The 72089-nt window shown below is 37.3% G+C and overlaps 6 protein-coding genes across 12 annotated transcripts; 2 read left to right on the top strand and 4 right to left on the bottom strand.

The window, feature by feature from the left end:
* Positions 1 to 17805: 17805 nt before the first annotated feature.
* RB195_008975 (uncharacterized protein) lies at positions 17806 to 18171 on the top strand (the record flags this gene model as incomplete). Its single annotated transcript, XM_064195751.1, has 1 exon — positions 17806 to 18171. One exon carries the CDS (start codon positions 17806 to 17808, stop codon positions 18169 to 18171), a length of 366 nt encoding a protein of 121 aa, XP_064046896.1.
* Positions 18172 to 33684: 15513 nt separating this feature from the next.
* RB195_008974 (uncharacterized protein) lies at positions 33685 to 34486 on the bottom strand (the record flags this gene model as incomplete). The annotated part of the gene is made up of 2 exons (XM_064195750.1): positions 33685 to 33821; positions 34411 to 34486. 2 exons carry the CDS (start codon positions 34484 to 34486, stop codon positions 33685 to 33687), a joined length of 213 nt encoding a protein of 70 aa, XP_064046895.1.
* A 5045-nt stretch (positions 34487 to 39531) lies between these two features.
* Positions 39532 to 39813, bottom strand: RB195_008973 (uncharacterized protein; the record flags this gene model as incomplete). Of its 2 annotated transcripts, none has more annotated exons than XM_064195749.1 (1): positions 39532 to 39813. In XM_064195749.1, the coding sequence occupies one exon, from the start codon at positions 39811 to 39813 to the stop codon at positions 39532 to 39534; it is 282 nt and encodes a 93-aa protein (XP_064046893.1). The 2 variants fall into 2 exon arrangements, with proteins under 2 accessions (XP_064046893.1, XP_064046894.1); XM_064195748.1 differs by having other exon boundaries at positions 39532 to 39792.
* A 774-nt stretch (positions 39814 to 40587) lies between these two features.
* On the bottom strand, positions 40588 to 44882 carry RB195_008972 (uncharacterized protein; the record flags this gene model as incomplete). Of its 2 annotated transcripts, XM_064195746.1 has the most annotated exons (13): positions 40588 to 40734; positions 41687 to 41849; positions 41962 to 42068; positions 42297 to 42392; positions 42448 to 42550; positions 42601 to 42749; positions 42803 to 42922; positions 42997 to 43068; positions 43164 to 43241; positions 43576 to 43702; positions 43855 to 44012; positions 44539 to 44662; positions 44758 to 44882. In XM_064195746.1, 13 exons carry the CDS (start codon positions 44880 to 44882, stop codon positions 40588 to 40590), a joined length of 1569 nt encoding a protein of 522 aa, XP_064046891.1. The 2 variants fall into 2 exon arrangements, with proteins under 2 accessions (XP_064046891.1, XP_064046892.1); XM_064195747.1 differs by lacking the exon at positions 44758 to 44882 and having other exon boundaries at positions 44539 to 44631.
* Positions 44883 to 45188: 306 nt separating this feature from the next.
* On the top strand, positions 45189 to 45500 carry RB195_008971 (uncharacterized protein; the record flags this gene model as incomplete). Its single annotated transcript, XM_064195745.1, has 2 exons — positions 45189 to 45255; positions 45340 to 45500. The coding sequence occupies 2 exons, from the start codon at positions 45189 to 45191 to the stop codon at positions 45498 to 45500; spliced, it is 228 nt and encodes a 75-aa protein (XP_064046890.1).
* Positions 45501 to 46577: 1077 nt separating this feature from the next.
* On the bottom strand, positions 46578 to 64783 carry RB195_008970 (uncharacterized protein; the record flags this gene model as incomplete). 5 transcript variants are annotated; one of them, XM_064195743.1, is made up of 22 exons in its annotated part: positions 52107 to 52232; positions 52350 to 52637; positions 52712 to 52850; positions 53970 to 54061; positions 54128 to 54276; positions 54332 to 54436; positions 54499 to 54622; positions 54682 to 54792; positions 55516 to 55634; positions 56380 to 56527; positions 57010 to 57069; positions 57146 to 57228; positions 57310 to 57405; positions 58263 to 58406; positions 58502 to 58633; positions 59133 to 59313; positions 59959 to 60084; positions 60238 to 60333; positions 61323 to 61456; positions 61512 to 61659; positions 61730 to 61876; positions 64616 to 64783. In XM_064195743.1, 22 exons carry the CDS (start codon positions 64781 to 64783, stop codon positions 52107 to 52109), a joined length of 2916 nt encoding a protein of 971 aa, XP_064046885.1. The 5 variants fall into 5 exon arrangements, with proteins under 5 accessions (XP_064046888.1, XP_064046889.1, XP_064046885.1 ...); XM_064195742.1 differs by lacking the exons at positions 57146 to 57228; positions 57310 to 57405; positions 58263 to 58406; ... (6 more) ...; positions 61730 to 61876; positions 64616 to 64783 and adding exons at positions 46578 to 46604; positions 47427 to 47537; positions 49552 to 49708; positions 49800 to 49887; positions 49957 to 50050 and having other exon boundaries at positions 52125 to 52232; positions 57010 to 57045; XM_064195744.1 differs by lacking the exons at positions 52107 to 52232; positions 52350 to 52637; positions 52712 to 52850; ... (17 more) ...; positions 61730 to 61876; positions 64616 to 64783 and adding exons at positions 46578 to 46604; positions 47427 to 47537; positions 49552 to 49708; ... (1 more) ...; positions 49957 to 50050; positions 50097 to 50099.
* Between the last annotated feature and the right edge of the window lie 7306 nt (positions 64784 to 72089).

Raw genomic sequence — 72089 nt, 5'->3', positions numbered from 1 at the left:
GCGTGACAAAAAGTACTAAAGTGCATACTTCATTACTCCCTAGCTATGACGATAATCAACGAATCGCACGCACATCTCTAGCAGTACGGTCAGAAATTATAAGTAAGCGGTTCTCAATGATTTATGTTTTTATTCTGTTTTTTTGTTTGTTTTCTGTTTTCTTTCGCTTATTGACTGAACCAGTGGTACTTTCAAAATTGACTTGATTCTTCTAACTTAAACTAAAAAGGGAATTATCACAATAATTGAAATCAATGGTGAAAAGTAAAAACAAAACGGATCAAAACCAGCACAAAATAGGAACATATTGAATACTATTGTATGTTAATCGAAAATAAAATAAAAATAACACTAAAATTAATATCAGTTAAAAAGAATATTGTACTATTATCCTTCTTTTCTTTTCTATCATGCTTTTTTATTTAATTACTGTCATAATTAAAAAATCAGTAATAGCATAATAAAATCCACAATGCATAATTATTATTATACAATCAGTTATATAATTATTTTGCATATAATACTATAACATATTATTATAATAATTGTCACGAATGAAAATCAGAATTAGAAATAAATTAAAATATTTTAAAAAAAACATTTAACGACAAAGAATGATCTAGTATGGTTTCTTTGATGTATAGAAAATGAGTCTTGAAGGAGATGGATCATGGAGATCGAGGAAAATTCGAGTAATTTGCCGAAGGAGAGCTTCGTGAACTTTCCTAACTGTATATTGATTGAGTGTTGGCGTCATTTTGTCGTAAGGAACTGATTTAACTGTGCGATTACAGTTTATCTAAGTAAGTATCTGGGACTAAGTTTATATTTAAATCTAGTAGTTCTTTTCTTCCATATAGGAACTTAGATGAATCACTAATTTACACCCGTCATTTAGGAGAACTCCTAAAATTTTAGGTGGGCTTAAAACCTAACGGGAAAAACAAGGACTAGTATCTAAGACTACAGTAATGCTACAGTAATGGAAACCAGCAAATGAGTATATCTTTTCGAGAATGCTGGATCCGTAAAAACTGGAAAAGGCTGCTAGAGGCGCAGCTTAAACATGGGTGGGGGGATAAGCTTGCGCTTATTTATTGCTAGCGAGCCTCAGTAGAGATAATGAGGGGTTTCCAGCAATGTTAGCTTATATGTATAATAACTGCTAAATGTGTCTGCAACCTGCAATTCTTATAATGAATGGCTAGAGATGAATGTGCATTCTGAAACGATGGAGAAGAGCTACTGTACGATCTTCATGAATTCACTCTATGATTGAATGCACATATTGGGAATGTCCACGATATTCCCGGACCTCATACATAAATGCCAACTAAAATAGTTGAGTAAAAAAAATCTAAAATATTTAAAAGCATCACCCCACGAATCCGAGCTGGTACGGGCTTCAGGTGGAGTATTCGTATACGAGATCGTAGGTTATGGAGAGGGGTGATTCCGTCCATTTCTTCCTAATTACCGTAAAAAACGGTCCGGACAATACGGCTTCGAGCGTTCCGGTGCGCTATTTTCTTACAACGAGTTCGACTGGAGCGCGCCAGCCTTGTGCACCGGACCGTTTTTTTACGTCAATGTGAACATCCATTTCTTCCTAATTGTCGTAAAAAACGGGTCTGAAGTGGAATCACCCCCTCTCCATAATCTACCATGCCGTATACGAATTCTCCACCTGAAATCTGTACCGCCTCAGATTCATGGGGTGATAGCTTTAAGTTAAACATTCTAAATCTAAAATTATTCAAGTAAAGAAGATATATACCATCTAAAATATTTAAGCGAAGAAAAATAGAGGATTTGCGTCGGTATACAGTCAAAATTCAATTTTGGGAAGAACTTATGAATCTATGTAACTAATAGTTCAACTTTCTTTTATAACAAGACCTCACAGTCTTCTGACGCTTCAAAAATGACATTATTTGGGATAAAAATGCATCATAAGACATTAAACATTGAAGAAAACGTGCTGAGGGTACCTATACATACAGTGTAAAGAGGATAAATCCATGACGTTCACGGTGTCCATTAATTCCTATGCGGATGACATCAATTCGGAGTCGTTTGAGGTTTATGAACGCATGTCTAGCCTATACAATTACTTGCGGTTCCCAGCCAATGGTCAATTCAGTGATTTTTATCCTCCTAGATGAGTATGGGACCAATTTATCGACCCCCAAGGAATGACGAGCTTCGTTGGCATCGGAGAGATTTCGAACCATTGATCGTACAAACACAGACGATACTCTTATCGACTGCTCTTACTGACAAACAAATTCAGCAGCAAGAAACAAAACAAAATTCTTACAAATTTCCTTTGTTGATGAGAGATTTCGGATCATAGAAGCAAAAATCAGTAAAAAAAAAAGAGGAAAAAGAATTTCCAAAGGACTAAACAAATAAATAAAACAAATAAATACCTATCAGATTTCTTCATGCTGAATATAAAATTGTCCGAAACTTCAAAGAAGCCGTGCTGCATAAATTCGGATGTTTAGCAAATGTACTGCATTCAACAGAGCAACAAATCTCTGTTCCACAGGCCACGCTGACAAAAAAAAAGTAGCAGAAACATCCATCAACATCAATGAGCGAAAAAAAAACGAAGTTAAGCAAGGCACACAACTGACTTGGTTGTGGAGTCGTTTGAAAAAGACTCAAATTTCTTTGATTTAATGAAAATATGGGCGTGTGTGGCGCTGTTGGTTAGAGGTCCGTTGTAGCAACACGGTCGAGGGTTCGAAACCGCCCCAGTGCAAACCAAACCTTTCATCCCTCTGCTACCAGATTTGTCTGGGAGGATAAAGACACTGACTTGATCATCCCATCCCTTTGGCCCCCGCAAGTCATTGTATAAGCCAACACGCGTTCCAAAAACCTCAACGATTACGAATTCCAGTAAAACGCGTTGGCGCATCCCAAGTGAATTGATACGCCGGTGACTTCATCCTTTTTTATCCTTTAATAGAAGTATGTAGGCGAAAACAAAAGAATGTACATATGCATTACTAAATCCAGCAAATGAGTTAAGCATTAGTCAATGAGTTCCTATTTGAACTCATCAACCGTTTGAATGCTTTCTGTAGAGTGACAAGACGCTTGAATGAATAAATCACTGATGGTTTTGATTTTTTTGCAGGCTCTGACGAAGGCGAAAACGCCGAAACGTTAGCTGCTGATAAATATCAATACCAATCTTGCCCATAGTTCAATAAAATCAATAAAAGAATGCGCATAGTTACCGTACTAACACACGCAACAAGTACACATAAGTATCGAAAAAGTCTATCGAAAGAGCCTTTTTTCTGCGGTCTACAATGCCAAAAAGATGAGCAAAACAAAATTAAAGGTACCAAGGATAGAAGGAGAAAAAAAACGAAAACTGAACATTTAATCATTGTGGGATGATAAGAGGATAAATTCTCTGGAGCGTGTCAATCCACTTAGGATGCGCCAACGCGTTTTAGTGCAATTCGAAATAAGGCAAGGTTCTGGAACGTTCCAGAGAACGTGCTGGCCTATACAATGATGTAGGATACTATAGAATGATGTTCATAACTGCATAACATAACTTATTATGGATACCACTATGACATCAACAACGAATTCTCAGCGGACATCTTAACGAACGTAACGTATGTATGTAAGTATGTATGTGTTCGCTCTTAGAAGTGAAGCGTGCGAAATTTTTAGCCATGATGTCATTCTTCATCGTTTCACCGCAGCAACGCGGACATAATGCACAATAACTGACCAAAAACATATGTAAAACAACAATTCGTCAGAAAGAAATCGATAAATGTACCAACCCTAGGATTTGAGAGGAGTTATGTACAATTCTCGTTAAAAGAATTGATATTGGCGGGTAGACAATGTTTTAAAGGCCGAGGCAATTTTGATTTAATTGATCGATCAAACGTTGACCTATAATTGCTGAAGGATGTCGCCTAAACCACCTAATCACCGAATTATTTCCCTAATTCCCTAAAGCCACCTAATTACTGAATTATTCCCTTAAATAAAGTCTTATTCTAAATATGGAATTCTGTTCATAACTAAATAACATAACTTATTATGGATACCACTATAAAGAAAGGTCCTGTTTGATAGTTTCCTCATATATTACAGTAATTAATAAGTGCAGTAGGAGGAAAGACACATATCCTTGTTTATGACGATAGCCATGTTTTCTCTGAGACACATAGAACGCGCACGGAAGCACTAAAAGTTTTAGAAGAGACAAATTCGTATCGATTCCACTACTGTTTCTGGATTTTCAGCGTAGTGCATACACTGTCAGCTGGTGAATTTCTTCTGCGAGTCCTTTTTTTTGTACAATAAAAACTACATAAAATCCTCAAATCTCAATGTTTTTTCTAGGCTCTGGCTCTTGGCTGGATTATTTCGAGTACCTTCCAAAAGTCTTTTTTTTTGCTACAAAATTAGAACAAAAGCGGTTGAAAAAAGTGTAGATGGGTAGTTCTTGGTCCATCATCATGCTCTGGAAATTCGATACTTCTGGAGTTCATGAATGCAGTTGAGGATTCCAACTGATTAATTATTTGTTATTTTGAATAGCGACTGTCTCCGTTTCTGTATGAGGCACGTAAAAATTGCATAAACTCTTACAATTCTAAGTTAAGATTCTATTTCATTTCCTAAAACTTGGAAAAATGGAGTAAACCTACTTTTTATCAGTGTTTTCATGGATATCAAATTTACGCTAATCCAAGAAAACAGAAGAAGAAAGAAAAAGAAAAGAAAAAAGTTCTTAGAAAAGGTTTTTTTTTTTCGAGAAAAGGTGTTTTTGAACGATTCAGAAGATTCAGAAGAGGTAAGAGATGTAACGAGAGTAACGACAACCTGTGCGTGATTTCAGAACAGAGAGGAACAATGAAATAAAGAGAATAATAGAGAATCTAGATACTAGAGGAGGATTCATGGTGAATGAACGATGATACTAGGCTTAATTGTCGTAAACTACCACTTGATCACGTTACACAATACTGTGTCTTAGATTTTATTATTGCGGCAAAGAAATTAATGGACGATATTAACAGACAAATGTCTTGGGTATCCGAGAAAAACAATCACTTCGAGATTTTGATCGCATTTCTTCCTCATATCGACCATATGTCAGCGAGAATTTCATTTGAATATTTCACCCCACATCTTGTCCCACTCCAGCTGTCATTGTCATTGTATAAAATACGAGGATGGAAGTGAAACTACCGTTGCACTTTTGCCGACAACAAGTTATCTAGTCCAGTTATCTGGTAGTGCATGGTTGATTCCCTAAGGCAAACTCGGTGCAATGGTACTTCGTGGCCGGACCCAATAGCTCGTCGAATAAACACTTTTTCGTGAAATCGCTCGGTTTCGCTACATGATGAGTTTATTCGTCGACAAAGACGCATTTCTAATTTTTAAATCTAATTTTTAATTCTTTTTTAATGTTCGACTTTCAATGAACACCGGCACAATAAGATGTTGTAGCGATTTTTTATTAGGTACGCGAGGTTGTTAACAGATTGAATTTTGTTGGCCAACGTTCTAGCGAATTTCCTTTTTTTCAGATCCTGAAATGGGCGATTCAATCCACAATCTACACGAACAAATCTCTTTACAACCATACAACCACATATAAAATCTAAGCTTGCTTTTTTAACTGCTAAATGCTGTAGCGACTCTGTTAAATCCTTAATTTGAATTGCAGGAGTCTAGTATTGATTGCTGAATGATCGATCACCGAATCAAATTGTTCGGATATCTGGTTCAGATTAGAAGAACCATCCGAGATATGGTGCACGTTTCTGCACAATCTTGTTATCCGCTGCAAAAAAAAAGACAGCGCCAGTTTTCTCTGACAAGAAATTGGGTTCCGGTTTTAGTAAAGTTTGTAATTTTTTTTTGTTCGTAAGATTCTCTGACTCAGACAAAGTGTGTTCCATTTTAATATCTTTCTTTTCTGGTGCACCATTGGTGTATATGAATGAATGAATGAATGAATGAATAAATAAATAAACAATCGACAGACATTCTTTCCTGCGATTCATCATAGGGCTCCTGCTGTGGATCCAAAGTGCTCCCACCGATTTTCGAACCAACACTGGATTTCTGTACCAAGATTCAAAAAACTGACTTCAAAATTGGCTCCAATATATTTCCCATTCATATGGCCTTTGATACGAATAAGTGGCGCACGCACTTCTATACCAACAGATTCAGCACCGCGACCAACACGAGCAGTGCAAGAAAACAAGTAGATTACTGCGTATCTCATGCAATCTCCTGGTCTATCCGTGAGACAAATAATTCAGTTTGGATTTGTGCAGATGGTATCGTACATGTGGTTCGAAACTAGCTGAAGCTTTTATTTGTTCGGAGGTATTTCCACAACCGAGACGGAACTATCTAAGTCGGCTCTTCTCAGACATCGCCTAATGTCAGTGTTCAGTTCATCGTAGACGTAAGGGAAGCAGTAGGTGTATTTTATTTGTGGTAGGCTTTCCAAATGAATTCAGCGACGATGGAAAAAGCGAGTAGAACTACGCAGAACCATTCCACGTAGATTTGACCATATTGCGGTCAGAACAAAGAACACAACTAAGGACATCACGCAACGAAATTGACGGTGTTTGGGTTTCTTCACTAAGGGATAGGGTTAAGGATGTAGATCATGATCGTAGTAACGCTCAATTCTTCCTAACTGTCAGGAAATACAGGATCACCAGATCATTGATTGTCCACTCGCCGACAGACGCAACCAGCATATCTCCCCTAGGATACGTCACACGTCATTAGGTGGCTCGTAGGAAAATTCGGTCGATAAGGTCGCTTCCGACGCAGTTTCTGAGACACTTGGAGGTAAGGGAACGCGATTGCGCTCCTACTCGTGGTTCGTGGTCTTTACTCCTAACCTTATCTTTCTCTGGCGAGATCCCGACATCGTTAATTTCAGTAGTATGCCATCCTTAAGAAGAAATTCACGAAAGGCAGCTTTAATTATATTTCAATAATAACTCTTTCATAGTAACGGTTAGTTTGAAAAATTGATTGTAAGGAATACTGTAAAAAGTGAAAAGAAAACAAGAGGCAAAACTAAGAATGGCGGAAATGAAACGCACAAGCATCAAATTACCCGACGAAACAATTCTTTACTTCAGTGAAATGATCGAATGAAACATCATAAGTTGTGCGAAACATGAGAATTTCTATGTAAACCGGCTCCTTTGAAAGCAGTTATTTTAATGCTGAGTCTAGTAGTTCTCAAATTATTATTTTATTTCACTAAAATATTCGTATAAATAGTTGCTTTGTCAAGTGAGTTCACATTTCCGAAGAAAAAGGACGTCGAAAAAAAGTTTCCGCATTCAACCATTACGGTACTGGGAAGATTTCAACATCTAAGATTTAAATTCCATAAAAACACGTGTGATTTATGGACGCGATTTACCGCTGTTTTTAAACTTGCCTCTAGGAACTTTTCTGAATAAAAGGAAAGTACGGTATAGGTAATTCATTAGAAAATTTTACTGTCGTTAGAAAAAAAAAACAACAAAAAGTTACAAGTAATTCATTATACAAAATCTCAAGGAAAACCCCAACAGAGCCAAGAAGAGGGGAATAAAAAGTACTAAAGACTTAGCACTATAGAAATTAGAAAGTACTAAAGAAATTTAGTTGTGATGTGTTCACTCGCTCTCGACATCTATTCTTTAGTAATTTTTAAAATTAGCAATATTATTAAGATTACGTTGTAGAATTACCAGCCCCAATGTTTTTAGCTCAATTCTAATATTTTTGTGCTTTCAATTTTCCATTTGTTCCTCAGATTGAGATCTTTGAGACTGTTTCTACGGATGAAACATAGGGAAGTGGACTAATAAATAAATCAATGGAACAAATTCACTCAGTCGTATTCAACGAACAAATTCAGACATTTGATCGCTGAAGCTGTATTGTATAAAATTAATAAAACATTATGAATAATGTCACAGAAAGCAATTAAGTAAAAAAACAACAAATTTGCAAGGTGATTTATCATAGAAAGAAAGTTTTCTCAGTCAGAAATTGAGGTGAAATTCAATTCAAGCACTTCTTAGAGCCGATTCTGGGGAGGCCATGCAGGATGTGCTATTCATAAGACCCCTAGGAGTGTATTTTCCCGAAATTGTAAATATTGACCTCAAGTAAACATTTATGAGTATTCACTGGAAAAATGTTCGCATATCTTCATGAAGAAATTATTAAACGTAAAAAAAAAACAGGGAAATCGGAAGTTTTCCTTGTAATTTTATTTTTCAAAGTATTCTTTAGAAGTACGTTTGGTGAATTCTTTTGCAAGCTCTTTTTCGACTTTTGCAACTTTCAGTGAGGGAAGGAGGTAACAAAAGTTGAGTAAATCACCGGAAAGAAAAAAAGGCTAACGAATCCGAGAAATTAGTCTGTTTTCTAATTCAGAACATTACTTTTTCAAAAAGCTTTAAGATCCTAATAAGATCCTTTCAGCACAAAATTACTTTTCATTTTTTAAAACTAATTCAACATTTTAAAAATGACTTTTTTATATTAGGAGCGATGTGTCAGCAAAAACACAAATCGCTTTCTACAAATGGTGAAATCCATTCCAGCACTTCCATTTCCCCAGGAGACACTTTGAAATGCGAAACTTCGAAAACAACCAAAAATTACAACGAAAACGAAAAGCACTCCTTAAGCGTCTATCGATCATCAGCCTCCGGAGGACCACCATTAGGACTCAGCTCACCAAATGAACCAATCTAACATTCTAAAAAATTTTCGCGAAAGTTCCGTTGAAATCCTTAACCGCGCATTTGTAGAAATCACTTTTAATCGCTCTTAGCGGAAGACGTCAACAAAGTTCCTCAGCAGAATATCAAATCAAAGTAAACATGAGGCAACGATACGTGCAACGATCATTTCAGGATAAAAGGCGACTTTTGTTTTTTCCAGATGCAATAGAAGATTATCCCACAAGGAGCAGAGACAAAGCAACACGACCGAGCCTGAACTAGGACTAGCGACAAGCGACAAATATACTGTAGATTCAGTGCAGGAAGCAATTAAGCACGCATGTATTCCCTTTCAGAAAACAAAAAGGGACAAGGACTGTTGATCAGAAATTGTCTGGAATGACGGAGGTGAATTTCTTGGTAGGAAATCCGATCCAAATCAAATACGTACGTATGTTAGAATTTCAGGAAACCAAAAAAAACAAAATTATATCACGTCAAACATCAGTGTTCAGTGTCCCGTTCAAGGAACAACATAGAAAAAATAGCAGGAAACCACTTATTTGGATAGTCAATGAATTTTTCTGTCACCAATGCTAAATTTTCAAAAAAAATGTTACGCTGGATCGATGGGACCCAGCAGGGACAAATCATTACTGGATATATTATTTCATCCTGGAGGCAGTTAATGACGAAATACCAAGACTGCACTAGGAAATCAATCAAGACATAGTTAACAGCACATTAGGGAAGAGTAATTAGGGATGGATGAATAAAAAAAGTCAATTTTATGGATAATTCTATTCTTTAGGATAAATATACTAAACTCAATCGTGGTTAACTATGAAAGCGCTTAAGAAGTTGTAATACCCATAGAAAATTAAATCCAGTCATTATTCAAATGTCGAAATATTCGAAGAAAAATATGAATTATACGAATATTTTGGAAAGAGTTGTCGTAGAACAATTGGTTTTAGTCTACGGAAAAAAGTACCTTTTGAAGAATTGACGGAACAAAGAAGGAGACATTTAGCAATAAATTTGATGTAGGATTCAAAATTAAGGGAATAAATTAAATTGAATCCGTTAAATTTGAAGCAGACTTGAGGAATGAAGTCCGACATAAGTTACCAACGATCAAAGTATGCCAGAAAACGGCAGAAGAATAACATTTATGGAAGCTGCGTGAAGAAGAGACGGCTGTTGCTTCTAATCAGTCAAGAAATCACAAGAAAGTCACACATTTTTTTTAAGAGGCAATGATGATTGAATCCAGAAAACCAGATAGTATGAATAAAAAATAGCATCAGAAGAGATTAGAAGAGATTTGGCCCTCGGACCTCTCTAATCTCCTAAAATCCTACAATCCTGGAAATAAAGTCCAATGAAAATACCTTGACCCTAAGGTGAACTTTTAAGCAGTTCCAGTAGATTAACAAGAACAATGAACAAATCGCACAATGCAAATTTTTTTGTAGCATAGGTGTGTAAAGTTCCAGAACACCTGTCTTGGAGCACTTTTTATGGATTAATGGGTGGCAAAGCGAATGATAGATCGACTATGAGACAAATCCTACGCTCTCGTTTCTTCTCTCATCCCTTCTTCTTCCTCTTTTCCTTCTACTTCAGACATTTTTAGGCTATGCTCATTTATTAGGCATATACAGCTCGGATCGATAGTGATGTGAGTGAGTGTAGTGTCCAAAGGCTCCGAGCACAGCGGTGACAGCGGCGGCGGCGGCGGCGGCGGCAGCGGATGCTTCAAACAACGACATGAAATGTCCGTCATTAAAACGACAACTCTACGACATTTGGTCTCTCATCGATGATTACAGCCGACGAACGTAGTTTCCCGTAGACTCGCCTTCAGAGGCAACATATCGCAATCAGCAAAATTGACGATATTGAGATCTCTACACAAAAAGATAGAATAAGAGTAGAGGTATAGATCCCGAATATGAGGGTGATCACGTTCAATTCCGCGTATTTCTCTCCAAAAATGGGCGTGGGAAACAAACTTACTGATCGAATTTTCCTACGAGACACCTAAAAACATGCATCGTACACGAAAGGAGAGGCGATAAGATCATTCGAATCTGTTTCACGCGTATTCTTATAGACTTCTGTGAAGGAGTGGGAAGGGGAAAGGCGGGGAGGAGATGGGGTGGGGGGGAGCGAAGGGGAAATCGCAGAATTTACGACATTAGACATTCTCCACTAATGGATATGAGTAAGGATGAAGACCAGCAGCGTTGAGCGTTGTCACACTGAATTCAACTGCACAAGATGCTTGACCTGTGTAATCGTGGACGTGTTGCCAATCGTACTGGTTCTATTATTCGTAATAAGTTGCATCGTTGGGTAGATGGAATCAAGCAATGCTGTAGTGATGGGAATTAGGCGTGATCACGCACATACTCTAGAAATAAGTGCTTCAATTCTACCCAATCTTTTTCATCCTTGAAGATATTCTAACTATCCACGGAATGTGCCCTCTGGCTTTAAAGGTAACCCTCTTTTGGAATCCAAACAAGAAAATATCCTTTCTATTATTATAATATGTAATTATTATAACATTCTTCCTTTTTCTTCCTTTATTTACAATTTCATCATCAGGATTTTTTCAATTTTTAAACGATAGAACTGTCATTCCTCAAGTGATATTTTATGTTTGTACATACAATACAAAAATTACTAAAAATGAGCTCAGTAGAAGTACGAAACTCCCAAAAGAATGGCGGTCACAAAAGTTTAGGAAAATGAAAAATGAGGGCGAAAAAAAAAGTACAATTAAAAAAGTCCCGCCTACATTAGTGTACTTATACTAGTGTTTTTTTTTTGCTGATAATTTCTTTAACGTAAATATGTATTTCAGAAAAAAAAATAGTCTTGTTTATTTGTTTACTTACGGTGCATCGAAAACCGATGAAATACACATAAATATACACATATAAACAAGCTATAGTACAAGAATTGATTTTTCGATGCTTTAGGTTAAGCTCAAGGTCATCGGGAAAAAATTCACCGACTCATTTCAATTTTCTTTTGTTCTCTGCCCTGCTCGTAACGGATACGAAATAAAAAGGGGAACAAAAAAAAGAAAGGAGATGTTTCCTCCAGCAGTTCAATTTACAGTAATCAGCAGTAGCTACAGTACACCCTAATTGTTTACATTAACTTAAAATACATTCGTCAATCCTCCCTACGGACCTACGTCATCTTAACGAAATGCGCATAACGGAGCAAACTCTTGAACTTTGGATTTGCGTTTGCAAACATTTTTCGTCCTGAAAATCCAGCCTCCATTGGAAGGAGAATTATGCAAACAACGGCTGCATTTGCTGGAACACCTCCCACGCTACGAAAAAATTGTGGAAAGATGTTGTGTTGGTGAATGGAACAGCAGGTTATGAATCCTTGGAGGGAAAAAATCCGAGCTAATGGTAGCCCAGATAACAGCAGAACAGAAAAAAGCAAGAGGAAAAGTATAATTCATCGAATTATCTCAAATATACAGGTACAAAGAAGAAAACCACACGCAGATGAGTGGGAATGGGGTGATTCATGGAAACCGATGGGGCAGATGATCAGCTTGCCGAGCTTGTCCAGAATGATTAATGAGACATCAGGAGGCGGGCGGCCGACGATCGAAGATTTGAGGGAGAGAGAGAGAGAGAAAGAAAACAACACAGTGGTATTCGATATCCGTAAGAAAATAATGTTTTGTTTGATGAATTACACAGGATCTTCGAAAAATCCAGCAAAGATTTAGCACATGATTTTTTTCCCCGCGGATTTTCCACAGATGCTTACGATAGCAAATTTAATCTTTTGCACATGGAAGTAGATGAGGTCAAGATGAGTTTAGGAAATACTCGTCAAAAAAAGAGGAAAGAAAATACCTTTTTTTTGCTTTACAAAGAAAGATTCTATTTTTTCTTTCTCTTTTAAACGGAACTATTCAAGTAAGGCAATTTTTTTCGCTATTTAAACAGAAAAACTTTCTCAGCCAATACAACTCTTAGAATTAGCAACTCAATTTCTCCTGAAAACTCTCCTAAAAACCAAGAAAAAATTATAACGAAAAGATTCTAAGAGCAACAAAAGAAACATTCCCTTATGCTTTCCCTATAAATTCGATTCACTGCACTTGAAAGTAGCTGAAGCGAAAGACCTATAGAAAATCTGTCAAGCGAAGTGGAAAGAAAAAAGCGGTGTTATATGTCAGAGAAAAGCGTCAAGCGAATAAAATGAGGATAGTTAATTATTCTAGCAAAATCCCCAGACTTCCTACCTGTCCTTTTCCCTCAGGGAACAATTAAAATAATTGATTTAAAAGCATAGAACAGCCTTCAAGCATAGCTATTATTCGAGCTATTTCCAGTTTTTAAAAAGAAGAAGAAAAACGCCTAATAGGAATCCGATTCTAAACCATTCCTCAAAATTCCGTCTTCAAAAAAAGAATAATCAATTCAGATTTAATTCCGGATGCAAACGAGTACAAAGGATTTCGCTAAATCCCAAGGAATGCAAGGATCTCTCTAAATTCGTGATCATTTGGAATTTTTAAAATGAAGCTTAGTGAAAAATAATTTAATTAATTAAATTACTATCTCGAACTTTTCAAATCGCTTTGTAATTGTTTTTTTTATTATTTTTCGCATTTCGAAGAATGTCATAACATGGACTGGAACTATGTCTAGGACAGAAAGCGCGGAGGACGTGGGTGGGAGGGTGCAGGAAGGGCATTATGAGTTTTTTAAGTTAGTTATAGAGTAAATATTCAGATGCGATCAAAAGTAAATTTTGAAAGTGTTGATATCCAGAAAATTTCTCTTAAATAGTGCTCTAGAACGTTTTTGTTTTGAAAGTTGTTTTTTCTACTTATCAAATGATGTAATGATAAATTTTTCTAAATAATTTAACAGCAAACCGTAAGATAAGTATTTTTTTTAAATAATTTCACATTATTTTATCATTTGATGCAACGTGGTTAGACTGTAAAAATAAACAGTAATAAATTAAATAATTTATTATTTTCAACGATTTTACATCAATCCTTAGAAATGTGGGATGAAAATATTTATAATAAAGAGAAATCCTGCTAGCTTGCTCCTGCTATCCTGTTTGCTAATGGAAACGTGTGAAAATCCTCTGAAAATTCCGTCCACGTTTAAAGCTTCAATCACGAGGAAACTCGTCCAATTCAATGAAGAGAAAAAAGAGACGGTGTGTATTAGAAATGCTGCATTTTGAAACCGAATTCAACTTTCTCTGGAATTTCTAAGCGACGAATCCAGACTTAGCACTTATCGCTGATGAAAAAAAAAGAATGTATTGAGGAGATTCAGCTTCGAGTTTTGCTTTTGCGCTGTTGCAAACTCAATGCTGCGACTTAAAAATCAAATAAAAACAAGAGCAGAAGTTTTGCAAGAATTCTGTTTATTTCAAAATAAAAACAACAACAAAAATAACAGCGATTGACATTTTCGTGAATGTTAGGTACAATTCAGCCTGCAGTCACAGCCTTATTTGCTGGAAACAGAATTAACAAAATATAAATTAACCATGACACGGCACTTAAGAGTACATAGAAAAAAGCTAAGCCTTCCTGAAATTCGTAGAGAACCAACCAAATATTTCAGGATTTATACATTCCAAACTGAACTATTTTTTTGGTGTGGCGTCTGTTTATGTTTTTTTTTTGCAGAATGAACTCAATATCAACAGGAAATAATCTCTTGAAAAGAAGTATGAACTAGATAAGACCCTAAATAATTGAAGTCAGCTCTTTCAACGTTGAATGAACAATCCTACCAGTTTTTCATCAGTTCTAAAATCGTTCAAATTGTGTCCTGAATTTTTGTCCGACGAGAAATAAAAAATAAAAAGATTGTATTTGAAAAAAAACACATTAACTAAATACTAGAACGTGTTATGGCACCAAAATAAAATGAGTGCTTTAGAGCATCAGAAATCCGACAAGGCTTCAAAGTACAGGTGAAAAGGAAGAGAAAAATACTATACTGCCTCCAAGAAGTTGGCGAGAAAAAAAACCACAAGTGCTCTTTAGGAGAAAATCCCAGGACATATTTTTCAACGAGGTTCTCTTCATCGAAAACAACTAGTAATTTGAAAATTGAGAATAGGAATCTATGGGAATTCTTGAAAAAGTGTTGAAAATAGAACAGAAACAAACAAACAAAAAATATATAAATCTTATATAGTTGTAAAATGCAAATGCACAGTTCATTACATGTCAGCTAAAATTTATTTTGATTTAAATTATTATTTAATTTTTTTATTTAGCATTTATTTTGATAATAATAGAAATGACTTCTACAACAACTACTAGCTATTGACAGTATTTTTTCAATGTTTTCGATGAAAAAAGGATCCGTTAGTACAGTAGTTTAGAGATGAACTGAATTTCCTGTGGCCCATGTTGGTGTATCTCTTCTTAAAAGACTCCGTGTGCATGCATACGAGCTCCTATGCGCGTGAAAACAAGAATTTCGGATCGCTTTTCCAAGACAACATATAAAATATTCAGATATCCTCTTATATAAGTGTTTTTCCTTCTCATATCTCATTTATGGCTTTCCCATCTAATTTTTCTTAGCGCTCTAACGTTAAATAAGTTGAGAAAGTACATATGATTGAAAATTTAGGGACATAGGATAAAAACACAAAAAAAAAACACACGCAGGAAAATTGTAGATGTACAAAATAAATCGTAAATAGTCATGATAAATTAATTACCCTTTTTGGAGAGTGCAAACGAATTAATTGAAGATTGCTTAATATTTATAATAAACGCATTTATGGCCCACGTAATGATTTGCAGACGTCCACGAATGCATCCACTTAGTGTTTTTATTCTCCCAGACAAATGCGACACAAATTTATTGATCCCAGAGGAATATGAAAGGCTTCGTTGGCTCCGAAGAGCGGTTTCGAACCATCGAACACCATGTATGTGGCTAGCTACATACACTCTCAATTATCATATCAGGAAAAAATGGAGAAAATGACAAATCGAACCACACATGGGATAATTTGTTAAAATTCCAAGAAAGACAAGTTTAGAATATTGAGGAGAGCATTTTTAACTACCTGAGAAGATGAAATGTAGATGGATGGAAATATTTTGCATTTCAACCAAATATATGTATTATTTTCTATTATTTATAAATTATTTCACAAATTTCATGCCATCTTAACATAACAACGGAGAAACAAAGTGACGTGAAGTAGAGACGGATATAGGTTGATTTCCGGAAAAACAGAAGCACTACATGGACGTGGATGACGAGAGACGAATGTAATAATTTCCTTAAACCATGCAAGAATATTGCACTTATTCCCATTCCCATGAATGATATTTTTAAATGTTGCTGCTCTGTAACGAAATAACGGCTATAAGAGGTATTATGTCAAGTTCAAAGTACGAGTGAAATAAACTCGAAAAAAATAAAAATTAATAAAATACCAAAAATCCAAGCGAGCAAGTGAGCACAATTCAATCAGTAGCGTAAGAGAACCGTTGCGAAAAAAATTCCATATGATTTGAAATTCCATTACATTTCTGGACAGAGCTGTATATCACAATGAAAAAATTTGTGCGAGAAGAAATTGATTGTTTACAATCTGTCATCCTGTAATCACTGGAAGAAATCTAAACGTAGAGTAATGTCGATGTATCCATTCGAGAAGAATGAGGAGCCCATAGAACACTTTGTAAATCTAAATATTCTTGTGATTCGGAATTTTTCCTCCAAGACACTATTTATAAGAGGAAGGAGGAATGAGGAAGGAGTGAGGAATGCATATAACCTCTTGTAAGTCTGAATATTCTTGTTATCTGAGTTTTTCCTCCAAGACACCATCTATAATAGTTGGCTATTCTCAAATATTCCTACCAATATTTCCATTAGAACTCTATTTATACTTTCTGGTCCTAAAATATTCACAATAAATGAAGATAAATTCCATTCTAGTGACCAAAATTTCCAAAAATCAGACAGGGAAAAAGAAATTTTACTGAATCATGAAATCGAAAGTACAAGCACTTGGCAGAGGAAATAAAACGAGAACCTACCTAAGCATAGAGCTCTGGGACCCGACCTTAGAAGTCATCTGCACGAGTTTCACTGGTACCTGCACATCGTGCTGACAGTTTTTCTATATCTTTTCTCCCGAAAACAATCAAACCCTCGAAAACACGCATTGTGAAAATGACACATCCATCTACATATATGCCCGTAAATTTCACCATCATAGAAAAAAAGGCAAAAGGCACTATCTTTTAGCGCATCGAAAAAGCATCTGGTCCTAATATTGAACTGGATGACCTCAGTAATATGTTGCTAATCGCTGTGATGAAAAAACTCGGCCGGCATGGGATGGGACTTCTTTGCCGACGATTTTCAAATTTCTTTCGAAATTTGAAACACGTCTGCAAAATTTTTCAAAATTTTTTCTTAAATTTCAAACCCATGTCGGTGTTTATGTACGAAAGATACAGGTGAAATCTTAGATTGAGATTTAGATTTTTTTAGATCAAGATAAGAGAATGAAATTATTATTTAAATATAATATACAAATAGTTGCGTAATATTTGAAATAAAATATTGTTATAAATATACTATGTAATAAATAATGCTATAAAAATAATATTAGGTAAAGTGAAAATTTTTGAGCTTCACGGTAGATAAGACATCTGATGAGCCATGTCTGACGATGCAAATGACATCACATCCTGAAATTGCCTTAAAAGTGGACAGAATTTATCGAAAACGTCGCATTTTTTATCTTAATCGGTTAATTCTGACTATATTAATGTCATCGTCGAAATAAAGTGAAAAAAAAACGCTCTGAACTTTTTTTACTTTACCCAATAAATATTTATAATATAACAATTTATAATAATACATGAATGATAGTATAGAATGAATATAGGATGACATGGTAGTTTTACGGTAAGGTATGGAAAGCTACGATCAAGAAACCCGGGAATGACGCGATCATTCGGACGATGAACTCAAGCGAATCAAATAAGTCGTGTGTCGTCGCCTTCCCCTCGGCGTTTCCCGTGTTGTTATTGATGTCAAACATTGCAGCTGTCGGTGGAGACGAGAAAAACACTAATAAATTTCATTTTCGTGACATCATTGTTGAGAAATTTGCAAACGAATTTGCACAAGCATTACACAAATGTGTTCAAGGATCGGCGCTGGGGGCCGCCGGTCGCGTAAGGCGACGACGGCTGTTGAAGGAAGGAGCCGCCGTCATGCGGACGCACAGCCGAGCCGTAGCCGTCCGTCCGTCCGTCCGACCGACCGACCGCGCCATGCCACGCCCCCCTTGGGACAAAAGAATGTACGAGGACGAAGCAGCTTGATCGTTGTGCTATATGACTCGGCGACACGACGAATTTATGATGTTTTTTTTTCTTTTCGTCCTCAAAATAACTTCAGCTTTTTTCTCGAACCCATAATCGACTTCTGAAGAACGAATTCTACGCTCAAGGGCATTTGAATGCCGTAAACAAAGGTAAAAAAGAGATAACGATCAAATAGAAAAAAAAACAAATAATAGAGCAATAGAAATAATAATAGAATAATAATATAATAATTACTTCGACTTCTGACGAACGAATACTACAGTTCAAAGACAGTTAGATGCCGCAAATAAAGGGAAAGAATAAAAGATAATGAATAAATAGAAAAAAAAACAAATAATGGAGTAATACAAAAAATAATAGAATAATAAAAATCAATAATAAACAATAAAATAATGTACTATGATTAAATGATAAAAATATATGAATAGAATAGAATAGATTAATTATGAGAAGAATATATAAAGGAATAGTAAATATAAAGAATGTATAAAGGGGTAATAATAATAGGAATTTTAGAATAAAGAGAAAGGATGACATGTACGAAATTAATTCTTTTGGTATATGTCAGTGTGTTCGACTTCAGTTCCAAGTGTCTCTGAAAAGCTGAACGATAATCCAAATGGCTTCCTGAACGTTGTCGCCACGAAATTAATGAAAAAAATAGCGTTCGTTCTTTTAGGCAAGGAAGCGTTGACATACCACTGAATTTCCCGAGGATATTTTCATTCTAATACCAAAATACCTCTAACCGACTGCGTTTTACCTCTTACTTAAATTGTGTTTAGAAATTGGTTCCTTTTTTTCTGTTAGATTACTTAACTGCAAATACATACATATGTACATTACTTTTTGTTAAATACATAGAAAAAAAATAAATACATATATATTACTTTTTGTTCTCAACAATAAATACTCAAACCAAAGCATGCAACCCCTCGTTCGGTGAGGTCGATGATAAATGTCTATGAGTCCAGAATTGGAAAGGTTAATGCACGCATATCCGGCCTATGCAAGGAATTGCAGGGAATGCAGGGAATTTGAGGTCTGGCGATGCGCCAAGTCACCAAGTTACTTCTTCTTTATTGTAATAATCTTTAAGAAAAATGTTATCACTTCCCTTTTGATACTGTATCAAATCAATGTATATTGTATCAATGAACTACCAATATCAACTATAAGGAATACTCACGAACAAAAAATCCTACATTCCTACTGGATATGGTAATGAGGTAGTGAATTGCACATTATTTTGCTTTCTTCAGAATTCTACCTCACTCATCTATGGTACTATGGAACAAATGTATATGACTCCAAGTGTCCTTCCCTTCTCGGAGGCAAATACGGTACCGAATCTGGTTGACCGTGGTTAGATGAGAGCCGTAGCTAATCCAGGGATCGGTTTTGAAGCACTTCATTGCGCGCAAACGCAACGTTAGCCTTACAACAACTGTGTAGGATCCTCACTACTAAAAAAGCTATTCATATGGTCAAGGAATAGGATATAATTGAACTGGAACTGCGTGAGGTATCATCGGTATGTATTGAGAAACGTTGTGTATGTCTGGAAAGCTGTGCTGACGAATTGATGTGCCGGCCAGGAGCAAATGGATGTAAACAAAGTTTTAATCCATGTGAAAACCAGATTGAAACGCCATCGGACCTTTATTTGTTTTTTTTTCGTCGCGCGTCTCTGGGACGTGCTGGTTATCTGTTTTATAAAAATAAACATAAACACATATAAACACCAAAAACATTTAAAACACATAATGTTAGAAAAAACTCGCCGTAGTATTTCTTAGTTCATTTTGTGGAACATTCTTCTATTCCCCCTGAAAATTGATTGGTTCCCGTTGATTTTCATCGCCATTTTTTTCTGTCCTAGATAGCAACGCTACATTAAGATGATTCCAGAAATCTCGTTGCGAAGGTGTCACTGATAAATGTAAACAATAAATAGATTACCTAATTGTTTATGAATTAATTGATTTTTTGAATTAAGAATCGGTTATTATTTGTCCATGGGTGCAGTTTTCAGATCGAAAATTGCGGTATTCCATGGAACATCAAAGTAGGGTAAGCGTATTTGTATTAGATACCGGTAAATTTACTAATAATAAGTCGGAAAGTCAATAAATAATAATAACTTGAATTATAATACCAAGTAAACAATAACAATTGCAGCGCTTCATGGAAGGGTGGTCAAAAATCTAAAAAGTGAATTTTCTCTAATCCAAATCATCTTCTTACTCTTTTGTTACCTCCTCTCATTTATTATATCACTTCTACAATAATGTTCTGGAAATCCGTAAAATTTGAACCAATTCGTTGGCATCTTACGGCGATTGTGCGCAAGATATTTTGTCCATTAAACCATACATCATGCAGTCATTTTCTTTTTTTTTTAACATTCCGTTTCGGTAACTCCAGCAGGCAGACATACTGTTAAAAAATTACGACATCTATGGGTAGGCAGCAAAAAAATGACATCAAGTTCACGAACATAGGTGTGATAGGGAAGAGCTGGACTCTCCCCCCACAGGAAGAGGAGGTCTAGCTCATGGGGTTCAGGAGGTCTAGCTCATGGGGTACACTACACTATTACATCTTACAGATGGGACCTACCTTTGATGAAATTTATCATCCAAAAACTGAAATAATTTAAGTTTTTATCCTTTAATTGATAGTTGCGATTATAGAGGTCGATATCGTGTCTCTAATGCTCTGCGACGAAAATGACGCTGACGCTAAAAATAAAAATAAATAAATAACTAAATGACACTTAGTAAGTCTTGAAAGGGTACAGTTTCCCATAGCCCTAATACCAGGACAAAGCCGTACTCGTCTGAAGGTGACCGACAACACACACGTCACATACTCGACTTAAAATCAAATTCACAGGATTAGAGTACCACCCATGTCTGTATAATTAAAATTCTATAAATTCCAGAAACAAATAAAATCTATTAATAAATAGATAAAAATACATAAATGTTAAATAATACATCAACTTTGTGATGGACAACGTTAGATTGATTGAACTTTTTCCTTGATTTCATATTAATTTTACTACTAAAAAAAATAGATAGGCTTAGCTTCCACGCTAAATAATATCTATGACAATGTGGCACTATATCAGTGCACAATGCATTTGTTATTCGAATCTTGGCGAACGCGTTCAACAAAAGACTGACGGCAATTTCAGCCTTTTATTCCACTTCCCGGCTACCACAAAGAATTCACCAACTATTGATTGGCGGAAAAAAGCCAAAAGAAAAGTTGGAAGGAAATTTGTGAGTCATATTCTAGAATTGGGATTTTCGGCCAGTTCTAGCCACTAGACATTCTGAACAGGAATGGAAATGGACTTGACACACTTGAATTAATTGGTGGAGCCGATATTATAAGTGTATATGAAAATGCAAAGAAATTAATACATATATAATAAAAAATCAAGAATAAAGGAACTAATAAATTATGCAAAATATCAACACTAAAGAAAATTTTCTTCTAAGAATCATATAAATCAAATCTCTTCGAGTTTCCAATTTATCCCTTTCCTATTCTATATTCAGCGTTTCATTAAATAATTTTTTTGTTATGGATTTTGATGTGGCTCACAAAGACCAAGCAGAGAATTTATCTCAGGAAAAATAACGTGATGAGATCGAGATGTGTACTCACAAATACGTTTTTATTTATAAATAGCTGTGATGTTATGATAACAGTTATGAGAATCATTGTGTTTACGTTTTTTGCCCAATGATCCATGACAGAGTGCTGTTAGTCAACCTATCGTCCTTCTCAAAAATAATTTTTGCTTAGCTCCCACGAGAAACATAAAAGGATGAAGGATAAAGTGTCTGGCGTTAATCAATCCGCTTGGGACCCACGCCACCACGTTCACTTAAATTCAGAATCGTTTGAGGTTCACGAACGTGTAACTGGCCTCCACAATGACTTGCGATGGCTAGCCGATGTATCAGTCAGTGTTTATATCCTCCTAGGCAAGTCTGTTCCCAATTCACCGACTCCGGAGGGATAAGAGGCTTGGTGAGCGCTAGGGTTCGAACCTCCGATCGACCGTGTAGACAGCGAAACCTATTACCGACGGCGCTACACCCTCCCCATGAGAAACATATTGTTTTTTTTAATGAGTGATCGATTAAAACGCCGTTTTTAATATTCTGGAAGAAAAATGTTGAAAAAAAACGACAGATAGCATCACCAATGAAATGTCGTTATAGGTACACTCGATGCCGAATGTATTCCGCTAGGTGACTGCAACGCGTTCAAGGGCAAGAACGCTTTTCTCTGCTTGACACACAGTCCGCTCTTCTTTCTGCCTCAGTCACAAACAAAAGCAGCGTCGCGGTCACCCGGTTGAACATATTGAAGACCGACTGTAGTAAATATTTGCTAGTGTTTCTACATGATGTCTAAAGCCTACATGTATGTTTGTTTAGAATTAAAAAGCTGCAACCTTGCAAAGAATAGGGTTTTGATAAGGAAGAAGAAACATAGCTTGTTGCTCCCAAACTGTGGCGACGGACAACTCGTCCAGCAATTACTTTTAGCCACGTTCCTCTCTGGAACCTACGTCGAAGTTCCCTCCGCGGAAAACTCGCGAAAGTTTCCTGAGGGCCCAAAGACCATTTCGATGGCCACTACGATTGATGGCTGTTGATTATTTAAATGAATTTTTGGAATTTTCGAGAATGTGGTTTTGCGAATCTTCATCTGTCACTGAACGTTTATTCTTTATTCATGGGTACTATTTTCATAGATGATATGTTTGTTTATTTGTTCCTTTCTTTGTTTATTTCATCGACAACGGTGACGTAGCAAGGAATCTGTTGAAATGTCGCTGTTGTTGATGAGATAAACAAACCAGGTCCTGCATTTTTCGTACATTAAAGGAATCCACGAAGATATAAATGATCTTAAAACGAAAACTTCGGTAGTTATAGGTAGAATATCATCACATTATCGAAGGCAACGCACAATTTATTATCTGGATGGGTTAATTCCAAGAATTAGCTGTACATTTAGAGAGGATTATGTGACATTTCCGTTCTAAATGGTTCTAAAGGTCAAATTCTTGGTGCACATTATTTTGCGGACACAAATGACATCATCGATGATTGGCAAAAATTTGGACACTTATGGTTGCCGTGGAGATAATAGAGCCGAGAGATAATACGGTGGAAATATGTGGGTCCGTAAATGACACCCGCACAACGGGGGGATTGGGACTAATTATCACGTACATGAGTCTTTTTCGGATACCGTGGATATCGTGGTATTTCTCGTGGATATCGTCCTTATTAATAAGATTGTGAAGCGGAATAAAAAAATATTTTATATTTCACCTCTATTAATATTTCTCTATTTTTCTATTTTTTCCATGTTTTTATTCCTATTTTTCACTAATCAATAATACTAATATAAATTACATTGCAATCACTAACAAAAATTATTTTGTGCATATTTTTTAATTTTTATCATTTTTTAGCCCGAAGGCTACTATCGATCTTTGTTTAGTGAATGATTTGATTTGAAACAAACGATTGCTAAAATTTGCACGATTTTTTTCTTGCCACATTAGTGAAAAGGAGGTTAAAATAAGCAAAGTGAAGACATAGTTGATTCTAATTCAAGTATTACGGTATTCACGATAAAATTACACCCGATGAATTATTTTACATGGAATATGTTTCGATACATGGTGAGCGAATAAAAGTCCCTCGAAAATCAAACAAAATTTCTCCAATTTTCTTGAAGTTTTCGGAAAAAAAATCTCAGGTACATTAGAACGCAAGTTCTGGTGAGAAAAGTAATTGAATTAGAGTTTTTATGCCGCTAAACTAGGAAAGAATCCTAGAGGATATATAAAATTAAGACTGAAAAATCCATCGCTACAAATGAGCATTCCTCAAGTTGAATTTTCTTCCCCTTCACATATTTTTTCAAATTAGATTCCGCTTTTTTTTAAATTCCGTGTTGAAGACGGGAAAACGCTTGAATAAACGTTACATAAACGAGAAAAAGAGAAAGAGAGAAAGAAATGCAATTTGCGCGCTTAAAAGATCAATGCTGAACCACGCAGAGCGAGGAGAAAGTATGATGAAAATTTGAGCAACGCATAAGGAGGGGGGATTCATCCTGGATGAAAAGAACGAACATCTCCTTAACCTACAGCACTAATTGAAGCGAATCCTGGGAATTAGTGGTAATAACAGAGAATTTTTCACGGACATTAATGGATTAGGAAACTAATGGTGTGCAATTTCAATTGTAGGTCTAAGCTCTAAATATAATCCATATATAGTCAAATATAGTGGGAAAATCCGGAGATTTGTGAATTCTTGGCAAAGGATTTGCTATAAAAATTAGAGGAAATAGCAGAAAGCTAAAAAAAAAAGAATGAAGAAAGATGAAAGCGAACAAGAATTTCTAATTTCACTTTCCAAAATTTTCATTTCCCCTGAGTAAACATTCAATATTTTTTTTTGTTTACCATTAGTATGAACTTTGTGATCTTCTCGACTTTGTGACCGTTGCGATCATCTCGGGATTTAAAAATTTGCAACCATCAAAGAATTGAAATAATATTCAGGAGTTCGTCCTTTCATCAAATTACGAAATAGATTGAAAAATGAACACCATGAAAAAATTGAGCTCTACGTACGATAATTTCTATAACTTCTACGATAATATTCGCACAAGTGCACGAATGAATGGATTCGAATACTCAGGTCTTATTATTAGTGGCAAATGATGGGACGACTTTTTATACGAAGAATATAATCAGAAATTTGAGTGGACGCTTTGAAAGCTGACGAGCTACATATTTACGTATTGAAAAAGATGAACAATATCGCCGTTGCTGCGAATGTCAATTTCAGATTCGTTTCAGGAAAAAAAAAACAAAATCCGTCTTCATTCTGTAGGTTCGGAAATAAACAAACCCCTATGAAATTGCAGAAGGTTATTGATACGATGCTAATTACATTTTTAAAAATGATAATATTCCAGAAAAAAAAATTGGAGAGATAAAAACAAATAATAATAGTAAATAATAGATATAACAGAAAACAGATTAATAATAGTAGACAACTTTAAGGAAAAATCTTCTCAAATTATTGATCGATTCAAATCAAAAGAAATTAAACAAGGAATAAGGTAAAAATTGAGTGTTTTTTCTTATGTCTGCGAAAAGATGCTGATGATTTTCCAACACGCTTTGAAAAATGATAAAAAGATTTAAAAAAGAATAATTTTCAACATTAACCAACTGACCAACGGTTGAGTTAAACGCGCTGAGGATATTTGAAGTATGAAAAAGAGCTGGAACCATCCATGGAACTACGGCGGAAAAATCTGCTCAGCTGGAAGTGAGAGTTCTTTTAGTGGGAAAAAAAAGAAAATGGAAAAACAATGAAAGGACAGATTCTGAAGATGGCTGCGGTGAAGCGGACAATCACATTAGGAAATGAAATCATCCTGCTGACTCGGTGAAATAATTCAGGAAGAGAATGTTAGGTCCAGGAAAAGTGCTGACGATGAGGGGGAGAGATTCGATAACGAGCACACATATTGAAACATCTGCTTAGCACGCTAAAAATGAATTCTCCATCCAATCCTCCTCATAAATTAGCCTCACATGCTCCGCCCAGCTTCTCGCATATATTTCTCAAAAAAAATAATGTTAAAAAATGTAAATAATATTCCGAAAAAAGCAATAGAAAATTAGGTGAATGTTTACGTTTATAGAGGTAATGATTCTTAATGGCCTCTTCAAAAAAAACCTAACTACATGCTTCTAACCATTGAAATCAAAACCACTAGGGAAGTCCTCAGAGAATTTAAACTTTTTCGTCCATATTTTCAGGGAAATTCCCTTCCTCTCGTCACAATACTTCCGAGTTTCATGAAAAAAAGAGAGAAATCAACTCTACATGACGAAAAAAATACATGTGAGACACTTTTCTTCGTACTGCTACAATAAAAACTAAAAACTTTTCTCTCGGATCTAATAACCGGAAAAGGAAAAAAATTGATTTTCGAGAGGTTAGACCCGTGATGAAAACTGCTAAAAATTGGCTTAAAATTTTAAAAAAATAATCCGCAGTTGCCATTTGTCAAGCGAATCCCATCAGATCCAAAAGAAAAGATTATATATGAATTAGAGGAAATAATTATTTTTCAAAAAAAAAGAATGCATGTTATATATCATGCAGATGACAAATCGGACAGCTCTTTTCCGGCTGCTGTGATGGAGTTACAAAAATTAATGGCAGAGAATTTTCGTGCACAGCAATTTATATTTCTTTTTGCCTCAATGTTTTGAGGTCTCCAGGGACACCAATGAAATATGTGCATCCGTTACGCTGTTTTTATAAAAACCACGAAGGCAACAATGTGGAGGAGGAGGACGCACAGAACATTACATGAATTAAGAATTTTTAAAGAGGAGAGGGGTTTTTTTTAGGAAAATTCCAGAGAGTTTTTTTTTTGGAAAATCCCACGAACGTAGAACTTTTTGCATTCTCCGTTCTTCAATACTCTTCATAAATAACTCATAAATCTCCATTATTGTTCAAAATTGAGAAAAAAGAAAGGAGAAAGGATTAAAGGAGAGAAAATGCAACAATTCCAAGAGATATCTTAAGGGAACTTTGCTAAGGAGATTATTTGTAATCCAAATATCTTGTCATGGAATTTTTGAAAAAAATGGCAGATGTCCAGAAACGATATCATTGTCGTATAATAGGTCAGAAGGGCACTTACATTTTTATACATTTTTATTTGTTACGCTCATTGGCGTATGAAAAGGATGTGATTATACAAATATTATGCAAAACAAATACAATGAATACACATTGTGAAACGACATGGAATTAACATATCAATATCAATTTCAATTCAATTTCGAACACATCAATTTTTATTCCATTACTGACGTGAGAATGGCATGTCATGTAACGTTCAGGATTGTTACAATCCATGAAAAACGAGAGGGAAAATTCCAAGGAGTTCTCGGAAAGTTTTGCCATCATTTGTACCTTTCCATAACTTGTCATTCATGGCTTCATGGATGGCAAACGAGAATCGGAAATGTAGCTTTTGTTGTTTTTTTCATATTTTTCATTAGCCAGGACTTTTTTTTTCAAATAGTAGTTTCTATTACGGAGATTAACATTAACAGGATGAATATCAGAGTTAACAGGAAGTTTCTCAGTTCATTTCCGTAGAAGTAGGTATTTTCACAATCGATTATTCTAAGCTGTTATTCAATTGTAAAAAAAAACGTAAAAGGATAATTCCGATATTTTCCAGTCTAGTAGACTTATATACTTTTCTATTATTTTTCTTGTGTCATTTTCCTAACTTTTCACGTTTTTTAAAACAATTAAAAAACAGAAAGAAACAGAAAGACCTACTTTAAAATCAAAACTAATACATTGGTCCATTTTCCACGAAAGTTAAGGATCTGCAACGTATTTAAAGCAGGGTCCCATGCATGGAACTGACGACGTCGCGATCTTTTCACGAAAAGGCGGCGAAAAGAAGTAGGGGGTGTTGTTGACGGACGAATATGATGAGCGTCAGGATACTCATTCCTTCCAGTGAACCAGAAAAAGGAGACACCGAAACAGTTGAAAGGATCATAACTGTGGTCACGGGCCCGTCCACATGTGCCTATTGAGGGATTGGATCATTAAGACGGTGATTAAAAGTGATATTAACAGGCGATAAAAATATTGAAAAAAAAGAAAACGAGATTTAGATGTATACCTTTGACCCTGTGATCCAGAAGCAAGCGCATGGAACATCGTTAACTGACCTCATTTCGCCAATGATGCAACTTTTATGCGTGATAGATTGCGGATACAGCAAAGCATCCACGATTGAACAGCTTCTACTTTGCATTTTTGAGTTATATTACTTAGATCGTGGACGTTGGACGACGACCGTGCTGCCTGCATTCTATCACGTAATAAGTTGCATCGTTGGTGATCACACAAGGCCGTTTCACTTTTTCTTTCACAGCTCATCCCGCTTTTTTTTCAGATCTCTAGGAGAATTAACCGTAATTTTTTAATATTAATATATTATTTGCGTAATAATACGTAATAATACGCTCATATTTGCGTCCTTTCTCATATTTGTCCTTCCACTATTTGTATTTCTACTTTTTGTGGAGAGATTCCAACACTTTCATTTCCCTGAGGCAGTGCCTATGAAGTAATCGGGCGCCGATGCCCTTGGCTTTGTAAGCGGATTCACTCAACTTTTATCCGGAAATGTCCCGAGATTCTCTATGCCTTTTAAGGTAGACGGGACGAGATGTAACCTTTCTTTTTCTCTTCGTTCAAAGAAGATTAGATTTTTCGACGTACGGCCCCATTCAAACATATATTTAAATTTCCGTTGAAGCCTCCGTGGGCGACTAAATGGCCGAAACGTCAAGAACATCGTTAAGGTTTGATATAAAAACCTTGTAACCACATACACTCTAAAAATTTCAAATTCAATCAAAATTTAAATTGAAAAATAATTGAAAATGAAAATATGGTGGATTTTACGATCCCAAGTAGCTTGAACCACAATGTATGTATATGTATATATCAATTTTTCACAAAATGAGTAACTAAATGAATTCTCATTACTTCCATCTTAAATGCATCACCCCATGATTCTGGGGTTGTGCGAATTTCAGGTGGAGCGGTCCTATACGGGGTCGTGTATTATGAGAGGGGGGTGATTCCGTCCATAATTGCCGTAAAAAACGACTCCGAAGATACGGCGCCTGCACAAGGCTAGCGCGCCCCAATCGAACTCGTCATACAAAATAGAGCCTCGGAACACTAGAAGTCGCATCTTCCGGGCCGTTTTTTTTTAACGGTGATTAGGAAGAAATCAGCGGGACCACACCCGTTGCTGCAATCTACAATCCCGTATAGTCTTTGACCATCGGAAATCCATATCACGTCAGATTCGTGGGGTGATGCCTTTATGTGAGTATTTGTTATCGTAACATTTTTTTACGGACTTTAAAAACCTTCAATATTCTCAGAAATGAAATAATTACTAATTACAATTGACATTACGAGATAATAAGGAATTTGTCTACAAAAACCGGTAATGTCCACATTTGTCGAAGTCATTTATGTGCTCTGAATTTTCATCTCTTTAATCACTAATGAACAAGAGAGAACGACAATCCAGCAAAAAATTATCCAATTTCTCGATCCTGACTACAAATACACCACTTCAAATTTTTTCATCCATAAAATACAACAACGTTCATTCAATGAAATGTTTGTGGAAAAAAAAACTCTTTAAAGTGCACACATTTGATCTTCCGTGAGCCTTTAATACAGGAGGAACGTTTTCGTTGAAAGGAGTGATGAATTCGATTCCCTTAAGCAGTTCCCGTCCATCCATGTGAAGGTCCCACACTCCGAATTATGTGCTTTGATGGGCAAAGAATGTAATTTTTGCGAAATATCCAGTTTTTACTGGATTTTTGAGCATTCTCCAACACTTGAGGTATGTAGAGGTAGATCAAAGATTCAATGTCATTTTCAATTTCTAGATGTGAAAAGGAAGATTTTTCCTCTCACCTATAGATGCGTATAGTTATTCAGTTACGTTAGGTTGTATACGTTAGGTTGCAAGTGCCTAAGGTGTAATTAAATACAATAATTTAGATTTTTTTATAAACTAATAATTTTAAATACAATAATTACAATTTTCGCATCTTGTCCACTAAAAATGCTTTTCCTTTTACTTTTTCTCTTTTCCTTTTTATTTTAGTAATTCTGAATGTCACTTTCTCTACCACCTGTCCTGTCTTCGTCTCCTTTTCTTTCTCCTTCTTTTATTTCTTTTCTCGCTTTTCTTCGCTTGCTGATTATTTGGTATCCAGGAATTGAGGAGAGGAGAAGAGGAAAGCGTGCACTTGTTCCTGTTATTTTCTACAGGAAGAAAGTCGTTCTGCAGCAAAGGAGCACGTCATTAATGACCTCAACCTCAGATCTTCTCAGTTTCCTCACTTCATTAACTCTACATCTACTACCATCAAGAGATCACCTCATTATGTAGAAGATCATGCACATTATGTAACTTATGCAAATTACATACATAATTATGTAGTACCGTCTCCAACTTGCTTTCTGGATAATTTATTCTTAGCTTTGAATTAGTTTATAGTTGGCGCCGAACGTATTCAACAGTGTTTCTACTTCGACAGAGCAGAACGGTAAAAAACTGTGCCAAAAGCATAGGAAGAGAGTGTGCTGCGGTAGTTGCGTCGTATCCATCGTCAATATCGGCTACAGACGAAAACGTATCAAAGGCGGAATGGGGAAATTAATTTAGAACAAATGGAGATGTAGTGTAATCAAACTACTGAAAAGTGCAAGAAGCTATTTTATCCAGATTTTCCCTGAAGAATAGGGCAGTATAGACAGTATACGGTAGAAAATATATACGGTACATATCGCATGTAATCAAGAATACAGCAACATAAAAAAATTAAATGGATTAGAAAAAATCTCGTGGATTAAAAAGAAAGCTGTACGGATAAATGTAACTGGATTAAAACAAAGAGAAAAAAGGAGAAAAAAGAAGGAGGAACCGCTTAAAATCACATTTTGAAACGAATGAATAAGAAAGTGTAAGTAAGTAGTGTAAATAAGTAAGTGTAACTAAGTGTAAGTATCAACATGATGATAATGTATTGATAAATAGAAATTTACATTTTAAAAAAAATTCAAATACCATCAAATGATCTTAATAATGGTATAGTGACAGAAATAAATATTAAATAATACAAAATAAAAATAAATAACGCAAAATAAATAATGCGAATAGAGCAAATACAAATAAATATATAATGCATTGAGCTAATTCAGCATTTAAGTCCTTAACGAAGTGCCTACGGTTGACCGTTAACGTCAACGAAGTCAAGTTGCGAGTCCACCTATCCGCAGCTCGCCCTATCATGATGTACGGATCGAAGACTTGGACAGCGCCATCGACGGTGATGGAGAAGCTTGACTGCATGAGGAGGAAGCTACTTAGATGGCTGTTAGGATATTTTTGGCCGATAGTGTGTCATAACGGAGAAATTTACTCGGAAGAAGAAGTGGATATGGTGTTCCGGCGGATCACAGGTGGAAAACGCCAGCATCTTGCCCGGGGTTCCGAAATGGTCACAGGAAGCGTCTTTTCTTTTCTGGTCGCTTTATGAGGAGATCGTCTAATCTCCCTCTCCAAGATGTTTTAAGGATGCTCCCAAACTCAAACTCGAAAACTCCTCCCGACCGCAAAAGAAAATTTTTCGACGGAAGTGCTGAGGAAAAGATCTGAGGACATCTGGCGTTGATGTGGAATTCAATCAGAACGTAATGTTGTGGAATAGCAATTGCTGGATAGATTCCATGGTAGGACCCGTAGCTGACGATCGAAAAGGATGGGTTCTGATATGCTTAAAGGCCTCACTCCACAAATCTGAGGTGGTACGGACTTCAGGTGGTGTATTCTTATAAGGGGTAGTACATTATGGAGAGGAGGGTGATTCTGTCCATTTCTTCCTAATTGCCGTAAAAAAACGGCCTGGGAGATACGGCTTCGAGGGTTCCGGCGCACTATTTTTCACAAGGAGTTCGATTGGAGCGCGCCAGCTTTGCGCACGCGCACATCTTCCGTGTCGTTTTTTACGGCAATTAGGAAGAAATGGACGGAATCACCCCCCTCTCCATAGTCTACGATCCCGTATACGAATACTCCACCTGAAATCCGTACCACCTCAGATTTGTGGAGTGATGCCTTTAAGGACGACATATATCGGTACAAATGTGTACAACCGCGGTAGGCTGCAAAATCCGACAATAGCATAGCTGGAAGTTACACAAAACTCATTGAGATTTTACCAAATCCTCAGCACAGGTTGAAAATTAAAACAGGGAAACTTGAAGATATTATGATTAAAGTCCAAATTTTTAAAAAAAATTGGCTGCCGTAGTTGCTGATATGTGATTGAGTTAATAAAATCTCGCCACGTATTTTTTAGCTTTTTCGAATGCGAATTGCAGGATGTTCTGCAAAGGTTCCATGATTTTATTTTCATTGTATATTGGATTAACAAAAAAAAACCACATGAAATGCAAAATCCTAGTAATTCTCATGAGAAAAAACATGTATTCTCAGGAATTTCGCGTTTATCAAGGATTCATTCGGGGGAAAAATTATAATGTGGTAAAACATTAAAAGTAAAGAAATTTTTAGACACATGACTTCCACTAGGCTCGTATGCTCTTAGGCTCGTATACTACTCATCAGAAAAAAAACGTATAAAAAATAGGCTCCAAGTGGTTTGTTTAGCAGAATGTCCCACAATGAAAACGCAATGTTTACTATTTATTATTTACTATTTATTTACTATTTAAGGCAAAAAAGCAAACATTTGCACTATTGTACTTCTAATATTACCCGACATAGGGCTCCTGAGTACTTTAAACGATAAATTTACTAGTGTTCATCAATCCTATAGGATTTACCAACCAGTTCCACTCCATCTCCGAATCGTAGAGGTCTTATGAAGGATTATCCAGCATCTACTATATACTTACGAGTGCAATCCGATGTATCAAATCGGTGGAAAAGTTAGAAGGTAGTAGGTTAGTCTTCGTAGAAAATTCTGGTCTCTAATTCGTTAATTAGATCTGTTCTGGTCTCCAATCTTTTATATAAACACTCAGAAGCGAGTTCTGCAGAATGTTCTCTCTTCCCTTTCACTACGGCGCTGCGCTTACACCGTATATTTCCATTTCGCACCCACTGAGTGAAAGGTTTGGTTGACCTAGAACAGTCCTGAACTATCCTATCCGGCATATTTATGATATTTAATATAACGTTGAGGATGCCTGGAGTCAATCAATCCGCTTGGGACCCGCGCGGTCATTTGTTTACGGTTCGAGATGTGATCCCTTTGGGAGTGGTAGCTTATTGCGGATGAAGTATCTGTGGAGTGAACTTACAAATTTTCTGATTTTTTAGGCACTGACGAAAGTGTAAAGTTAAAGGATAAAGTATCTGGCGTTAATCAATCCACTTGGGATCCGCCCCCACGTTCACTTCAATTCAGAATCATTTGAGGTTCACGAACGTGTAACTGGCCTATACAATGACTTGCGGTGGCTAGCCGATGTGTCAACTCAGTGTTTTTTATCCGCCCAGACAAGTCTAGTACCAATTTATCGACTCCGGAGGGATGAAAGGCTTGGTGAGCACTCGGTCGGATTCGAACCTCCGATCGAACGTGCAGGAAGCGGTACCCCTAACCGCTAACACAACACCAGCCCTATATTTAGTATACTGTTAGGATATTTACTACGAAACAAACTAAAGTAAATTCCTAAATTATCGAGTCCGTTTTCTTTATTCGGTAATTAGATCTATTCACTACTGCACTACACCTGGATTTGCTTCAAACGTTCCTTATTCTCGTGAATTTCTGCTATAAGTCTCGCTTATTCCGTACCATTCCGTACCTACTCCAAACGTCTCCTGCACTTCTGCTTCACTCAATCTCAACCATTTAGTGCTGTCCATTTCCTTCTTTGGACTTTCTTTACCTTAATATCCAGAAAAAACTTAGTGATCTTTACTTTGAATTAATTAGAAGAGGTTTAGTAGGAAACAAAATCAAGCAGATCCGTCAAACCAAGCAGATCTATTGATTTTATTTCCTTTATTTGGTAATTAAATCCTCCTAATCCAATACTCACAGATTAGAGTTAAGCGCCAATTAGCTGATGGAGCGCTGAATTCTATGAGTCTCATTCATTCCCAGCTCAACGCAATCCTCACACACAGAGCTACGGAGTCTAATCTGATGATCGAGGATGCTGGATGTAATATGAGCAAAGCAATTTTCTCTCAAGCACTTTTCGAATATGTAACTCTTCTCATGGATACAACAACCACCACAGCCCTCCAGGAAGTTATTCTTAGGAAAATAACATACATACGTAATAATAAAATTTAAAAAAAGCCAGAAAATAAGCCGGAAACGGTATGATTTTAGAATTCTCATTGTTTCTTAATCAATTTTTTATCTGATTTAGATTCGCTAAGAGCATTTATAATTAGAGAATTTTGTTTTCATGACTTCTTTTCATTGCAAAAAAAAAACACACATACAGATGAACTATATATACATACCTGAATGAATGTGTTCAACCAGCGGAACGCTATTCACCTTCCATTCTGATAGGATAAATAGAATAAGGCATACCATACCATACCAAGGCAAGAAGCGGTAAGAAGGTAGGAGAAGGGTAACTACTCTGATTGTGTACTACTTCCTGAACAGCACCAAGATTGCTATTGATCTTTTTTCTTGCTAACGTTTCGGTGTCGTCGCCTTCTTCAGAGCCCGAAAAAATCAAAGACACCTGTCATCTACTCCCTGAAACGCCTCGTCATCCCACAAGGTATGACCACAGCAAACAGATCATTCGAAGACAACGTCAGAAAAACAGACCACCGCCGCGCTCACCTTAAAGGCATCACCCCACAAATCTGAGGTGGTACGGATTTCAGGTGGAGTATTTGTATACGGGATCGAAGATTATGGAGAGAAGGGTGATTCCGTCCATTCCTTCTTAATTGCCGTAAAAAACGTCCTGGAAGATGCACAAGGCTTCAACGTTCAAACTTCTTGTACATAATTAACGCCCGAACGCTTGACTGATCTTCCGGGCCGTTTTTTACGGCAGTTAGAAAGAAATGAACGGAGTCACCCTTCTCTCAATAATCTACGATCCCGTAAACGAATACTCCACTGGAATTAAATCGTGACGTTAGCGGACCACCAATTGTTTGAGTTGCGCTTCTAGCAAGGTAACTACTCTATTCTGTTCTTGATCTATTTTCCTTGCTCTTGCTAATTTATATCCTATATATCTCTCATATATTTACACTTTTTATATTGTGTTGTATTTCTTATACTTATATTATATTTATATGATATACTCAATTATATTTTCATTTTTCATTTTTATAATTATATTTTCATTATAGAATACTTTATAGAACAAGCAGAGAAAAGCATGCGTTACCGTGGATGCGTTGCGGTAACGCGGTTGGACACATTCGGCAGCGACCATGCACATAATAACCTCATATCAGTAAATAAAGAGGGATGCAGAGAGGCATATTTGCATAACCACACTCAAAAATAAACGAACACTATGCTATTACTGTACTGCACTAATATATTACTACAGTACTATGGTTTGGAATTGGATTTCTGCGCTGAACTATGAACGCACTATCGCGTAGCATTTATTTTATGGACATGCTGTATCAAAACAGTGGAATATCGAAGCGTAAGAAAAAAACAACTGGCATCAAAAATCAACCACTGTGCTGCGTCGAAAACGTGAATTTTGGGAGTTAGCGCGAGTAATGAGCCGGAGAATGTCCAGAAATGTCTTTCGTTGTGAGCACAACAAGTAACCAATCAGCATCAGCTAACCAGTGGTTTGAAAACAGCGAAATCAAAAGCATCGAGTATGGAAGAAACTACGCCTAGTTAACAATCTGTAGTGAAGAAAATCTGAGTTATCCGGAGAAAAAATTGAAAGAGCTTCAAAAATGATTGGAAACTTGAGAAGGATGAAAGAGAGCAGAGAACAAATCTTGACTAAAAGTATATGGAGGACAGATGAGCGAGGAGGGAATGGGAGCGTAAACGGCCACCATTTCGACCCTCCTCCGTCGCGAGAGGAGGCTAATCCTCCGTAGCCGATTCAATTTCTAGTAGCCATTTTCTGAGGAAGCAAAATGATCGGCGACGAGCGACCAAAAAACCCCCGTTGGTGACATTCAGCTCCGGAAAAAATGATATATTTACATGAGCCGCGTTGATCAGCCTGATGTTTTCCTTGAAGAGGAAAGAACCGTTGCTGAATTTCTGAGAAATAATAAAGGGAACGAGAAAAACACTGATAATACGTGCGTCAAGGACAACTAGAAAGACGGCAAGTAGCATGACATAAAAGAAACTTTTTAGAAACTTCAGCGAAGAGAAAAAGCGAAAAGAAAAGAAATTGGCCCTGAAAAACCTATTTTTAAATGAACCGAATTGTTCTTCTAGCTTTGTTAAGGAAAATAAAAAGTAATGATGATAAAATTAGTGAATGTGGTACTAGAAAATGATTTAGATGCAAATACGCGTAATCGTTGAGAGACTTACAACTTTTTCCTCATTTACATACCTTTCATAGTTGATCCTGGAGGGTTTTTCTCTAAACAACCGCAGCACATACGAAAAATTCAGATACACTCTCAGAAATACTCTCATATAACACTTTGTTTTAGATTCGAGCCATTTTCACAGAAAAAAAAGACATATGTATTCACTTATTTATTAATTTGTTCGAAAACACACATATATCTTATTTATTACCTGCTATTTTAAAATTTTGACTTTTTATTTACTATTTTGATTTATTATTTGTTATTTATTTTTTACTATTACTATTATTTATGATTGTCATTGACTTTATAATTATTTCTACTTGTGCCATAAAACATAAACAAGTAGGAACAAAACTCACTAGAATTTCGCTTAAGTTTTATACATTTATTAAACGCTTTTGTAATAAATCAAAACAGTAAATAAAAAAGTAAAAATTTAGAATAGCAGATAATAAATGAGCAACAAAACATATGAAAATCCGTTAAATCAATTTAATTCTGGATCTGATAGGTATATTTCGTACAGATCAGACACAACTCTTTTTCCAAGCTTTGCAGAAAATAATTTGCCCTGTAGTTCCTCAAAAAAAAAACTAAGAAATCAAAACCAAATGAAGAACGAAAATCCTCTACCTTATGCAATTCTTTTCAAAAGGGAATTTTCCCAAAATTCTACGAAGAAAATCCCTTACGGTCCAAAAACTCCACTCATGTACAGCACTGCATGCTGTGCATTTTAAGAATCTGAACCTTCAGGAAGAAGTTTTTTTTTTCTTAAATTAAGAAATAAGGCCATAGAACGGATGCTGTCATGTGCATTCAGTAAACATAGCGGACCTCATTACTCGAAGATTACTACTCTACTTTCTGCGCTTGCGCGAGTTGGGAAAATATCCATTTGAACTCACTTAATAGCAACCCCACAACTCTCACGTTACAATCCCTTTATTAATGAAGCGCCTGTTGTAGTGACAGAGCCTTTACTGTTGATATTCCCTATGTTTTATCTGGGAATCTTAGAATCTAAAAGAACTTTGTAATTTCTAACTTACAACACCTAAATGAGATGCAGTCTTTAATTAGAGGAAAAAAATGAAAGAAGTGAACCTAACATGACGTAGAAACTATAAATAAACATTTCGACATTGACATTGATACTGTCCCGAACTTATAACTGGCGTCTGGTGCGTCCTCCCGGGTGAGCGCTACGCGGGTTACGGCTGAGACGTCGCGCTCAGACCCTTTAAGGGCAGCATTCCATAAAGGCATCAGGCGTTTGCGTTCCGTTCAACCCTGCCCCGTCTGCGATTCGTCGAAAACCAATTCGGACGAATCGCAGACTGTCCTCAATTGCAGCGCCTAAGGGTGGCGCGCTGCAATTGAGGACGTCGTAAGAAACAGCGTTTTGGGGTTGTCCGTTTCCACTGATACAGGGAGAAATGGACGGAATCACCCCCCTCTCCATAATTTACGATCTCGTATACGAATACACCACCTGAAATCCGTACCAACTCAGATTGGTGGGGTGATGCCTATAAATCTGACATGGTATGAATTTCTCTACACGGGGACGTAGATTGCGGAAAACCACGTGGTTCCGCTTATCTCTCCGTCATCGTCGAAAGAAACAGCGTGAGAATCGCCTTTGTTCCTACGAGGTGCGTTAGAACGCGCCTCTACGTACACGTTCCCTCTCAGTGGTCTATCCATTAGTTCAACTTGAATAGGCTGGTGAGGAGACCTTATCAATCCCCGATGGCTCTCTCTTGCGCAAGGGTGGCGCGTTGCAATGAAATCCGTTGTAAAATACGACGGCTTCCGAGCCGTTTCCCACAACGACTACGGAGAGGTGAGCGGAACCACCTGGTTTTCCGCAATCCACGACCCTGTATAGAAGCCTTCTATGGGAAATACATATCATATCAGATCAGTAGTATACTGCCTTTAATCTTTTTTCTCGTTGGTTTTATTGAAAAGAACGAAAAATATCAAGTATCAGCAATAAAAATATCACCAATCAGTAATTAAATCAATTAAATGACAAAATGAAAGTAACATTTTAGATAGTGATAAATAATAATTTAATTACTTCAATTAATCAATAATTGTAATAGTAACAAGGTAGATATAGCAGTAAACCATTGGGCACACTCAAAAGCATAACCCCACGAATCCGAGGTGGTACGGATTTAAATTGAAGTATTCGTATACGGGATCGTAGATTATGGAGAGGTGAGTGATTCCTTCCATTTTTTCCTAATTACCGTAAAAAAAACGGCCCGGAAGATACGGCTTCGAGCGTTATTTTCTTCAACGAGTTCGATTGGAGCACGCCAGCCCTCTGCACTGCGCCGCATCTTTCGGGCCGTTTTTTTACGGCAATAAGGAAGAAATGGACGGAACCACACCCCTCTCCATAATAATCTACTCTCCCGTATAAGAATACTCCACCTGAAATCTGTACCGGATTCGTGATGCCTTTAATTGGCAAGACATCAAGGCATCAACAAAAGAAGACACGCAGACAAAAAGAAGAGGTTGGAATCTCCAACTCAACGAAAAAATCACGGGAATTTGGCAACTTTCCAACACATAAGCGTCCTGTGAGACTTATGTAGACGAAAAGAAATAAGCAAATCAGCAATTTCGGCTTATTTAATCTGGATTTCTGAACAGAAATCCAAGTTTAGATGTCGAGAAAGAGATGTAGATTAAAAACCTGAAGAAACGTAATAACATTTAAAGTGCCGGAACTAACAAAAAAAAACTTTACTTTCTCGAAAACTGTGAGCTGAAAAAGCCCAAATATGGAGACAGATGAAAATCCTTTGTGAAATGCCAAGCCGCAAAGTCGACATTGTTTTGCGAGCGGGCAACACAAAGACGAGTAATTTACGAAAACATGTGGCTGCATAACAATTCGCGACATTTTTCACAGCACAACCAGTTCACATTTCGGTCCACACATTCTCACACTCTGACTGTAGTCGAACAATCTCGAACGGTCTACAAACTTATTACAAGTCTTACTTCTACAAGTCAGACCCGCTAAGCCTTATTTACCTTATAAGTACGGTCTCAGTCAGATGTAGTAGGGTCAAACGACATTAAGCATAGTGCAGTTGCGTAGGCGTATGCGCTCGAAGCGGCACGGTGGAGCGCAGCGGTTACGGTTGTGGCGAAACCCTTGCTAGTACCACCCATCGCCGCAGTTCGCGGTGGTCCCATCTCGATTCCAGCCACTGTCTCCATCGCGTCGCTACGACCGCATCCGCCTACGCAACTGCACCAGGCTTCATGTCGTTTTGACCAAACTACACTCAGACGACTCGTCTTCATTGAACGTGCGGGCCCTAGCATCCGGGGAAAAGGTATTTGGGTGGAGGGAGGGAGCACTCACTGGCGAGCTTATTTCTGGACGCTCTATCTTACTTTTTTTCTCTTAGTAACTTCAGCTTATAAGTCATAGATCTTCTAAGACTAATGCCTAGATCTTAGGGCCTCGACTGATTTAGTTATTTACTTAGGGAAATAAGGCCTCACTGAGTGCCCCCACCCCACTACAATTTACACTAGAATCCTTTCTAATCGTTCCGTCCTTACGCCATTGGCATCCATGGTATCCTCAAGTTTCGTGAGTTACGTTAACAAGGTCCTTGAACCATCACGAGATCAAGGTGAACTTTCAGCTGATCCATCCTAATATCGAACACATCACCCCATCTCGTCGGCTTTTTTTTTTCCGCGACAATATACATTTTGATATGTCATCATCTTCTACAACAAATTTTGGAACTAATGTTTCCTTTTGTTTCCTTTTCCTCAGAACTCAACCGCTTGTTTCTGTGCTATAAGAGAGACCATTTTTTTGCCGACGGTTTCACCCTCAAGTAATTCGGCGTCCATTATGACTGCTCTTACGGAAGTGTGTTTGAGAAAAGTAACAGTATTTTGCTTCTTTTATTTGAGGATCTTCCGGAAAGTGAGGAACAAGGCAAATCCAACCAATAAAAATGAAGTAACGAAAGTACAAAACAATACATGGGTGTTTCAATACATGAATGACATTTTGATGAAAATGCTTTACAGGGCATTTAAGAAAAGTAAACCAATCATTCGCCAAAGAGACCATAATTATTGTTCCATCATTGTTTGTGTTACGTCTGGGAGTTGCTCAACGTCAACAGTTTTCTCAGCTTCGTCGAGAACATCGTTCAAAGATTGCAACTTCTTAATGAACGCTGTTGAACGTGCATCAAATAATTCTTCAGCAGCACGATACTGAAAGAAACTATAGATAATTACGGTCAGCAGAACATGAAGAATTTGGTGTGGGTTCGTCAGCGCAAAATACCCAAACTTCCATGATGAAGCAGGATACATGTATGCAGCAGAGCGATTTTAAGAAATCTAGGTTGGCTATCAAACAGACAGAAAACGTCCGGATTTTGGTGGTTGTGTTGAAAGAAGGGGCGACGGGAACACTACCATTTCAACGCTTCGTTCGTGAAAATTGGTCAAATATTCGATAGTTTTGACTTCCCAATCAGCTAATAAGAAAATAAGTGAAACATCCAGATCCCAACTGACCACTACAGTTGAACACCATGTTGATGCAACACTGCCCTCTTCATTATCTACAAGGAAAAAAGTACTGTGTTCAAAAATATGTGTTACAGTTTATCTACAATCGAGATAAATGGTTAAAAGTGAGCCATTTTTTAGGATTTGAGGAGGGATTTTACTTGGCTCGAATGAAGCAGGTTTACATCAATGACCCGTCAAGAGGGGGATGGGGGCCAATTAAAAACGAATTTTAAAAAAAAAGTTTCAACACATAAATGGACAAAACAGAAGAGAAATTTTAAGGGGATGTTATAGAAGTGAAACTGCATGACGGCAAGTTCGAAGACATTTGTCACCTCAGCAACAGGAGAACTCATCCACTTTCGTATATGCAGATCTATGTATGAGTGGTGAAAATAAATAAGAAAAAAAAACTAAGCAGCGACGAGATAACACTTACAAAATTCCATTTGCAAAACCAAGAAACTTTCCAAAACAAACATATAGGCTAAATATACCAAAGGTATCGCTCTTTTTCACATAATAAAGTATCCTGAATGTTGTTATCATAGTAATCCGATTTTTTTTTGACAAACAAAGATCGAGTTTTTTACCAAAGTTTTCATCTATGAATGAAACGGAAGAATCAAACATGATAGAAACTCACCTTTTCAATTAAATCGGAAAATCTACGCATGAGTTCTAAACACTGTATGCGAGCATTCTTCGTCTCATCAATCCTTTCTCTCCCCAACCGCTGCATTTCGTTTTTTATGTGAAGCACTTCACCTCTGACTGATGGATCACTCTCTTTCAGAGCTTTCACCGCACTAAATGAGTTAAACTTGAATAATCTGGATGATAGAAGAAAGACTAAATTTGAACGAAAAACACTTGCTTGAGTGAGAAAGAAACGAGGAATCAGAAAAGTATTTAACTCACTCGATCAACTCCTCTTTTTTCGTCTTCAGATGTTCTAATCGTGAACTGTAAAGTTCTCGTGAACGCTCGTGCTTTCTAATTTCCTCTTCACTCAAAATTGTAAGCTTCTGGAATGTAACAAAACTCATTAAATCCGAAAAATGTTGGAAAAACTAAGTAACGGGGGCAAGTAAGATAATACTCAATATTTTGTATTGTTCATAGTGTACTCGGCGACTATTCTATCTCATCTGAGCACGAAATAACACCATCCACCGAACTCACAGACCATAACATCCGCAGGGAAATGTGAAGACATAAATCGACGCTTGTATATTTGACAAAATAAAGCATACATCAGAATCATCAGCAGTCTGTTGTCGCCGCCTGATTGCTTCTTCTAGGAGGGCCTTTGCTTGTGAAAGATTATGCTCCAGTAGACTGATTTGAACCTAGAAATTCATTTAGGCTAGTCTTCATAAGCTAAGTCTGTTAACAATTAAGTACCTGGATATCGCCGATCTTTTCCAGCATTTTGAAATTGCCATCAAGCGCTTTTGCAGTATTTTCAATTGTCTTCATACAATCAATATTCTCAGAAATTCGGTCTCTAAAAGTGATCGATTCATTTTATTCACTTCATGTCTTGATATAAACAACCTTTCTGCTTTGCAGTCAGCTTGCAGGCGTTTGATCTGCTCCCTTTGAGAATCCGCCTCGTGACGAACTCTATCAGGAGAGCTTACGATCCCCTTTGCCAAATGTTCGATTTCATTTTGAAGCGATTTGATTTCAACGAGCAAATTTGCCTGAGACCAAATCAAATCTATTTGGCATGGAACACTAGAAAAAACCTTATTACCTTCTGCTCTTTTTCCCCTTTTAAAGAGGCCAAAATTGCGTCTCTTTTCTGTTCATTTGCTTCGGCTTCTTTAATTAATCCCGTTAAAATCGTGTTTTTCGAATTATACTCGGCAAGGAGCTGAATGTGGGAAGTATTGATTTTATTATTAACATAGGAAGGGAGCACGATAATTGTAAAATCAAGAAAATCACCTCATTTTCTTTTCTTCTTCTAGTATCTTGTTCACCTCGAAGCGTTCTTTTTCGTAGCTCAGCAAGGCGAATCTGAACAATACTAACCCGGATGGTAGTAAAACGATGAGTACACTGGTCGAATTGAGCGCATCATCAAAACTTTGGACATTGCGAAAAAAAATCACCTGTTCTTGACCATCTTCAATGGCTTTTCGAGCTTCATCATATTCGCTGCTCGTCTTCTCAAACACTTGTGATGCAACCTTAAAAATGAAGAGAATTCGACAAAAAGTAGTTTAATAATCCACATGTGAGGCTTATAAAACGCAACTATAATACACCGTATAATCCAGAACATGACGAGACCAATAACTAATCGAAACAGGAAAAAAACTAAGTTTAGTCTTAGCGTTAATGGCTCATTCGGAAGTCATAAAATTTCATCGCTGGGATTTTGAATGATTCAGATGTCAAACTGCAGTGGTCTGTTCCTATACCTAGGTGGAATACACTATTATGCATGCATATTTCCTAGTAATTAAAATTTTTCATGTACACTTTCTCCTATTAACCTACCAATAGTCACAAAACGCACACCTTATAGTAGTTTGTGAAGGCCGCCACCACAGAGAGCAATTTTCGCGTTCGCTTAGGCTGAGGATTTACGAGATCGCACATGGTGAAATCAGCATCAGCATCTCCGAAGTCCACGATAAAACAGCGCCTTCAAATAATCATGACAGCGTTAATATTTCCTAAGAATTGACATAATAACTACATAATGCAATATGATAATGTAATAATAAGTATAATAATATAATGCAAATATAATAGTGAAAACTCCAACAACGTTTAGAAAACTGATTTCAAACATACATTGTGGTGAACAATAAAAGTAGAGGTGTGCTCTTCTGATGTATTTCGGCAGTTTCCGGATTAAGTTCACACTCGAACGGCAATTCAGCAAGCGATCTTTCAGGAACATCAAGAATTTGAGTGCAGAATGCATGGTAGATTGTTTGTACACGATCCGGCTGAAAAATGTAAACTATTAAATGAGGATCCACAAATTATTAGATTGGTTTTATATAAAACAATAGATGACAGAGCAAGCACATGTTACAGAAAGAAAAACAAGCAATTTAAATGAGCGGGTTTGCAAAAGAAAAGGAACTAGCTCATTCTTTGTGCTTAAAGTCTCCACTGGTCTTTTTCAAATCCCTGAACAAGAATGCGGCATCAGTTCTAGACAGCTTCAATGCACAAGTAACTCCAAAATTCCAATTGTTTGGAGAACTTGACCAAGTCCAAAACAACACAATGTTTGTAATGTGCGTGCATATTATTGCAAAAATTATTATTATTACAAAAATACGTCATTATGAAAAAGACGGACACCTGGTTCTCAATCTTTCCACCACTCAGTAACTCCGCACATTTCAGGAGATTCAGGAGAATAATCTGTACAGCATGAGGACCGCCACTAATTCCGTTTCTTTTCTATTTTATTATCAAAAGTCCCTATGTAGATACAAAAAAAGTAGTGGAAAATAAACATACTGTTGGATTAGCAATATCTTCCACGGTCACCCCCACTTGAAGGCATGACAACGCTTCAACGATGGAGCGTGTTTCAAGTACACGGGAAGTCATGTCTGGATACAAACGTCGTACATGAATACTTCTAAAATAATTTGAGATCGGTTAAGTACAGGTTGAATGCGGTTCAAGCGCGTATTTTTTCAAATTATAGTGTGTAGGGTGCGCCACACCACTCACATCTCATTTTTCGGCGTTTGCATTCTACGGTTTTTGTTGTGTGCTTCGTGGTCGCCTGTATTTGGGGCGGAAGCTGGGGAGTATGGAATGGAGAGGGGTGAAGTGATGGAAGGTAAATGTCTCATATCCGGCCTTGAGGCAATAGGGAATGTTCTCTTCGTAATCAGGACAGTGCAGAGGATTGCATTGTTATTCTTTACCATCTTTATTTATCTTGAATTTGAAGGAGTTTGGCAAGGAGTAACTTACTGCTTTCACTTTCTTTGAACAATAAGACTCATGCTTAAGTTAGCCATTACATTTCCATAGTTTGGAAAATAGATTTTTCCAATCTAATGGACGGTGACGTATTTTATGTGCAACTCATTAAGGCATCGTGCAAACTTTTCGTCATTTCTTATCGAAAAAAGCAGTCATCCATTTCGAAATCCATGTGGGATGTGCGGGATTTATTTATCTACATTTTAGAAGCAGATGAAGACAAGATAAAGGTTCAAGGTATTAATTTACTATTGCAGCAAACGAAAATGGTAGTGGGATATTTCGCCCATTTCCGACACTAGGTCCACCACCTCTATGTAGGTGGTACGCTATATGGATTCGATGGGATTCAGCAGAATACTGTTCAACGGACTGCTATTTATTTGGTTAGCCTTAATTCGCCTTGCTCGCCTTTTTTTCGAATCAATAATGCTCTTGCTTCGTTCCTTTGTTTACTATTTGAGTTTAGGATTAAGTCGTGAGTATTTTTTCTTCGAATTAAAAATGTAAATAAGGTCAAGATTTGTTGTGTATATCATTCGGTAGAGGATTTACCACTGTACAAGCAAAATGTATTTACATTTTTGGATCTTACTGATTCTTTTTTCAATGCTTTCAATGCGGAGCTTTTTCGACACATTTTGTTTTTTTTCCATTTGTTGGGATGATAAAGTGGCTGAAGCTAACTGTGAGATTCACGTTGTGGATGATGGAATGGTCAAGGATGGAGAGCATATCCCTCTACTCCCTCCCAATCCTACCTAACTCCATCTAACTCCATCTCTTCACATAGATAGGGCAAAAAAAACTTAGATTCTAGCCCCATATCCAAATTGTTTTGCACAAGCACCGTGACGCATTACGTTCTTGCGTCTTTACGTTCTTTACCCTCTCTCCTCATAGAAATCCCGCCTATTTCTTTTTTTTATGTTTCACACTTTTGTTAACGAATCATCCGAACCGAATTATTTGGTATCATAAAATCTGCAGGTGTAGAGAGGGACACTCAATGCGAAGTAAATATTTATCAGATATTGTCTCCCGTTTTAGGATGGGAACAAGAACTCAACTCAAACTCCACGATAAACAAGATAAGAAATTAAAAAGAGGCCACTGAAACGAGCAAATTTGAGGAACTCGGGCAGGCAAATGTTGAAATACAACAAAAATAGATCTGATCAATATATAGAGGAAAAGAAAAAAAAAGGCTGATGATGAGCTTATTAAGTGGAATGCCACTAATATTACATAACCATCGTTATGTTAACCTTTAACGATTGAGCATTGCAATGGGAATCCTCATAGTTCTGTGATCTGAGAGGAAAGCACTGTACAACAGTAATAGAAACAAAAAGAAAACACAATGCACATAAAAAATCACCTTTTCGGACACTAACGACAAGAAGAGGCACCATAATTGGCTTGTACAGGATTAGCGTAAACGCCTCAAACAAAGCAAAAGCTCTAGATATGTCATAAGAATGGCTCATAACAAAGATGTACAACAAAATGTCACTAAGCAATATTAAATGCATTGAAAAGCTCCAAGATGTGAGTATTCAATACCGGCCGGTGTAGGAGTATCGCTGAAAAAATTAAATTAAGTTTCCTTTCATTTTAGTCAGTGTGAGGGGAGGATAGTAAGAGCTGACTTGTAGTGCAAGTGCATAAGCGGCTGCACTCAAGGATAAGGCGGTGGGACCCTCGCTCAGGTTCGCGATCGTATTGAATCTGGCAAGGGTCTGGCCCCAATCACAACCGTTTGAACAATTGCTGTACGAGTCGTTTTGACCCGACTATAAAATCTGTAACATTCCCTTCCGAGATTTGGAGCATTTCTTAAACCCCGGTAGTGAAAAGTCCGCAGAAGAAGTACACCTTTGGTGTGTACCACCTTACTCTCTATGTTAAAAAAATGTGCTTTAAAAGCGGAAGAATGGCAAATATTATTCGTAATGTCAAGAATCAACAAAAATCTACATGAAAACATATAGGAGGGTCAAACCACGGTGCAGTTGCGTAAGCGGCTGCGCTCGAAGCGGTGCAGCGGAGCGCAGTGGTTAGAATCTAGGGGGACCCTTGCTGACGCCATTCCTCGCTGTAGTTCGCGATGATCCTACTCCGACTCCAATGGCTGTCTCAACTGCGCCGCTTCGAGCGCAGCCGCTTACGTAAACCCACCGTGCTTCATATCGTTTTCACCCGACTATACGTCATCATCACAGCAAAACAATAAATACGGACGGTAGGCATGTGCTCAAGCTGAGGAGCGTGATATATGACATAACATTTTCTTATTTGACTGACACTTCCTCTTCCATCTGTCTACCCTAATCGAAGACGCATCACGCTCAACCTTTTGGGCACATTCGACGAAGACTATACGTATGTAACGACATCAAACTTACCGAAGGAGTGTACCCGTTGTATTGGGGTGAATGCTGACGATTTGACGAAGGATTTGAGTTAGGCGAGTTATTCAAATTCCAGTAAGACCCATATAATGACATACGACCAGACTGAAACGTCCCTTTGTTAGCACACAAACTCAAGTGATTATTGTTAGTTCTTTTTTAAAGTTTACTTGAAATAAACAGAGAATAACGAATAAGAAAATAACGTAGAGATGAAAATTTTAGTGAGAACCGAAATAAAAACACGAACAACAGAGAGGATAACTTCTGACAAGAAGATGAGCAACATTAACAAGTCAATTAATCTTTAGTACAACACTTTAACATCCGGTTTGTTGATTAAGACATACTTCTTCTGTTAGTATTACCAAAATACCGCTAGGTGTATCGTTGAATATATCATTTAATGACCCTGCAATATGAGGGAAAACAGAAGTATCCAAATAGTGAGTTTTTAGAATTGTAGAAACGAAACGAAATTGAACGAAAAGGAATATATTGACACCGGAAAAGCATCTGGCACAGAATTACCAGGAAGGGAAGGTTAAGTAAGCCACCTAAGCTGTCTTAAAAAGCTGAAAAAAAGACAGATTTCCCGCACATACAATGCACATGAGCGTCCGAAGCGAATGTCGAAAGCTTGATGAACCAAGTCAAGAGTCAGGTACGAAGTCATCAGATTGATAGAAACGAAATAAGATCAACTTCTAAACTCCATTTGTGACACAGCGTCTGGAAAAGCACTATCCTCGGAAATTCGAACAAAATCGCAGAGGAGGTGGTGGAGCGAGTGATTATCATCACCAATGTGGCAATGAACATCGATTCTTTCGAATAAATGACGATCCAATCGGATGTCAGGCATTCGTGGTGTGAGTCAATACCGGTTTTGACAATTTCTGTCATTTACGGCCCTACAGCAAGCTACGAAGAATAGGATGTCGAGATTTTCTATACGGACTTTACGGGAAAGATCACTCCTTTTGCAAGACCACTGTCGGCAGCCTTAATGCCCAAGTTGTTCGTAGATGAACGCCTGAAGAACTTCACATTGGTTCCTTTGATTACTTAAGTTGGAATACACAGGGCAGAGGGTTTCTGGGTTTATCATTTCGACTAATACCGTCCGTGGAAACTCGACAGTTCCGAAAGCCCTCTTCTAAACGAAGGGGGTTGAACGTGAAACTAAGTTCAACTTTCGTCTGCTGTCTAAGAAAGATTTCTTTTCGTGTAAAAGGAAGACTGCAGGATGTATGCTGTCGGTTTGCCAAACACCTTCATGATTGCATGAGGGATGCTGAGAGTTTTAAGACCATCGAGACACACCTATTCCAGCAACCTCGAGCTGGTACCTCGGCTATGAAGCACATTAACCCCAGCTTCAACCATAGGCTTAGGTCTGAGTTCGGAAAGCTTAGCAGCAGAGAGGTGATGAGAGAAAACGTCAAGAAGGATAGAGCAACAGTATCGGCTAAATCTGTAGCGATGGGCAAGAACACCTTCTACAGCCGCAAGACATTGTCTATCATGAGACGATGATGACCTTTATTTGGAACCCGGGTGGAACAATCACTGACTGCGTCGAGAAGACTATAGAGAAGGTCGTCCAGGATTTCTACTTCAATCTCCTCAACAGTCGCGCACACTTACTTCTCCATCATCTGGAGAAAAACCTTCAAAAAGCAGGATACATCTCAAGCAGAAGGAAAACAGCAGCAGCATACATTTCGAGTGATGTTAAGAATCTCCTTTCTATCAGTCTACAAGAAAAGATTGGAAGTTCTAGCTTAAGCCATATTTACAAGTAAATTTAGCGACAAACGTTTGACATTCCACGTTAGTGACTGGTTTTCACGAGATAAGATAGGTGGTGAGGTTTCTCTCAAGAAATCCTTTGAAGTGAAAGACGATGGTCTTTATACTCTTTCAGCAAGTAGAAACCACTGGGTTAATGGCAAAGCATGCGATAAAAACATGTTGAAGATCGAGGAGATCGATAGAGAGGTCGAAGGGACAGATGAAAGAAGGAGAAATTTCTGTATTATTAGGTTTTAATCTACCACGCGGTCCTAACAAGTATACAAAAAAGAAAGTGTTGTAAAGTGTAAAAGTAGTAGACCTGGCTATAGGCGTTCATTTCATTACTTAATCTCGCAGCCTTTTCCATATGATCCTCGTAAGAACCTTCTACGTGCTTCCCGTTCCGTTTTAAAGCATATGCGGTCGGTTGCACCGAATACACAGGTCCATATGGTCGCAACTGTGCCGATGAAGATCTGGATATTGTTATATTCAAAGACAAGCTGAAGTAATCATAAAAATTATACCAAGAAACCGTGAAACCACACAAACGGTCCAATAACTCACCTCCGCCGACAGCATACAAACAAAGCGATCGCGATGAGTAGCATAATCCAAACCACAACAATAACACTTGGAATTATAATAGCCATTTCTGAAGTTGGAAATAGTTGGGATACTGGATAGGTATAATATCCAGAAGTACTGTGATCCAAACACTCACTACTTGCAGCTGCTTCTCGGTCTTCTTCAGGTTCGACTGTTGTCGTCGTTCCAGCTGTGACAATATTCGGACGTCGTTGAGTAACCCTCGTTGTCTGAAATCTCTACCTTTCATTCAGATTACATGAGAGTATTCCATACCATTTAACCACAATTAGACAATAACAGTTTAATAGTTAAAATATTTGTTACGTACAGCAAATGATTTTGGGCGTTATTTTTTAAGAACTTACTAGCAATACGGTAGGAAAAGTTACGTTCTAGGCATAAAGGAATACCGCACAGCCTAATCTCACTAGGTTTATCTATCAGGTTTTTTTTCACACGGCGGTAGAGACAAAGACTGGAGGCGATCGCATCTGTTTGATAACTTTCGTAAATATCCTCCGAAAAATTCAGGATCCTTTGAGCGTAAAAGTTCAACTTTCCTTGAATCTCGGAGCAACGACAGGAAGTATTCGATTGACAATGTCAAGCAATACAACAACGTTAGCCGTAATAAAGACACTTAACAATCTTGCCTATCAATCCAAGATCCTTTCTTTCGTAGAGTAAACCATTACATAATCTCTTTTTTCTGCATATATTTCGCTTCAACTTGTTTAAAGGCATCACTCCACGAATCTGAGGTTGTGCGGATTTCCGGTACAGTATTCGTATACGGCATAGTAGATTATGGGGAGGAGAGTGATTCCGTCCATTTCTTCCTAATTGCCGAAAAAAACGACCCGGAAGATACGGCTTCGGGCATTCTGGCGCCCTTTTTTCCACAAGGAGTTCGACTGGAGCGCGTTAGCCTTGTGCGGCGCCGCATCTTCCGGGCCGTTTTTTACTGGAATTAGGATGATCTACTAATAATACATAATGACGAGGAAAAAATCCTTATAAATATTCTAGACCAAACTTACCATAATGTTTTGACGTTGGGAAAAACTAATGGTACAAATTACGAACGTTATTTTTTAGACCTACATATTTACTGTTCTAACGACCATTTGTACACTAAACAATACAACAAGACAGACTTATTCAATTTTACTGTCTCTAGATTCTGCCATGGGAATTATTTTATTTCTAAAATTACTCTTAAAAGCGATATCATATATACTGAGACTCTACGGATAGCTAGGAGCCGTAGTTTTTATTCAGATTTTATAGGCAGACTATAGATCATGCTCAAGCTTCTGAGTAGTTTAATATATGACAAGAACATTATTATTCAGGCTATTTTTAAATGCTTTATTAGTAACAAAAATATCATTTATAGGTATCCTAAATAATATAGAATACGTAGTTTTAAAACATTTACTAATACGCTTGCATCCAGTCTGTTTCTATGATCCCCTTGACCTAACACTTACTCATATTTTGATCATTTTTTGGCGCCTTAGCTGGCTATAAATAGCAGGCTCTATATCAATTCCACATTATGTTCACTCTTCCTTACTGAAGAGCCTCGGGAGTGAATAGCACTTATTATTCCTACCTATTCTCTAATTCCTATTCTATATTCTGCTCCTTCCGTCGAAGGGTAGAGGCGAAACGGAAGTAAGTACTATATTCTAAGTTACTTCCCTAATATTCAGCTATATACTAATCTACTTTCTATTATTCTACTGAATTAGACTACTATTACTGGAATCAGAAAGAAATGGACGGAATCGCCCTCCTCCCATAATCTACTATCCCTTATAAGAATACTCCAGTTGAAATCTGCACCACATCAGATTCGTGGGGTGATGGCTTTGAAAGTTGGATCATTCCCACTGTAGATAAGTGAATGCATCTTCAGAAATCCTTGCGAAAGAGGTACTTTACTATCTTGTCACATCATGTCACATCATCATCATCTTGTCACACTCTTTAAGGAAGATTCTAGAAGACACTTGATCTTGTACTACTCGTATGTTTGAAGTACATATCTCATGCTGCTGCTATTTGTTTCTTAATAGATTCTTACGATAGTAGAGGTAAGTTTTTTTCCTGCAAAAGGATAAGAAACCTATGTTTTGCTCAGTTAGTTTGGTGAAAACATGAAACTCAAAGGGAAGGCATGCTTTTAAAGAATTCCCGTATATTGATTGCTTTTTTCTTCTAGTTTTAGTTTGACAGATTCCCAAATAGTGGAATCGTTCTCCTTGGAGTAATGCTTCAAATTTCAATGATTACCGCTTTCGTCGTAGTGAAAACGAAGATCTGCGCTCCTTTTGTTGACGGTGTCGTAAGATGTCTTTCAGGAACTTCAGGAACTTCTTCAGTGGTATGCACTTCAGGTACCTAAACAGTAAAATTTACCTCCACATTGACTCGTTCTTTATGAGGATTTTTATTCTTTCCATTGTTAATCTTGAAAGTCTGGTAAACATAAAACAAAGAACTCAACGAACAACCTACTTTTGTCATAGTGTCTGTTTTCTCCAGATTCTGCACTCCAGTGTGTTCTTTCGTGAGAGTTGGCATCATTTCGGGTTCGATTCGAACTTCGAACAAATCTTCCTCTTTCAGAGGTTCACCTGTTCCAAAGGTTTCTTCCACCGATGGAGTTTTTTGTTTCATGGTTGTCTGAGGTTGAGCTTTCACAGGTGCTACTGTGACAAGCGTTTCCTCTGCATCTGATAGCTTGAATGTAGGGAATGTTGCTTCCGTAGTTGTCAAAGCTCGAGTAGTGATAGTGGATGACTCCTGAAACATTATTTATACGAATTAGGCCATTTTCTGATGTAAAATGCGCTTAATGATTAGCGTGTTAAAAGTACCTGAACGGTAAAATCTGGAAGTTGTTTGGGTTTCGAAGTGAAGACCTCTGGAATGACTGTGACAAACGGTGGGAAGGTAATTTCGAAAACATCCGGTTCGAGTTCTTCAAAATCGTTATCGCCAAGAGAAACAATCGGACTGAAAAAAAGGAGTGAAATGTGGTACTTGCAAATCGATTCGGTGGTCGAATCTACGTTGGTACTCCAGTGGTATAAAATGTATCACTTCTATTACCAGCTTGACTTGTACCGCTGAGTATTTTACAAGTGGAACAGTTGAGGGGAGCCTATCACGGTTTTGGCGTGGTTGCGCGACCACAACGAAAATCTAGAGTGCGGGTTGTGGTAGGTTGGTTGCCGAAAACGTAGCTCGCGTAGCTCCGCTCACTTTCCCATAAAAGTCCCATAAAACGGCGTGGGAACGGCGTTTGTCCCTACGAGGTACGTTAGAACACGTCCTTTTATACACATTCCGGTTCCCTCAGCAGCTTACTCATTGGTTTTACTTGGATAAAGTGGTGAAGAAGCATAATTGATCTTCCACTTCTCGCACGTTGATGCGGCGCGTGCCCAAGAGTGGCGCGGTGGGACTGAAATCGTAGGAAAGAGCGGAGTTTTCCATGATTAGGAGCGGAATCGCTTTGGTTTCCGTAAACCCTAACTCAAAGCTTTCGTTATGGTTTTCGCATCGCGACAAAAGCGTGTTACACTGCCTTTTAATTCGAAATTGTTCGAGTCAAATAGAAAACTCTAGTAGTGGTTGTTTTATTCGTTAATGTATGAAACTTTTTTATTGGCCTGACGTTTCGACAAACTCGTCTTTTTCAAAGGCCAGTTTCACCGACTAGCGGGGTTGGTAAACCACCGCGTTCTTAAAGATTATCTCACCAAGGCGAATCTTTAAGGACGTTTTTTGATGGCGAAGTTTTTCAACGACGTTTCAATTCTTCTATAGAATCCTTTTTGAAAAATCTCTATGCGTTCTTACAAATCCCAAGGGTCAGAGCGGTGTTGTGGAATTTCATATCTTTTCGCATGTTATCCGGAACTAGGCTTCCGGATTGTGCCTAATCTTGACATATTAACTTGAAGAAGAACATGCACATTTCGAAGGGATTGATGAGAGGGACGTACACCTTTTATACTTTATATTTCTATATCTATGTATATCGTGAAAACGCTTATAAAAAAACCTTGATAAGATAAGTAAAAGAACGTTGATTTGAGGGGGAAGATTATTACAGCGAAGCCAGCTTACCGGTGTGGAGTACTCTCATATCTTGGACGTGGACGAGTTGTTTTCGGTGGTGTTGTTCGTTCTGGGAAGATCGGAGCTGTGGTGACGGAGATCTTAAGGCATACATACATAGAAACCACTAATCAGTCATTTATTTCACGAATTCAACTTATTCCTACCTCCAGTTGCGTATTTCCGATAGTGTTATGAGTTCTAATTGTTTCAAGTTGAGGTTGAATAGTACGAGGTGCTCCAACAGGAACACCTACCACTGATACGCCTTCAACATGAGGATCAGCGTCATGTGAAACGACGGGAGGACGAATTTCTGAATTTCCCATAGTTTAGTCTGGAACTTCCCAGCGAATTCACGTGATTCTTACTCTGAGGAGGCCGTGATGTCAAGATTCTGTCGGTAGGACGAGTTTTCTTCTGACAGTACGGTGGTTGTTGTCCCGCCAATGGACATGGTTGAATTGATGGTTCATCTGGAAAAATATTCGCCTGAGTATTTGAATTCGACCTCTGAATTCTCCCATCAGCTACTCACCGACTCTGAACAACCATACGCCTGGTTGTCCAACGTTGCTCAGCTGAGTGAGTTGTTCAATTCCTTGAGTTCCCGATCCTGGAAGAGTGACTGAGGAAGAGATATCGTTGGTCATGATTCCAGCCTAGAAATAGAATGTTGGATTGATGTTGGGATAAATTTTCACAACCTAAATGTTCCGACCTCAGCTCCTTCTCCCCATTGCATATCCTTGTAAAGTAATTCCGCAAATGTCATCTTTTCTTTTTTAGCGTTCGTTCCACTGATGAGCAATGTTTGGAAGGTGTTGCCTCTCTGAAAATAGAAAAAAAATCCAGTTCTGGAACCAAATGTTTGATTAAATTACAAAAAAACAAACAAACAAAATTTATCAAAGTGATAATTGTTTGTTTATTGACTGCGTTATTCTTTGGCTGATGATTTTGAACTCATCCAAGATGCGTCGTACGGTTAAAAAGTTACCTGTCCGAGAGTGTTGAATTTCTAATAGAAATAGAATGTTTATTTTGATTTTATAATCAACATTCATCGGGGCGAAAAATTCCTAACGTAGAAAACTGGCTTTTTTGTAATTGTAAAATTCCAGAAAAATTTCTAAGGGAATTCTTTCCCTCAAAAGGACGCACAAGTGCCAATCACTTCTTCATCGTACGACTAAAACAATTTATAAATGGTGTGAGATGTTTAAATATATTGGAAAAAAAGACATTTTTATCAGCGTCTATTTTTTATATCATAGTACTGTATTATTATTTATCATTGATTTATTGATTTTTCCGAATTAGGAAACCAAACGCTTGTAAGTTCATACAGCAAAGCATTCACCGTTCGTTGTTATTTATTTAGTGCATTTTGCAGAGATACAAAACTTCTTTTCAAATTCAATTAAAGAAACCAAATACTGAAACATCACCATGCCGAGGTTTATTCAAAGCCTTAAATGGGGATTCTTTTCAAAATGGGGGAAAGTAATGGCGTAACACGGGGCTAATTTTGAACTAAACTTTTCTTATTTACCTGAGTTTTTCCATCGGTGACATTCATGTAAGTCACTATGAGAACACTCTTTGCTTGGAACGATGGCTCATCATATTTCTCCTGGATATTACGTGTTACACGAGTGAGTGTCTCCGAATCTGAATTTATAAAATGATTATATCTAGAACAAATAAAGAAAGAGGAAGGAAAGAACACGTTCAATGGAGGGTGTGTAGGTCTTCTTACTAAAGTTCATTCATTACAAAAAAAAAACTATAAATGCTGCGTATTTCATATTTTCTAGAAGAAAACAATAAACAACAGGTCATGAAATGCAAACCATACGGGAAGAAGACCGTTTTGGCGATTTATATATTTCACTCGTTCACTAACTCAACTATTTATTTGCTTTCATTGTGATATTGAAATTGAGTGTATTTACGTTTGTAAAGTGAAACATTTTGTTTCCAGTGCAAAAAAAAAAGCAGAATTGAATCTATCAAATAATCAAAGATATAGAAATTGGATTTACGAAGTAGGAAAGAGTAGATCAAAGCGAAGCAGAGATGAGTGATCTTGGTTGTTTTTTTTTTATTTCCGCGTTCCCACTTCAAATAATGTCAACCAGGGATTTTTCTAACAAGTATCCTGAGGGGAACTAATTTCTTAAAAACTGCCTCAAGGGCAAAAAACACCCGTTCTAAAAATAAACGACTATTTAAAGCTATTAATTAGGCTTTGGTTAATCGATCGGTTAAACAAGATCCATGTATAATTTACAGCTATTACTCAATGTATGCTTTCCAATGATTTTCTATCTTTCCTACATTTTCAATGAAATTTGTGTACAGAAAGGTTCTTGGGACCCGAATCAGAGTTATAGAAACGAAAAATCCCACTAACCAGTAACTTCAGCTACGGTCACATGTCCTCCTCGACTAGTGTCGATTGGTGCAAAAAATGGTGCAACTCCAATCATTTTCATTTCTTCCAGCTTTTCACCGCTTGTTTTCGAGACATCTGTCAACGAGAGCAGACCGGATGCTGTGATCTGCAATATATGTGACTTGACCTATCATCGAGAAAAAAAGAGGTGCTGCACTAAAATATAAAACAGGAAATTAAGTGAGGAGTAGAATCGGTTCTAAAGCAAAGAAATTGTCGCGTAGTGATCGCGCCTACACAGGCAAAGGCGTATAGTCGGCGCAGAGAATGTATTCAACCGGGTGACCGCGACGCGTTTGCTTCGACGTCCTCTTTTTCGGTTTTTTTCTGCTTTGTACGGATACTACTCTAATTTACCCTGATCTAATTGAAAGTGCATCATGCTCATTCGGTTGAAGACATTTGCCGCTGACTATAAATGTCATAGATAAAATACCAATAACGTAAAGAAAATTTTTGTCCTAATTTCGTGTCGTATTAATGTGTCGCAATTTTCTCTACGCATGAAGGTTATCTAGCAATTTTTACGTGCAGTAGATTCAGTTCAGTTTGGTGTGAAAAACTTAGCAACGGCCATAGATCACCTACCGTAATCTTGTCGTACGAACTTCCAAACAGTTTCATTGGCGACTTTAACTGCCACAAAACCTGAAAAATTGTGGATTCCTTAAGCAAACTCCAGTCTTATTTAGTTAAATACTAATAGAATTCCCATATTACGCACCTTGGACGCCTTACTCTTCGGTAATGGCTGATGTCCATCGGACGGGAAGAGGAACGAGGCGACACATTCCGTTACTCCGTCACCTATAAGGTTACTACTTAAATTTTGCACACTCTACACTACCTAAACATAATAGAATGATGGTTTGAGATTTGTTCTGTCACCTGAGAAGCCTTCTCCACATTGGCAGAAGTAGCGCCCTGGAGTGTTTGTGCACACGGCGTTCTTATGACACACCTGCTCGCGGCATTCGTCAATGTCTGGAACACCATGTAAGAGGATCGAATTGCTCTAATGGATATAATTGAAGGAATTTGTGGAAAAAAAAACTCCACTTCGAATAGTGTCAGGAAAAAGGGAATTTATCACAGGAAAGCCAACAACTCCAAAGCTTTCGAAGGGGATACAAAATGTTTTTAGTGACTCAGGGGGAAAATATCTGTTCGCTCCAGTTCGGTTACGATTTACCGTTAGAACACGAGTCATTAGCAAAATTCGGAAAAATGTGGTTTGGAGCAATGTTAGTATAATACTTTCCGCTTTCCAGCTGGATTTTACGATTTTTTTCTATCATTGCAGGTGGTTTTTAAATTTTCCGGCCCCTAATATTTCAGTTTTTTCCACTCAACTGAGCTCTGATCGCTTTGCTAAGAAATTTGCTGCTAGAAAAAATCTAGGAAGGATTAATCCCCAAACTTTAGATATTAGGTTGATGCATACTCAATTTTTTTTGAGATTTTTTTCTAAATCTCGAGCACAGGAGAAAAAAGTTAAGCGTTACGTAACATGATATTTGAAAGAGTATTCCTTTCTCTACAAAATAGTAGTTCTGGTTTTTATGCTGATTTAATTTTTGTTAGTTTTTAGATCAATATTTAAACCACTTCATTGTTTCGTTAACATAATGCTATATTCTGTCAGCCTATTGACTACTATAAAATGACAACGGTTCTCTGGGGAAATGCGAATGTTATCCTTCTTTTCCTTTGCAAAAAAAAAAGTTTATTAGCTCCTATTTTGCTACAGTCTACAGTAAAACTTCTACAATCTGCAAGTAAAACTATGTCTTGAAGAAAACGTGGACGAAAAAGAGGGCCTAGGAAGCCACGCTGCTCACCATGACAATTTTTGTATCCATCACCGCTGAATCCGGACAAGCACTGACATCTCTGCAACGGTTCACCGCAGCGATCGTAGTCAGTGAAGGAGATGGCGTTTGGTGCACATTGAGCTGATGCCCTCGCATGACAATTTTCCTTCTCTGTAAAATACAATTGAAGAAAAGCAGATCTGATTCAGATTAGGTTCAGAGAAAAGACGACGTAAAACCGTTAGCAGACAGTCCTTTCCACTTACTTGTTTGACAATTCCCTCCCAACCAACATTCTGCACATCCTCTGGGACATTCTCCAGTGAGCGGATGGCAGGTCCCATCACCGCAATGACAGCACGATGCGCAATCCGCACCCCATTCACCGGCAGTGCACTCTTTAAAAAATCATTTTAAAAATACTGATCTCTGTCAATTTAAGGGGCAGCAAGTTTTTTTTTTGAGATCTGTATCAATTTGTCAAATTCTTTTAACAATTAATTAATGTCAACAATAATTCCTAGAACTAGTTTAAGTTTTTTTTTCTTTTTATACGAGTATCAAAATTTCTAATTCCACATGGGTCATAGTTGCCACCAAACGCGTTCAACCCGTTGGCGCCGCGTGTCCGCAACGACAGACACACGCTGCTTCCCCTCTAATACAGCACCGATGGATGGTAGCTGCAGCATCGATCGGTGGTGCATCAGCGAGAAAAGCAGTAGTTAGTCAGTATTTCCTCAGAGCACCCTTGCGCACGTTTCCCGCGGACGCGTCGCGTCAATCCGGTTGAACGCGCGTGGCAGCGACTGTAACTCCTAGACGTGGCGCAATTTTTCATTCTAAAGGCTTTATCATCAGTAATATGTTGAGTTAATCATGTCAAAAGGCTAGAACCTTCATCACAAGTGTCTCCTTTGATTCCCTGTTTGCAACGAACAACTCTGGTTTCTCCCAGTTCAAACATCCATTCGCCAGGAATCCCAGTGTTACCGTACTCTTCCAGATACATAATGTTTCCGGTGCCAGATGTCGGTAGAGCGTAGTGCTCGGAACCATCGCCACGATTGAACCCAGCCTGAAAATGGGACAAAATCTTCTTATTTTGGATTTTCTCATCTGATAATATTGATGTGAGAATTCCTCAAAGAACCCAGAAAAAAGTTCTGTTCCACACATGATTGCATTTGGCGTAATTTTTTTTTTCGAAGAATACACGGCTGGAAGATCGTGAGGAACCAATTTGTTCATTCCTCTCGCACTCAATGTCAGGGACACATTACTCAACAATAATGGTAAGGTAATTGTTGTTAGTTCTCCTCGAGCTGTAGTTTTGAGGTCATCCACAGTCGTTTTTTTTTTGAAAGCATGGGAGAAAAAGAAGGCCACAAGTGTAAATCATCGTGTGTAAGTAGTATAGCTTTTTCCAAAGCTAATAGTAAAAAAAAACTACAGTAACAACGTCTACTCAATGAACTTGATCCTTATTTTGATCAGGATTTTCTCCTCAAAAAAGATAAACTTATTTCTAACAAAAAAAAAGAGTAAAATTCCCTCTGTTTTCGTAAGCGCGTAAGCAATTTTTGCACATTCGCCAGTCGTTTACGCCCCGATCGGTATCCACTTGAGTTCGGCAAAACTCGGACGCAACCCTATGAAAACAGGAAGAGTGCGGGCGTCGAGGCCGCTACGACCGTCAAAAGACGACGATACGCTCATATACTTGTTTCGCTAAACGAAAGCATCTTCTACGTAGTCGATGAGGAGGAGGTGGTGGTGGTGGTCGGGGTGGAGGCGAAATCCTTTTAGACGGACCGCAATTCCAGAGCGTCGAGGCCGGTTTGCATTCCTACATTAACATACGTACGTACGTATGTACATGCTGTTGCGGAAGCCATATTATATGTCGGTTCTTTCAGCTGAGAAACCATGCGAAAGGAAAACTCCTCGGTTACGAGCTGGATTGCGCAGATAGCGGCAGAATGAAAAGGAATCCGCTCACCTCCGCTCCCTGGGTCCATCCAATATTGCTGTAGATAAAGTTCGCATACGTTCCATTGTCAGTAATAAACAGAGCTGCTTGAAAAGTGTTGGTATTCTGTAAAAATGGAAATAAACTGTAGAACAGTAAAAATAATAATAAATAGCAACAAAATTATAAAAAAATTATTAAGTTTACTTTAAAAAATTATAAAAAATAACGGCAGTTAATAGAAGAAAAATAACAGAAAAGAGCCGCTTGCAACAACTAATTGATTTTATTCAATGTCTGTGTTTTATACTTCTTTATGTAGTTTTTTGTAATGTAATGTGTTTTTTCGTTTCCTTTCTTCCTTTTTCTTGTTTTCTTTTTTTTCTATATGTTTTTTTTTTCGCAACCATAGAGCTCAGATCAATTTCTATCACTAGACAGAGTAAATTCTACAGTTTTTTTTCTGCAAAATGAAATCAGCATCATAGGAGAAAAAAATACCAAACATGAGTTCTCGATATGGTCGTCGTCAAAAATTAAAATAAGACATAAACGTGAGAACTGTTTCATTTTATGGATCCTAGTGTAATTCCATATTTTCCGACAGGCCTAGTGATTGAGAAAAAAGGAAATCCATGAAATTCTTGGGAAACTTTTTTTTTTAAGCTGAAAAATCATAGAGTGGGAGATGTCCATTTCTACTTCAGCAATTCATTGGTTCTCTTTCTATAGAGCACTGTCGAGGATCGTTACAGGGAAATAGCGCTAGATATTCTTCTTATTTCTTCAGGATTATATATTCTCTTATCTTGTCGGGACCACTATCTCAAGCCGAGAAAGTCAATTCCATTTCATGTACGCCTCAGGGCCTAAATGACTCTCATTTCCCCCTTGAACTATCGTGACTAGACCTAAGCCTCTCTTCTCTTCGACGTATACGCTGTTGGCGTTATTCCTGTGTTATCCGGAAAAATAAAAAAAAGAGTAATAGTAGAAGATGTGCGCTTAAAATGCATAAATAATAGCAGTAAGTTCTGTTAAACCCAAACTTTTAAGTTTGTTACGGTAAGAAGATTTTTTATAAGCTTAATAATTAATTACTTAAATCCCATTACCTCTTCCGGAAGTGCCGTTGTACCTTCCAACGGTTGCATTTTTTCCCAAGTAACAATCACCGCCGATTTCACATGTACCGATCGATCGTATTGATAGCGTATTTCGCTTTGGCCGCGTTCCAATACTCGACCTTCTAAAAATTATGGAATTTCTTTTGCGGCTACAACGAATATAATCAATTAACATACTTGTAACTTCTCTATAATAAACATGACCGCCTTTTCGTAGATCGTTTCGATTCCAGAATGGGGCGATCAACCGCGCTCCATTCGGGAATAATCCAGCCTTATACGTCCGTGCATTTGCTTCAAAACCAATAGCACCGTTTGAAAGCACCTAAAGATGATGAAATTTTATTTTATTTCATTTTTTTTTGCAAAATTTAAAATCAATACGAAATCCTCACATAGACAGTGTTATAGTCTTCGCCGTAATAGTTTAGTGGATTTGTCAATTGGACCTTTTTCCCAACATCTAACGCTTGTGGCACTTCATTGTCCTCTGCATCTTTACCGTATTCGAATAATCGTGAAGAAAATAACGGAGCAGTAACCTGAAATTGGGGAAAAATACGATCTTGGGTCCCAAAAATATTTCTAAGGTGAGCTTATCAAAGTTGATTAGGTCAGCTAGAATGATGTAGAAGATGATAATGAAAATTTGTCAGATGAACAAACAAACAACAACTAACAAACAACAACTTACAATCAACAAACGAATAAAAATTTTTGACAACAGATTAAAATAAAGGAAAAACTAAGAGTGAAAGTAAGAAGATTGAAACAGTACAAAGGCGGAATAATTGAAACATTTGCAAAAATACTGACTTCTTTTGATGGTAAAGTTCGTCTTATCAAAATTTTATATCACTCAAAAATTTTCCTGTGATTCTTCCCCGTGCTCTTTCTTATTAGATATTTTTCCCTATAATCGCTTTCTATTGTTTTTCAGATTTGAAAAAAACAACTAGTTTTTTTTAGGAAAATCTGTTAGGATTTGGATGTTTGTTCCATCAATCATATTCTCGGAAATCCGCTACGTGGATACATACCTGAGATTTTTCGGATCTCTACACTGAGATAAGCTCTGGAAACATTAGATCGCTATCTGACAGCATTCTGGACACATCAACACATCCGCCCGAGAACTTTCACTAATAAGATTTAGGGCAAATAAGTGAAACATTATCACAAAATAACAATCTGCTAAGATTTAAATCTACAGTAATTAATTTATCGTGATTTCGGTGTTTTCCTCCTACCTCCTGCCGTGTCCTTTACAGTACACGGCAATTAGTTCTTTTTTTCTGTATTTACCCAAGGTGATTGTAAATCTAATGGATAAGACGAAAAAAAAACGTGTCTGGTCGGCATTTTCAAAAGACAACGATGTTGGGGACATGTCGCCGGCGATATTTGATTTCCACCTGTTGTTCGCTGGATTTGAAGGTCTCCGGGCAGCGAAAAGATGTGGATGTAACATTTTAAGAAGAAAATTCTCACAATTTTTTATGACTCAATCCAATTATTTTGCAAACTCTGCAAATATTAAAAATATGGTATATCATATAAAATAAGCGGATTGATCAATGCCAGAAGACTTTATCCTTTATGCTTTATATCATATAGAATATTAAATTTCAAATATATGGTGATGCTAAAGAAATTTAATGGAACGTGGAATCTAATGGAAATTTAATGGAACGAATCTAACCGTGGACTTTTTTTGTATTAATTGTTCTTCTTCGAAAAACAAACAAACAAAACAGAATAAACTTTTTGCAATAACTCCCCATGGATTTTTTTCGGATAAACTGTTCCTATTCCTGAACTGAAGGACTAAACCTACAAACTGATTCGTGGTAAACATGAACGGAACAAAGAACACATAGCGACGGCTACCCAGAACTACAGCGATTTTAGGTGTATGCATAGATATAATTTATTTAAAACAATATAACATTTTCGTCTTATTCTTTTATTCATAACCTATATTTTTTTGGGAAGGCCACTTTCAGCCAAGTTCTAGGAACACTAGAATTGAAGAGATTGTGGTATCCTGTAGAGAACTATCTTATGCAAAATAAGTTCTGTAAAAAAAAAATCACTATGCTGATACGCGCATATTTAGCCAATTAAATCAACAAATAATAATTTTACATCCACGTTCTTATATAATAAAATAGTCGAGATGTGAAAAAGTGCAAAATTCGAAAAAAAAAAGAACTGAAAGATGCTTAAGTTATGAAAAAGGACAAAAACCAATCTAGATATCCGGGAACGTTTTACATTGAACCTGACTATTTTTTCTTTAGAAAATATAAAACTATCGGAGGAAGGTGCGAAGTAGGCGAATAATCTGATTAGGTTGACATTCTTAGAATCGATTTTTCTTTTTTTTTAATTCGAAGCACGTCGTCCGCTCATGTTTCGAGTAACATCGTCATACAATACTTGGACAAAATGCATTTGCTTTTTCTCTTGAAAAAAGAAAGAAAAACTGCTTCCATCTTGTAATCACGCTTTACATTTTGGTAAAATATGTTACATATATACAAAGAACCAAAGGCCTCGATATTCAAACACATATAAAGCCGAATCGAGTTAAAGGTCACGAAAAAACAATTCCTGTTTGCTACGCAGTGCTCAGCAAAAACTTTCCAATATTTGCTTTGATATCTCAAAAAAAGATTCTATTCGGAATGTTTGAATTTTTGAGGAGAAAAGTAAATGTTTAGCTTGGTCGAGTAATGGGATTTTTTTAAAGGAACGGAAGGGGGAAGGGGGTGTAGAGAAATGATTCATTGAAAAATTTGAAAGCTTTCATATGGACGCAAAAACTTTCCGATTCGACTTCTGTCGTCTAAATATTTGAATCAAAAGTAAATATTTTCTTGAAATTATTTCTGATTTTTAAAGTCTTTTTAGATTCTAATTTTTTTTATTTTTATTTATCATTTATAAAGGATAAGCGTAGGATTTTAGGAAGTGAGTACGCATATCATCCTCTTTGAATCCATTCTCCTTTTCTTTTTCTTTTTTTTTGTGCGCGCTAGTGGCAGGGGTCAGCAAAACAACCAGATGATAATGACCGTTGATCACTTTCGCCGCGAGCAAATATCATAATGATTTTGAAGTCGGAAAGGTTAAAATCACTTGGAAAAAATTGTTTAAAAAATAATACATCTTCCATGGAAGGACATTTTTCGAAAAGGGAAACAAAAACAATTGATCGGAAATTTTCCCTAAACACTTCAACAATTCTTTTTCGAAACACTTCAACAATTACTTACTTGTATACTAATCTCTTTCGGTTGTAATTGCCTACGATCTCGTCCGCTACGTTTAATCTCACGATCGTTCTCGATTTCAGCTTCGATCCTCAATCGAGCTGCGATTCGTTCCGGATCGACTCGCATCGCCGTAATCAGAGGAAGGAACGCCAACAACGGCGTCCACATCCTGTAATAGTGATCTAATGATATAGGAGCGATGTCCGCAAATACACAAACAGCTGGAGCGTTGCTAGAGGCGGAAAAAACACTGCATAGGAAGGTAGAGAAAGAAGAAATGGATAATAATGTGAAAAGAAAAGCGGAAAGGAAAGCAAGGAAGAAAAAGAAAAGAGTAAGAAAAAGAGACGAAACTAGATCATTGTGGATTTTTTGATCTCCTTCTAGAATTTAGGATTTATCTCTCCTAGAACCAACAGTGTCGTATTTGAAGAATAATTTGAAGTGTTCTTGGATCAGTGGGCGGGACTTCGAGCTAAGAACGTCCATAACCAACGGCCATTCTCTAACCTGACAGATAAGGGAGCTAGGAAAAGTCCTCTGGGATTAAATAGCGTATCTTCCTAAGGAATACTGTCAAACAAGGTTTTTCCTAGTCCGTGAAGCACTACGTAAGCTATGGAGCTTCGAAACTGTGAAATCCCAGTCGAAATCGAACGACCTTCACAAATCTGGCAGGATTCGTCTTCGGCCAGCGTTGACGTTGACGGCGGACGGTAACGCCCCTGTGCCGTGATGAGTGCCGCCGCGTATGTACGGCAAATACCGTATTGTATTACCCGGGTGGTGATTTGCATAAAGACGGGGGTCACGTCGATATATGAGGTAAGTGCTCGGCGGGGTGGCGCGTTTGATTGCGTGTTGGGCCCGTTCCGATTTCCCGTTCAGAAGACGATTATCAATTTGCTCCGTTTCGATTCTGGATCGAGAGATTGATGAAGCGGAAACGCAGAATATATGTGAATGAATGGATTTTAATGGACCAACGTCCACGATTTGTCTAACCTAGGGCATTTAAAGCGCATATGTACACATAGCACGTTGCGTTGATCGTAAATACTGTATGTCGTTGACCGTCCGCAAAGAAGAAAAAAAAAACGCAAGGCGAGGCCTCACTGTTCGTTACAAAAATATCATCCACACCATCTTGTTGTTCTTATGAGACTAAATATAGGTCTTTAAAACGAAGTTCATTGTTGGAGATTACGGTATTGGAGATTAAGGTCTAGACTGGAAAATGATGTACGGCGAAGGTGTTGTCGGATTGAAGATGAGAGGAAGTATTTTCCAGGATTAAAATCTTGAAAATATTAATCTTGAAAAGTATTTTCTATCGTATTTTTTATGGTTATTCTAACACAAATTTTTTTCTGAGACAGAATGTGCTCATAGGTTATTTCATATTATTAGAATTGTTGGATATTTCGAAGAAAATAAAATGAATGAATGATAGTTGACAATATCTGAATCATTTTTCTCTAGTTCTATTTTTTTCTCCTTAATGTTTTTTTAATTTTTCGCACGAATTTTGAATATTTTTTTGAATATCTGTAAAAAGTACTGGAAGATGAGTCAGATATTGAAAGCTATCATCTATTTGTTTTAGTACATTTTGCGTTATTTTGCTCGGATCTTATCTAAAAGAATTTATGTTGCCCTTATTTATACTTTATTTTTTTTTTTTTTTTCCCCTTACCAATTCCCCCCCTTTTCATGCATGGTTAAGGCATGATGTGAGAACATGGTGTGGAACGGAAGTACACCACCAAACCAGATCCGCTGTGACGATCGTTACTACTAGGTAAGTCACTAGTTCAATTCAACACCCTTATTTTTTTTCAAGGGTATTTCCATTACTTTTATTTTCTCATTTGGTATTATTCAGCATTTTTATTTATTTTTTAAAGTGTATTGACTGAGCAGGAGACGCCTATTTCGACCTAGTTCACTAAAATTCATGAATAGTATCTTGTATGGAAGTGAAAAGAAAAATAACCTGTTCAGTAATAAAACAGACTGTTGTATGATTAACAAGCAAAAACGATGTTTCAAATTTTCTTGGAGGTCCATGCAACAAACCGAAAACAAACAACAACAATCGAAAAAATTCTGACTTTACGAAAGTTCAAAAAATTACATTTAGTTTTTTGATCACTTCTGATCACCCCCCGTTTTTTTTTCGTCTTAGCAGAAATAAAATGATCAGTGTACGCTATCTTAATCTTTTCAATGGAAGTCACAGAAGAAAGTCACCATAAGAGAATTTTTTTGGACATATTGAGTCGGAAGTCCTTAAGTGTTAATTCTAATTCAGCTGTTTTTTTTACTGTGTTATGATTCGGTTCCAAATAAGAAAATTTGTAGTTTATAATTGAGATTGAGTTGTACTGTAGATTTAAAATATGTGCTTTTTTTACTATCCCTTACAGTAAACCTTAAAAAGCAAGCTGAATGGGAGCTGAATTAAAGGACTCCGTTCGGTTCTTCGAACAGCGAGTTTTCTAGGGAAAAAAGAAGAGATTACCATTATTTCAAAAGAAAAAAAGAGACAAAGAAAAAGTACGAGGTTCTTGAAGCGGTTTCATACGGAAAGTTAGCTCATTTCGATTATAAATAGCAAAAAAAAGACAAGTTGTCGTGCGTCTGATAAAGTATGGTTGAGAATTGGCTGAAGAGGGAAGAGATGAGGCTGAGAGAGGACCATAACCCCATAACTTGCTGATCGCCCCCAGCATGAATTCATTTCCGAAGAAGTCAGGTAGTGAGGCGATTCGATAGTTCTATAAGACAAGTTTAACGAAGAAAAGTGGTAAGGAGTGCGATTTTTTTCTCGAGGTTTTTTTTTCTTTTGTAAGTGGCGAGTGCGAAAACGGGTGCTCAAAGTATAGCGGTTCTTACGGTGCTGTTTTTTCTTGTGGAAGAATTTTTTTGTGGAAGAGATAGAGAGGTCGCTCGCTGTATGCAAGAAACACTATTTCGAATCTTTCGAACGGTTAGTAAACGGTAACTTTGCTTATTCCGTAAGTTCTTTAAACTTGAATCACTGAAAAAAACTCAAAGGTAAAAAAGGTGATGAGTTTGTAAATGCTGCGCACTTTCTCGTTTTCCAAGATACTGATCAAAAGTTGTGCTGGAACGTTTCCAGATAAAACCAGATCCGTTTCCGATAAACCTTCTTATGATTAGAAAAAAAAGTGGAACTCGTAACTTGGGGCATGTGTCTTGCAAATGAAAATGTTCTACTTCAGGATCATAAAAGAAACGATGACTTTAGAAGGAAATCTCCATTAGAAAATAGCAGTTTTAACCCTTTGAGTACTGCAGTAAGGAGATTGAGTTGCCTGAGGTTTGTGGAAATCGTTAGGTTCCAGTTAGGCTGAAAAGATTTTAAATTGATCCTACATGTAAGACTTAGGGTTAACCACTTTTCTAATGCGGAGTGAAGCCTCCGAGAAAAAAAAATCGAAGAAGTTGACTTTCAATCATTTTCTAGGATCACAGATCACAAGCTGTAACCGATCTACTTCCTGCAGAAAAGCTTAAGTGAATCTTAAGAAAAACTCTAAGCTTTCGAATGAAAAAAATGGTAACAAAAATGGTTTGGAATGAATTTGGAAAGAAATATCTTCATCCTGGAAATGATATCGATGAGAAGTTGAATTGAAGTTCTTCCTGGTGTAAGATAAATTTCGATGTCTAAAGAGGCATGATAGGACGAGATGAGGCAGAGGCTGATTACGCAGTGATGATGAAGTCAACTTTTTTCCGGAAAGACATGAAATAAAATATTCGAGAAAGCAAAACATTACTGGATTAGTTGATCTCGAACGTTTCAATGATCTAAATGGAGCCGACACAAATCTTATGGTGAAGGTGTGTTGGACTGGCAACGGTGTATGAGGCGCGCAGATGTCTATCTAACTATGCCCAAATGTACGTATGTAGATGACATCCGTACGATAAGCTTCCACGAATCCGAGAAGGCGTCTCGTGAATCCGGGTCAGCGGATGACAGCCGCTATCCGTAGCGGCCATCTCGATGAAACCTCCCTAATAACAAGACACGAGATTTATGCCCGAATTCCCATAATAACGTTTTGGTTCCGCCGATTATGAAGAAATACGGGGGGGGAGGGATTTCCAGACGATCCCAGGAACTCCGGAAGTGGAGTTTTATAAGTCAAAGGACTACAGGTAGAGGTGATTAAATCAACATCGATAATGGACGTATTCGGCCGTGACCAAGGATTCATAAGCACACGTCGACCTAACCAACGAATCCAGACGGGGTCAATGATTCCTCGAAGCGATGTCAGATGTTAGAGCGGATGTTTAATACCCAACAATCCACATTCCCGTCTTAATGTAGAAATCCATCAAGCGTTATGTTACCTAGTTTGAGGGTTAACCGGTTAACCTCCACCTCATTACCAAATGTCTTCTAACTATGACTGTAGTAAAGTTTAAGCTTGTTGTTCGTGAACATTATGTTTGGAAATGTACCCGGTAAGAAGTAGTTATGGTCGGGAATATGTGGATCCATTACAACTTTACACTAATCCAAGAAAAGAGTTAGAATTCTCTACGAAATCCTACTCCCACGTTTTGTGAATAATATTTTTGATCTACTCAAGGAGTACACAAACGAAAACATTACGGACAGTTACAGAGAGGATAGAGTTTCATCGAATGATTTTCTGGATTAGACGTCGTCGACAACTTCGGAGATATAGTGAGACATTAATGCGACTTGTGAAACATTACTGTACGCCGTAGCATCTAGAGGACCGAATATAAAGGTAGAGGTAGAAGTGGAATGAAGAAAAATAACAAATTCTTGGAAAATTTCTCTATTCGATTTTACGGTAGAAGTATCGTCAAAGTAGGATTAATCATCGCTAGTTAGCAAAGAGAAACGAATGAGTCATGAATTCATGATTTCAACTACCGTAACAGATTGCATCGGTAGGGGAAAAAAACAAGACGTAGAGCATCAAAACGACAAGCGTCGACTTTGACCGCTTTTTTCCCGCTTGTGCCACGATTGTGTGCGGAAAATTTGTTAATGAACACGATTACCAATGATTTTTAAGAGCGACGGAGGTTAAGTAAGGGAGGAAATGAGCGAGGAAGGGCGTTAATAAGAAGTGAGGGAAGGAGGAACGAGGATATGGTAAGGGTTATTTCATTTTGTCTAGGATGTCATTGAGATGTAGACCTCAAACCTCTACCTACCTACCGACCCTGAGTACCCAGCAATCGAAGGTGATTGTTATGTAGATGACCTCGTCAGGCTTCTTACATCAACCGCACTTCTCTACAGTATTCAAAGAAATCTTTTAAAGGACGATGACGGCGACGTGAATGTTGTTGTTGGTGTGAAAATTTCAACAATTATTCGAAATGATCATCAATTTAAAGTGGACGCGCACAAATTTTGTACTGTGTACAAACTTTTTGGAAAAATCTAATCCGGGAAATACAATTCTGTAAGAAGAAACTAGGTTTGCTCTTCGACTTTTTCGGGGAAACGAGAGAAACACATGTATTTTTAACACGAAAACATCCATAGCATCCATTCCTGTATTGACGACAATTCGGTAGTTTAGTGTCAGTCACATAACGAGCGCTAAACACCAACGCAACACAACAATAAACGACAAAATTACCGTACTCAATCATCGTTCATGTGACGCTTTTGCAGGAAAAATGTTATAGAAATGTCGGAAAGAGACTCGACTTACTTCCAAAACATTCGTTTAAAGAGAGAGAAAAAAATTTCCAGATACTGTGACCATGTAGAAGGTCGAAATAGTCCTTGTATATAGTAATATGAGCGTATGCGGTAGCTACACAACAGGTGCGATGGAAAAAATTGGGCTTGATATTTTTTGTTGCTGATAAGCTGAAGAATAAGCTCTACGTAAAAGATCTTGGATAATCCTTGATCCATAAGAAAGAGAGTCCAGCGGTGACAAAAATCCTGTGGGAGCGTCGACAGTTACGTTCCAACGACGAACGCTACAGTCTACGGAAGGCAGCGACAGGATTACGTATCCAGAAATCCATCCTAGTCAGCATCTAGGATTAGCTAATAGAACGTTTTTCCAAAGCACTGGATTAGTCTTTTTTGCCCGATATTTATCCGAATTAATTTAATTATGTTCTTGTATGCGGTTATTCTTTTTATTTTAATTGTCCAAGAATTTTACCAGAAAATTATCAGAGAAACCACTACCAAATGAAGAAAGACGTATCTATTGATTTAATTTGATTATTGATTTAATGCTCTTAATATTTGATCTACCCAGAAAGTAACGCTTAAATCCATGTAGTTTTATTCAAAAATTAGAAGTAGGCGGTTTGCGTCAAGGTATTACCTTTCTGCAAGATCCCTCATGCAAGGTAATCCACCACGACTTTTTTCAATTACCCTTCATAGGTAAAGAAATTAGAAGTAGTCGGGCTAGAAGCGCTCGAGACATCAGTTTGCCCAACAAGACACCTCTTTACACCTACAAGATCGAAGAAGAGAAATCGTACGAAGTAAGTTCTGAATGAAATTATATGATAAAGCAGTTCTTTGCGTGCATATATGTGGTAACGATTAAGTAATAGGTGGTCCCGCTTCATAAATTCTTCGATTGTAAAGAGTGGCCTCGTTGTGTGAACTGATACCTCAGGTGCTGCTCCTCAAGCATCTTATTCATGGATTTCCACTTAGTGTTTCGTGTTTTTGCTTGGATACTTGCGGACTACGTTTCAAAACGGATTTACCGTTGGATGGAGACCTATAGAATCGTAAATTTCCCAGAACGTTGCATTTAAGCAGCAGGCGAGAAAAACACGTAACTGCATTTTTCGTTCACAAATGCAGTCTTACTAAATGTTTGCCCGCAAACCTCTTGAGACGACACATTTTGCACATTCAATTTTCAATTGTTGTCGAGAAACTTGTCGGCCTTCACTAGCTCAACTCTTCTCGAATATCGTCACGTCAATCGAATCACATTTTCAATGTACTTCCATGAAGAAAGGGAAAAAAAACGAATGTACGGAACAAAAGCAGTTTCACGGTGGAACAGTTCGATTCGATTCGAACAAAATTTACATGTGCAAAACCTCCTTTCAAAGCAGTCGTGGCAGAAAAAATCTTGAAAAATGAAAAAAATGGACGAATTTGTTGTTGATTTTAGAGATGTTTTATCTCATTTTTTTGTAGATTTTAGAGATAATAGGAAAATCAATTAAATGTACAGTCGTACAGAGAATTTCAAGTGTATGGTGGATCTGTACGAGCTGGCTAAAATTTACTGTTCCGGGAAAAAATGGTTGAAATTAAATCGAATATTAAATCGAATATCGATTGAAAATGGCTTCACTGCAGATAAATAGTACCCAACCCAATAAATCCCTTTAATTATATCTGACTCTTCTAAATTCCCATAAAATTAAACAAATTCTCATAAAATTT

The sequence above is a fragment of the Necator americanus genome, chromosome III (assembly GCF_031761385.1).
Source record: "Necator americanus strain Aroian chromosome III, whole genome shotgun sequence".
NCBI lineage: Eukaryota > Metazoa > Nematoda > Chromadorea > Rhabditida > Ancylostomatidae > Necator > Necator americanus.
Note: the sequence above shows the minus strand (reverse complement) of the source record. Positions and strands in the feature narration are given on the sequence as shown.